Here is a 72089-nt window from a genome sequence, read left to right as displayed (position 1 = left end):
AGCACACACAACTCCTTTTTAAGGGAAAAAGAAGAGTGAAAATACTCAGCCTTTATTTAGTATTAATAATGTCCCTAAAACTATGCTAAGAACCTTGGGTTTAATCTTACTTAATTCTCACCATAATTCAATGAGGCACATGATATTAATATTTGCACTTTTTGGGTGATGAAATAAAGAAAGCAGAGGGCGGCAGATCCATTATTTGGTTCATTACCCAGACCATTACCATAATCTGACTGATTCCAATACCCCAGTCCTTCACCATCACCATTTACAAAATGACCCAGGTAACTGAACTCTGCCAATTCAGGAATTACCTTTCCTGAAGTCTCAACCAAACTCCTAGAGAAGAATTGGGAATGGGGGTAGACTCAAGGGCTGGAACAGAATTCAGTCCTATAGCAGCTCATTTCCACAAAATATTTCTGCACATTAATCTTAATAATGTACAATTTTTTGTCTGATTTACTCCTGGGCCAAGGCAAAGACACTTGGTGTCAGTTGAGGAGAGGGGCTTCCCAGGTGGTTCAGTGGTAAAGAATCCATCTGCCAATGCAGGAGCCATGGGAGAGGTTCAATCCCTGGGTTGAGGAGATCCCTTGGGGGAGGAAATGGCAACCCACTCCAGTATTCTTGCCTGACAAATCCCGTGGACAGAGGAACCTGGCGGGCTACAATCCAGGGGGTCAGACAAGACTTAGCGACTGAGCAAGCATGCACCCATGCCAGTTGAAGGGACTCAGGTAAAAGTGATCTCTTTACCCTTGATGCCAAAAATAGCTTCAATAAGTTTCAAGACATTATGGGAGGTAATTAAGACTATATGGAAATAGATGAATGATGTTTCAGTTAAAGGGAAATCAGCCAACTTATTTCCATGTATAAAATGCTTGGTCCTTCTTATTGACTTGAAAAATATTTATTTAACTCTTCCTGAGTGCCAGGCATGTTGCAAGGCAATCCACTGAGAATAGTGAGCAAAACAAACATGATCTGTGTTCTTGTGTGTCTTGCAGTGGGGTAAGAGAAAAAAGAGAAGAAGTTTAAAAGAAAAATACATAATTGCAAATAGCAAAGGTGTGCCATAAGATAAACAGTGATGTTCTGAAAACCCCAAGTTCACAGGTTTGTTTAGGAGAGCATAGGACCTCCTCTCTGAAGCTGGACGAACTAAAAAAGGGCACACTAAATGGGACCTGCCAAGTGAGAGAAAGAGTAGAAAAACTGAGGTTGGAGAGAGATAAGGGAGCCAGGTCACATGGGAATTTTCAGGCCAAAGTGAGAATTTCACTTTAATTCCAAGTTCAGAAGGAAACCAGGGAAGAAACTGAAACCAGGAAATGACATAGTTCAATGTATCAGCTTAAAAGAGCATTCTGGTTAATATGTAGAAGATGCCTCGTTTTGTTTTATCTAGTTTTGAAAGTAAAGAGAGTTGAAAAGCAATCTTTTTTTCTTTGCAACTGTTAAATGAGCATGTTTGGCTGTGGAATTCAGAAAAGACAGGGAGTGATAGAAAAAGCTTTAGGAACATCCCACCTTTCATTATAGTCAACTCTGTTTACATTCCACTGAAAGAAGATACACAGTATTTATGACCAGAAGGATTATTGGCATTCATTCTGAAGTCTTGTATAGAATAATAATAACATAACCATATATGGTGTTGATTATATTTCAGATAATTTTCTAAGTGGTTTAAACATATTGACTCATTTATTCCTTTAACAACACTATGCAATAAATTCAGTTAATCTCCATGGAATTATTCTCCCATATGAAGAAAATGATGTACAGAGACTAATAGTTTGCCTAAAGTCTTGTGGTAAATAATGATAATTTGAGCCCAGAAAATTAGGCTCCAGAGTCCATGCCCCAAGCCAATGTGTTGTGCTGCCTCTCTGGGGTCTTTATATCATCCATGATAAATAATGCTTTTGCCTTTACGTTTTCCTTTTCTACATGACTGATGTCATCTGAAAGAGGTTCATTCTCTAGAAGGCTAAAATCTGGGAGTCCTTGTATCACAGACTTAACAGATCAGATCAGATCAGTCACTCAGTCGTGTCCAACTCTTTGCAACCCCATGAATCGCAGCACGCCAGGCCTCCCTGTCCATCACCAACTCCCGGAGTTCACTGAGACTCATGTCCATCAAGTCAGTGATGCCATCCAGCCATCTCATCCTCTGTCGTCCCCTTCTCCTCCTGCCCCCAATCCCTCCCAACAATGGCACCCCACTCCAGTACTCTTGCCTGGAAGATCCCATGGGCGGAGGAGCCTGGTAGGCTGCAGTCCGTGGGGTCGCTAAGTCGGACAAGACTGAGCGACTTCACTTTCACTTTTCACTTTCATACTTGGAGAGGGAAATGGCAACCCACTCCAGTGTTCTTGCCTGGAGAATCCCAGGGACGGTGGAGCCTGATGGGCTGCCGTCTATGGGGTCGCACAGAGTCGGACACGACTGAAGTGACTTAGCAGTAGCAGCAGCAATATCACTTTGGCTGTGATGCTGCTCCCATCCTGAAGATTACTTGCTCAGACACAGAGTTCCTAGAGTGATTCTTCTTGGTCCTGACTGTGTTGAGACTCATTTTCAACCTTGGTGTGTGTAATCATGTCCTATACATACATCATCAGGACCATTCTCAGATTCCCTTCTGCCCAGCAAAGGTAAAAGGCTTTTTCTACATGTTCTTCCCATATAATTGTGGTTTCTATCACTTATGGAAGCTGCATTTTCATCTACATCAAACCACATGCAAAAGAAGCAGTTGCTATGAATAAGGTTGTGTCATTGCTAACAACTTCAATTGCCCCCATAATGAATCCTTCCATTTATACTTTGAGGAACAAGCAAGTGGTACAAGCTCTCAAAGATATGATTAAAAGGGTTGCATCTATTTCAAAGAACTAAGATTAGTGAACTTAAAAGATTAAAGTGTAAAACAACTTCCTATAATTTTAACAGTTTTATTGAGAGGTAATTTAACTATTATAAAATTCACAAGTTTTCATTGTACCATTGAATACACTCAAGTAAGTTAATAGAGCTGTCCAATCGCCACTATAATCCATTCTAGAACATTTCCATCACCCCAAATATTTTTCTGATGATCATCGGCGGTCAGTCACCACTTTCATCCCCTCATCTCCAGTACGAACACTGATCTCTTTTCCTCCTCTATAAATTTGCTTTTTCTGGACATTTCATACAAATGGAAACATATATGTATTTGTGTCTAACTTCTTTTATTGGGCATAATGTTTTTGAGGTTCATTCATGTTGTAACAGTTATTAGGAGCTTACTCTTTTTTATAGCAAATAGTATTCCATCACATGGATATATTACATTCATTTTTTCCTTCACCAGTTGAACATTTGGGTTGTTTCCATGTCATTGTGAGACATATGTTTTCATTCTCTGTACCTAAAATGGAGTTGTTGAGTTGTATGGTACCTATAGAGCTGTGTTCTAAATCTGTAACATGTTAGTCCCACCAGCAATGTGTAAAGGGTCCAGTTTCATGACATATTCACCAACACTTGAATTTTGACTCTTTTTTATTATGGCCATTCTCATGAGTGTGTGATGGCACCTGATTATGGGTTTAATTGGTATTTCTCTAATGATGAATGATATTGAGCATCTTTTCCTGTGTTTATCATATGTTTGTATATCTTCTTTGGTGAAATTTCCATTCAAATAATTCGCCCATTTTTAATTGGGTTGCTTGTCTTTTTTTTTTTTTTTTTAATTTTTGATTGCACCACATGGCATGCATGGTTCTTAGTTCCCCCACCAGATATTGAACCCATGCCCCCTGCATGAGAAACCAGAAGTTTTAACCACTGGACTGATAAGGAACTTCCAGGTTGCTTGTCTTCTTACTGAGTTGTAAGAACTCTTTGTATATTTTGATCCAAGTCCTTTATCAAATATTTGATATTTGAAAATCAAATGTTTTCTCCCAATTTGTGGTATGTGAATAAATCTGTGAAGTAATATTCATTTAAAGTCATTCTTTTCAGCATTGCTTGTAATAGCATAAGGCATTAAGTGCAATGTTTTTCAATAGAAGACTGATCTATTCAACAGAAGTTCCATTCTGTAGACTACCTTACATCTATTTAAAAAATAAAGTTAGCTTTTTGTGTATTAACATAGAAAATTTTCCATTATGCTATATATTTAAAGTAAGAAAGATGCAAAACAGTGCATACATCCTTTCTGTTTAGAAAAAGATGAAAATTTATCATCTAATTATACATATGCTTAAAAATTCATTAAAACAATGGAAAAATAGTGAAAATATATGCATAGGTAACCAAGCATATAAGGATAAGGTGATGAAAATGAGCTTTAACTGAATATCTTTTTATACATTCTGCTGTTACAAAGCTTTAAAAACTCATATAATGAATATGAGTATTCATCATGTAAATATATAAAAGTACTATATACAAATACAACTTATACAATATAGTCCATGAAAAATGAACTTACATATACTATATAAAATATATTTATATTTCATTAATATTAAAACATTATATTTACATTTTATTAATATTCATCATTCATGCAAGTTCATTCATAATTCATACAATTTAAAATATAAGTTTATATTGAATACATCTATCATAAAACTGAATACCAATATGACATATTCAAGCATGTGTCATGCTCTTAAAGTGTTATCTTGAGGCTTTTTTTTTAATATTTCTGTTTGTTTGAAATGTCACTGGAGATCCTGTATCAGCAGCCAGATTTGAGGGGTGTTTTTAAACTTAAATGCACATATTTGGATAAGATAACCAAAGTTAAACTTTCAACTTTAATGGAATTTTTTAAAACTCTAAGTAAATATATTAAAATATAAACATCAGATATAAAGACAGGATCAGAAATTAATGAAGTGAAAAACAAAGATACAGCATGAGGGAAATTAATAAAGTGCTCTCCCAAAAAACAGAACTAATAAGGTTTTCATGTTCTGGTAACATTGATAAACAAATAATAAGGAGGATATAGATAATATTAAAAATGGAGAGACTTTGATAGCTACAACTTAGATAGCAAAGATAAAAATGCCATAAAAATATTATATCAGTAGGGAGCTAAGATGGCAGAGGAATAGGACGGGGAGACCTCTTTCTCCCCCACAAATTCATCAAAAGAACATTTAAACGCCGAGTAAATTCCACAAAACAACTTCTGAATGCTGGCAGAGGACATCAGGCACCCAGAAAAGCAACCCAACTCTTCGAAAGGAGGTAGGAAAAAATATAAAAGACAAATATAGAGACAAAAGAGGGAGGGATGGAGCTCCATCTCGGGAAGGGAGTCTTAAAAAGAGAGAAGTTTCCAAACTCCAGGAAACACTCTCACTGCCGAGTCTGTGCCAAGCCTTGGAAGCACAGAGGGCAACATAACAGGGAGGAAAAATAAATAAACAATTAAAACCCACAGATTACGAGCCCAACAGTAACTCCCCCAGTGGAGAGGCAGTGCAGACGCCAGCACCTGCCACTAGCAAGCAGGGGCTGGGCAGGGAGGCGCGGGCTGCATCGCTGAGAGTAAGGATCTGGCCTGAATGCCCCGAGCGCTATCTGAGCAAACTAATTTGGGCTAGCAAACCAGACTGTGGGATATCTACCATGCAGAAAGCTAGCCCTAACCTAAGACACCACCAGGCCTGGCACAGAACAAAAGACTGAACAGAGATAGCCGGCTACAGACCATCCCCCTCCGGTGACAGACAGCCAGAGCCGGAAGGGGGCAATCGCAGCCCCAGAGACATTATCTACAAAACCGTAAGCAGGATTCTTTGCTAACTAAGACTTCTTGGGACTCTGGATGGTCAACATCCGCCTGAGAAGGTGCGCCAGTTGTACACCCAGAAAACCAAGCGGTGGGGAGGCCATAAGTTGTAGCAGCTGCAATCGCCAAACACCTCATCACCTGAACTGCCTGGACCTGGGAAGGGCACAAAACGCAGGCCCAACCGAGTCTGTGCCTCTGAGAACCACCAGAGTGCCTGAACCTGAGCAGCTTAGACCTGGGAGGTGCAAGCAGCCCAGGGCCAGCTGCGGATGGTTCCTGGCAGAGCAACCTAGAGCCTGAGCAGTGTGGGCAGGAAGGCTATACGCGCCGTGAGCAGGGGCAGGCCCAGTGTGGCTGAGGCACTTCGAGCAAACGCCAGTGTTATTTGTTTGCAGCGCCCCTCCCTCCCCACAGCGCGACTGAACAAGTGAGCCTAAAAAAAAAAAAAAAAAGTGTCCACCACCGCCCCCTTTGTGTCAGGGCGGAAATCAGACACTGAAGAGACCAGCAAACAGAAGAAGCTATAACAGAGGGAACCACCTTGGAAGCAACAAGCAATATATTAAAACCATGTCGTTAGTACCGACTACATAGGAAGGGGCCTATAGATCTTGAGAAATATAAGCCGGACCAAGGAACTAGCCGAAAATGAACTGACCCCACAATACCCACAATAACACCAGAGAAAGTCCTAGATATATTTTTACTATTTTTATGATCATTCTTTCTTTCTTTTTTTTTAATTTTTAAAAAAATGTTAAGACCTCTATTACTCCTTTATTTTTCACTTTTATAACCTACTATTACTTTGCAAAAAAAAAAAAACATTTTTTAAAGCAAACTTCATATATATATATTTTATAATTTTTGTGACCTTGTTTTATTTTTTCTTTTTCTTTTTCTCCTTTTTTTTCTTCTTTTATTTAACATTGTATTTTTGAAATTCGAAACTTTACTCTAGATTTTTAATTTTAGCTTTTTCATATTTGTTATCAATTTTGTACCTATTTTTTTTTATATAATTTCTGTGACTTTTTTTTCTCTCTCTCTCTTTCTTTTTCTTCTTCTTTTCTTCAACATTGTATTTCTGAAATTCCAAACGCTACTCTAGATTTTTAATTTATTCTTTTTGGTATTTGTTATCAATATTGTACCTATATTTTCTTTATAATTTTTGTGACTTTGTTTTTGTTTTTGTTCTTTTTCTCTTTGCTTTTCTTCTTTTTTTCTTCAACATTGTATTTTTGAAATTCCAAACTCTACTCTAGATTTTTAACTTTTGCTTTTTGGTATTTGTTATCAATTTTGTACCTATATTTTCCTTATAATTTTTGTGACTTTTTTTTTCTCTCTCTCTCTATCTCTCTATCTCTTTTCCTTCTTCTTTTCTTTAACATTGTATTTTTGAAATTCCAAACTCTACTCTAGGTTTTTAATTTTTGCTTTTAGGTATTTGTTACCAATTTTGTACCTTTAGAACCCAATCTTCAGCACCCACTTTTTACTTGGGAGTGAGATTACTAGCTTGACTGCTGTCTCCCCCTTTGGACTCTCCTTTTTCTCCACCAGGTCGCCTATGTCTCCTCTCTAACCCCTCTATACTCTGCCCAATTCTGTGAATTTCTGTGTGTTCCAGACGGTGGAGAACACTTAGGGAACTGATTACTGGCTGGATCTGTCTCTGTTCTTTTCATTCCCCCCTTTTAACCTCCTGGCCACCTCTGTATCCTTCCTCCCTCTTCTCTTCACTGTATAACTCCGTGAACATCTCTGAGTGGTCCAGTTGTGGAGTGCACATAAGGAAGTGATTACTGGCTAGCTTGCTCTCTCCTCTATTGATTCCACCTCATCTCATTGGGTCACCTCTAACTCCCTCCTCCCTCTTCTCTTCTCCATGTAACACTGTGAACCTTTCTGGGTGACCCTCACGGTGGACAAACTTTTCATCTTTAACCTAGATGTTTTATCAATGGTGCTGTATAGAAGGAGAAGTTTTGAGACTACTGTAAAAATAAGACCAATAACTGGAAGCAGGAGGCTTAAGTCCAAACCCTGACTCCAGGGAACTTCTGACTCCAGGGAACATTAATTTACAGGAGCTCATGAAACACCTCCATACCTACACTGAAACCAAGCACCACACAACGGCCAACAAGTTCCAGAGCAAGACATACCAAGCAAATTCTCCAGCAACACAGGAACACAGCCTTGAGCTCCAATATACAGGCTGCCCAAAGTTACTACAAAACCATTGACATCTCATAACTCATTACTGGACACTTCATTGCACTCCAGAGAGAAGAAATCCAGCTCCACCCTCCAGAACACTGACACAAGCCTCCCTAATCAAGAAAACTTGACAAGCCACCTGTACAACCCCACACACAGAAAGGAAACTCCACAATAAAAAGAACTCCACAAACTGCCAGAATACAGAAAGGACACCCCAAACTCAGCAATATAAATAAGATGAAGAAACAGAGGAATACCCAGCAGGTAAAGGAACAGGATAAATGCCCACCAAACCAAACAAAAGAGGAAGAGATGGGGAATGTACCTGATAAAGAATTCCGAATAATGATAGTGAAATTGATCCAAAATCTTGAAATCAAAATGGAATCACAGATAAATAGCCTGGAGACAAGGATTGAGAAGATGCAAGAAAAGTTTAACAAGGGCCTAGAAGAAATAAAAAAGAGTCAATATATAATAAATAATGCAATAAATGAGATCAAAAATACTCTGGAGGCAACAAATAGTAGAATAAGAGAGGCAGAAGACAGGATTAGTGAAGTAGAAGATAGAATGATAGAAATAAATGAATCAGAGAGGAAAAAAGAAAAACGAATTAAAAGAAATGAGGACAATCTCAGACACCTCCAGGACAATATTAAATGCCCCAACATTCAAATCGTAGGAGTCCCAGAAGAAGACAAAAAGAAAGACCATGAGAAAATACTTGAGGAGATAATAGTTGAAAACTTCCCTAAAATGGGGAAGGAAATAATCACCCAAGTCCAAGAAACCCAGAGAGTCCCAAACAGGATAAACCCAAGGTGAAACACCCCAAGACACATATTAACCAAATTAACAAAGATCAAACACAAAGAACAAATATTAAAAGCAGCAAGGGAAAAACAGAAAATAACACACAAGGGAATTCCCATAAGGATAACAGCTGATCTTTCAATAGAAACTCTTCAGGCCAGGAGGGAATGGCAAGACATACTTAAAGTGATGAAAGAAAATAACCTACAGCCCAGATTATTGTACCCAGCAAGGATCTCATTCAAATATGAAGGAGAAATCAAAAGCTTTACAGACAAGCAAAAGCTGAGAGAATTCAGCACCACCAAACCAGCTCTCCAACAAATAATAAAGGATATTCTCTAGACAGGAAACACAAAAAGGGTATATAAACTCCAACCCAAAACAATAAAGTAAATGGCAACAGGATCATACTTATCAATAATTATCTTAAATGTAAATGGGTTGAATGCCCCAACCAAAAGACAAAGACTGGCTGAATGGATACAAAAACAAGACCCCTACATATGTTGTCTACAAGAGACCCACCTCAAAATGGGGGACACATACAGACTGAAAGTGAAGGGCTGGGAAAAGATATTCCATGCAAATAGAGACCAAAAGAAAGAAGGAGTAGCAATACTCATATCAGATAAAATAGACTTTAAAACAAAGGCTGGGAAAAGAGACAAAGAAGGTCATTACATAATGATCAAAGGATCAATCCAAGAAGAAGATATAAAAATTATAAATATATATGCACCCAACATAGGAGCACTGCAATACATAAGACAAATGCTAACAAGTATGAAAGGAGAAATTAACAATAACACAATAATAGCGGGAGACTTTAATACCCCACTCACACCTATGGATAGATCAGCTAAACAGAAAATAAACAAGGAATCACAAACTTTAAATGATACAATAGACCAGTTAGACCTAATTGATATCTATAGGTCATTTCATCCCAAAACAATGAATTTCACCTTTTTCTCAAGCGCACATGGAACCTTCTTCAGGATAGACCACATCCTGGGCCATAAATCTAGCCTTGGTAAATTCAAAAAAACTGAAATCATTCCAAGCACCTTTTCTGACCACAATGCAGTAAGACTATATCTCAATTACAGGAGAAAAACTATTAAAAATTCCAACATATGGAGGCTGAACAACACGCTGCTGAATAACCAACAAATCACAGAAGAAATCAAAAAAGAAATCAAATTTTGCATAAAAAGGAATGAAAATGAAAACACAACAACCCAAAACCTATGGGACACTGTAAAAGCTGTCCTAAGGGGAAAGTTCATAGCAATACAGGCATATCTCAAGAAACAAGAAAAAAGTCAAATAAATAACCTAACTCTACACCTATAGCAACTAGAAAAGGAAGAAATGAAGAACCCCAGGGTTAGTAGAAGGGAAGAAATCTTAAAAATTAGGGCAGAAATAAATGTAAAAGAAACAAAAGAGACCATAACAAAAATCAACAAAGCTAAAAGCTGGTTCTTTGAAAGGATAAATAAAATTGACAAACCATTAGCCAGACTCATCAAGAAACAAAGGAAGAAAAATCAAATCCATAAAATTAGAAATGAAAATGGAGAGATCACAACAGACAACACACAAATACAAAGGATCCTAAGAGACTACTATCAACAATTATATGCCAATAAAATGGACAACGTAGAAGAAATGGACAAGTTCTTAGAAAAGTACAACTTTCCAAAACTGGACCAGGAAGAAATAGAAAATCTTAACAGACCCATCACAAGCACGGAAATTGAAACTGTAATCAGAAATCTTCCAGCAAACAAAAGCCCAGGTCCAGACAGCTTTACAGCTGAATTCTACCAAAAATTTAGAGAAGAGCTAACACCTATCCTACTCAAACTCTTCCAGAAAATTACAGAGGAAGGTAAACTTCCAAACTCATTCTATGAGGCCACCATCACCCTAATACCAAAACCTGACAAAGATTCCACAAAAAAAGAAAACTACAGGCCAATATCACTGATGAACATAGATGCAAAAATCCTTAACAAAATTCTAGCAATCAGAATCCAATAACACATTAAAAGATCATACACCATGACCAAGTGGGCTTCATCCCAGGGATGCAAGGATTCTTCAATATCTGCAAATCAATCAACGTAATACACCACATTAACAAATTGAAAAATAAAAGCCATATGATTATCTCAATAGATGCAGAGAAAGCCTTTGACAAAATTCAACATCCATTTATGATTTAAAAAAAAAAAAAAAAAAAACTCTCCAGAAAGCAGGAATAGAAAGAATATACCTCAACATAATAAAAGCTTTATATGACAAACCCACAGCAAACATTATCCTCAATGGTGAAAAATTGAAAGCATTTCCTCTAAAGTCAGGAACAAGACAAGGATGCCCACTTTCACCATTACTATTCAACATAGTTTTGAAAGTTTTGGCCACAGCAATCAGAGCAGAAAAAGAAATAAAAGGAATCCAAATTGGAAAAGAAGTAAAACTCTCACTGTTTGCAGATGACATGATCCTCTACATAGAAAACCCTAAAGACTGCACCAGAAAATTACTAGAGCTAATCAATGAATACAGTAAAGTTACAGGATATAAAATCAACACACAGAAATCCCTTGCATTCCTATATACTAATAATGAGAAAACAGAAAGAGAAATTAAGGAAACAATTCCATTCACCATTGCAACAAAAAGAATAAAATACTTAGGAATATATCTACCTAAAGAAACTAAAGACTTATATATAGAAAACTATAAAACACTGGTGAAAGAAATCAAAGAGGACACTAATAGATGGAGAAATACACCATGTTCATGGATCGGAAGAATCAATATAGTGAAAATGAGTATACTACCCAAAGCAATCTATAGAGTCAATGCAATCCCTATCAAGCTACCAACGGTATTTTTCACAGAGCTAGAACAAATAATTTCACAGTTTGTATGGAAATACAAAAAACCTCGAATAGCCAAAGCAATCTTGAGAAAAAAGAATGGAACTGGAGGAATCAACCTGCCTGACTTCAGGCTCTACTACAAAGCCACAGTCATAAAGACAGTATGGTACTGGCACAAAGACAGAAATATAGATCAATGGAGCAAAATAGAAAGCTCAGAGATAAATCCACGCACCTATGGACACCTTATCTTTGACAAAGGAGGCAGAAATATACAATGGATTAAAGACAATCTCTTTATCAAGTGGTGCTGGGAAAACTGGTCAACCACTTGTAAAAGAATGAAACTAGAACACTTTCTAACACCATACACAAAAATAAACTCAAAATGGATTAAAGATCTAAACGTAAGACCACAAACTATAAAACTCCTAGAGGAGAACATAGGCAAAACGCTCTCCGACATACATCACAGCAGGATCCTCTATGACCCACCTCTCAGTATATTGGTAATAAAAGCAAAAATAAACAAATGGGACCTAATTAAACTTAAAAGCTTCTGCACAACAAAGGAAACTATAAGCAAGGTGAAAAGACAGCCTTCAAAATGGGAGAAAATAATAGCAAATGAAGCAACTGACAAACAACTAATCTCAAAAATATACAAGCAACTCCTACAGCTCAATTCCAGAAAAGTAAATGACCCAATCAAAACATGGGCCAAAGAACGAAATAGACATTTCTCCAAAGAAGACATACAGATGGCTAACAAACACATGAAAAGATGCTCAACATCACTCATTATCAGAGAAATGCAAATCAAAACCATTATGAGGTACCATTTCATGCCAGTCAGAATGGCTGTTATCCAAAAGTCTACAAGCAATAAATGCTAGAGAAGATGTGGATAAAAGGAAACCCTCTTACACTGTTGGTGGGAATGCAAACTAGTACAGCCACTATGGAGAACAGTGTGGAGATTCCTTTAAAAACTGGGAATAGAACTGCCTTATGATCCAGCAATCCCACTGCTGGGCATACACACCAAGGAAACCAGAATTGAAAGAGACACGTGTACCCCAATGTTCATCGCAGCACTGTTTATAATAGCCAGGACATGGAAGCAACCTAGATGCCCATCAGCAGAGGAATGGATAAGAAAGCTGTGGTACATATACACAATGGAGTATTACTCAACCATTAAAAAGAATGCATTTGAGTCAGTTCTAATGAGGTGGATGAAACTGGAGCCTATTATACAGAGTGAAGGAAGCCAGAAAGAAAAACACCAATACAGTATACTAAGGCATATATTTATGGAATTTAGAAAGATGGTAACAATAATCCTGTATGTGAGACAGCAAAAGAGACACTGATGTATAGAACAGTCTTTTGGACTCTGTGGGAGAAGGAGAGGGTGGGATGATTTGGGAGAATGGCATTGAAACATGTATAATATCATATATGAAATGAGTCACCAGTCCAGGTTTGATGCACGATACTGGATGCTTGGGGCTGGAGCAATGGGACGACCCAGAGGGATGGTATGGGGAGGGAGGTGGGAGGAAGGTTCAGGATGGGGAACACATGTATACCTGTGGCGGATTCATGTTGATATATGGCAAAACCAATACAATATTGTAAAGTTAAAATATAAAATTAAATTAAATTTAAAAAAAAAAATTTTAAGACAGTTTCAGACTACATATGCTAAAAAGAGAAATAGTAAAGATCGTTAATAATGTATGCATAATTTTCTAATATCCAATTCCACACTCAGAGGCAGAATACTATAACAAAAAAAGAAATGGTATGTATGAAGAATATATAATTAGAGATTCAAACATCATTTTTCTTTTTTTCCCCACTTTATATACAAATACATAAATATAATTGCCTGTTTATGTAAAAAAAAAAAATGATATCAGTAAATGTAAATCTTAGTAAAATGAACTACTTCTTTTTAAAATGACCTGAAAAAATAAAAAGCCTAAATGGTACTATAAAATTTAAGGAAATTAATCAATAGTTTTGGTTTTTCCAGTTGTCATGTATGGATATGAGAGTTGGACCATAAAGAAGGCTGAGCGCCAAAGAACAGGTGCTTTTGAACTATGATGTTGGAGAAGATTCTTGAGAGTCCCTTGGACTGCAAAGAGATCCAACCAGTCAACCCTAAAGGAAATCAATCCTGAATATTCATTGGAAGGACTGAGGCTGGAGCTAAAGCTCCAATACGTGGGCCACCTGATGCAAAGAACTGACTCACTGGAAAAGACCCTGATGCTGGACAAGATTGAAGGCAGAAGGAGAAGGGGATGACAGAGGATGAGATGGTTGGATGGCATAACCAACTCAATGGACATGAGTTTGAGCAGGCTCTGGGCATTGGTGATAGATAGGGAAGCCTGGTGTGCTGCAGTCCATGGGGATCCAAAGAGTCAGACACAGCTGAGAGACTGAACTGACTGAATTTTGTTGTTGTTCAGTTTCTAAGTCATGTCCAACTATTTTTGACCCCATGGACGGCAGGATGACAGGCTCCCCTGTCCTTCACCATCTCCCAGAGCTTGTTCAAATTCATGTCCATTGGGTCTAATTTACTAGATATTTTTAAAATTGATAAAATTCAAAATTCATTCTTGATAATTCTTAGTGAGTTATGAATGGAAGTGAATTGTGGAGTGTCCAAGTAGACCTGAAATCGTTAGTTTTGCTCTTTCCTACCCATATTACTTACAAAAAATTAAAACCATCTGATAGTGAGGTATATTGTTTTACTTTAAATTATGAGTGTGCAATCTCCTAAGTACTTATATTATCGAGTCATGTAATTGGGCAAAACACACATGAGATGAATGGGTGCCCAAAATCAAGGGAAGAGCTAATTCTCCCACAATAGAAGAAGGTGTGGTTTCACCAAGAGCAGAAACTATGCATTCCTGAGAGCTTCTTCCCTGAACTCAGCAGAATTCCTTAAACAATGAAAAGAATGGTGAAAAGAAACCACACTTATGATTCATCAACAACAAACACTTACTGTTTTGCACCTGACCTATTTCTGATTCTATTGTTGCATCTTCCTTTCTCCAAGGACACAGTCCCAATTGAGAACAGTATTTTTTCCACCCAAAGTTAATTACACTATAGGGTAATTAGTGACTTTTTAACCTATGATCCCAAGGCATTGTATTGTTTCACATGATCCCTGCTAACCTGTTGAGGACCAGATATAACTTATACCATTCTTGTTAATATGTAATTTGCAGAGAGTGCTGTCTTTCTGTGCAGAGGTCAAGGTATCAGTTTGCCTAAACCAAAAAGAGCTTCTCACCAACAACAAGAGTCTTTAATTCTTTTAACTATACAGAACATATGAGCATTTTTCCTAGAATTAAGTCAGAAAATGTCCTTCATTTGGTATCCTTATAAGACTATAGAAGATAAAAGGACATCTGAGAAAAATCCCTGGGAAACTGTGGGCAATGGGACCCTAAGAGATCTCTGCTCACTCACACACTTGCCAGTGAGTGCAAGTGTGTGAGTGCGTGAAACATATTGTAGGACACACCATCAGCTAACAAAGTCCTCTCAGCTCTGAGTCACCCTAAGGATCTTTGTGGTTAAATTGCACAGAAGCCATGAGCAGCTATCTGAAAGGTGAGTATGATTTACTTGGTTCAAAGTTACAAGACAGAAAGCTTTGACCTAGGTGTTTCAAAACCCAGGTCCAGAAGAATTAAGAACAGTGTTTCACAATAGAAATCAATAGTTATATCCAATGTTATTCTATTCTCTGACAAGTGGCATCTGAATTCTAATAAGACTTTAGAAAGGGGTCCTCTGGAAAAATTTGAACACTAGGACAGTAAGTTTTTAGGGGAAGAATAGAGTCTCCCATGTGTGAGACAGCAAAAATGTCTCCCTAATGTTTCTATTTTGCTCAAAAGCTTGAATATCTACCATTAGAGATAATTCCTTGTATTTAATGAGAAGTACCACAAAATATACTTGAGAGGGTAAAATATTGTGCTATTAATAAGTGTGTGTTAGTCACTCAGTCGTGTCTGACTCTTTGTCACCCCCTGGACTGTAGCCTGCCAAGCTCCTCTGTCCAAGGAATTCTCCAGAAAAGAATTCTGGAATAGGTTGTAATTTCCTCCTCCAGTTCAGTTCAGTTCAGTCTAGTTCAGTCGCTCAGTCGTGTCCGACTCTTTGCAACCCCATGAATCACAGCATGCCAGGCCTCCCTGTCCATCACCAGCTCCTGGAGTTGACCCAAACTCATGTGCATCGAGTCAGTGATGCCATCCAGCCATCTCATTCTCTGTCGTCCCCTTCTCCTCCTGCCCGCAATCCCTCCCAGCATCAGAGTCTTTTTCCAATGAGTCAACTCGTTGCATGAGGTGGCCAAAGTATTGGAGTTTCAGCCTCAGCATCAGTCCTTTCAATGAACACCCAGGGCTGTTCTCCTTTAGGATGGACTGGTTGGATATCCTTGCAGTCCAAGAGACTCGGAAGAGTCTTCTCCAACACCACAGTTCAAAAGCATCAATTCTTCACTGCTCAGCTTTCTTCACAGCCCAACTCTCACATCCATACATGACCACTGGAAAAACCATGGCCTTGACTAGACAGAACTTTGTTGGAAAAGTAATGTCTCTGCTTTTTAATATCCTATCTAGATTGGTCATAACTTTCCTTCCAAGGAGTAACCAAGCATCTTTTAATATCATGGCTGCAATCACCATCTGCACAGGGGCTATTAATAAGATGCCACAATACATCAATGAACTTTTGTATGTTATTCTGCATGAGTTTACCCAATATGTTTCAGGTGAGACTAAGGTAATAACTGATATTTGCAAGGAGAGAAGTTAGAATATTATGAGTTCACAGGGCTTATCCCTGGTTGAGGAGAGCTTGGTGGACACCATATGTGGTCACTGGGAATCTAGATCAGAAGACAGGAAGGATAACAGGAATGCTACTCAACTTTCACATCTGGTCGGGTGTGGTCACTCCCTGAGTGGTTCCACAGTACCTGAGAAAGAAGCAGTTAACTGGCCAACCATTTATTACACACCCAAATCAGACCCCTGTCCAGCAATGCAAGACAGTGGACTCTGAAGTGAGATCTGAGTACATATTGGAAATGGACGCTGCACCCCCAATGGGAAGGGAAAAGCCACATATCCCTAGTCTCAGGGGAAACTTGCCTGAAGATCATTATGGGAAATAGGTGGGAACATCCAAGAGAAAATATTCATGTTCTAAACTACTTGAGCTCTCCTGGAAAGATCTTGTTCCATCCCAGTGATGAGAGAAACCAGAGGCCCTAGAGACAGTGACTGCAAATGGGAAACATTCTGTTTGCTACAAATGTGTGCATTAGTTGCTCACTCTGTCTGACTCTTTGCGACCCCATGGACAGTGTAGCCCACCAGGCTCCTCTGTCCATGGGATTTCCAAGGCAAGAATACTGGAGTGGGTTGCCATTTCCTTTTCCAGGTTATCTTCTTGACCCAGGGATCTTCCTGACCTAGGAATCAAACCAGCATCTCCTGCATGGCAAGCAGATTCTTTTACTGTCCAAGCCACCAGGGAAACCCTACAAATGTAATGAATTATTACTGTTGAAGACCAACTATCATTCTACTATAACCCTTAACTCAGAAATAAATACACCCTGGGCATTGATTTATTTCATTCCCTGAAAGTTACTTGACAGCATCACAGAGAAGATGTTGGTCGTTTTCTGTCTCTCAAAAGATGAAGAGGAGAAATAAATCAGTCAAATAAAGAGTTGAGAAGGCAGTGTTTTATAGTGGTTATGAGCTGGGTCATATAGACAGATGGTTAATATTCCTGCTTTACCGTATCCTAAGTCATTGACCTTGGGCACAATTCTAAATATTTTTGGACCATGATTTCCTCAATTGTAAAATGAGGATTAAGTTACAACCAGCCTTGGAGAGCTGCTTTGAAAATTAAATGATGTACTCTAAATTTTTAACATAATTATTGACATTTAGTACCTGCCTTATAAATATTACCTTCCTTGAAGAAATTTGTGAATTAAATTGAATAAAATGAAAAGGGAATTCTCTACACTGGTATCTCCATTAAAAGCCAATTCTTATCCCAGGAATTTCCTCATGACAAGTTTATTCTTCAATTAAAAACATAAATATGCCTGAAGTGAGTGACATAAATATGGTTACCAGTTTATAAAACCCTAGGTGAATTTATTTCCTCCTACAGCACTGACGGTAAGTGTTCCCTGAAGTAATATAGAGAATGAGGAATCAGCTAGAATGGACTGAGTACCCTTGGAAGATTAAAACACACACACATTAGAAGTGGCAAACTTCCTAAGGGGTGAGTGGAAATCAGGGAAACCAAAAAAAAACCTGAAATTCTCTCATAATTTTGGCACAGTGCAAAAAAAGCATAGAAATAAGATTTATAAAACTGAGATTCTTCCTTAGACTTTGCTCCTAGTGAGCCTGGTGACTGCTGACCCTCTGATTTCTATTTTTAAAATGAGAGGGTTGGCTAAAATAATTATTAAGGTGATTTGTATCTCAATTTATGTAGCTCTCTTAAGTCCTTGACCATTTCATTTACTTTAACCTGGCATCCATTTCACTAAGGTTTTGTTTTGTTTGTTTGTTTGTTTGTTTGTTTTTCTCTCTTGTTCCTTTGCAATAGTTCAAAGAGAAAGAGATAAGGCAACATGTAGAGGTCATAAAAGAGATTTCTTATAAATGAGGTGGGGGAATTTCTGGGGCGTTCTCAAGTACAATGAAATGAAACAAGAGGACCCTAGGACAAGGAGAGAATAGAAAAGCTGCAGTTACTTAAAGGAAGTGAATATCCCAAGGAACAATGCTTGAATTAAGAGACTTGGGCAGGAAATCACATTAGAAAGTATTAACAGTATAGATCATGAATGTTCGAGATTCAGAGAGAATAAGTCACATGTTACATTGTATATAGTTGAAATACTTCCACGTAAACAGACTTATCAGTGAATATTACATTCGTGGGACTTAAGAGGACCTTATAATTTTGTATTTAATCTCAAAGATAACAGCAAACTTAAAATATGTATACAGAATACAGTAAGAGGTGAGAGGTAAATCTAGGGATAAGGTGGGGAAAAGTATGAGACAGTATGTGAACACAGGGAGAGGCAGTAGGTCCTGGAAGAAGAAATAGAGAGAATAGAATGCATTTGATACCTGTTCTGTGCCAGGAAGGATGCTAAGAGCCTGGAAGAATTCATGTATTTAATCTTTATACTAACCCTTGAAAAACACAATTGTTATTTGCATGTCACAGACCAGGAAACAGAGCCCATTACGGAACTTTCCAAAGTTTCATGACCATGTGTGAACCCAAGTATCAAGCCCTGGTATCTATTTTATTCCAGAACTTCCACTCTTAACCCCTACCTCTTTTTTTTTAAGTTTCTCTGGGTCTTCATTGCTGTGGGTGGGCTTTCTCTAGTTGCACTGAGCGGAGGTTATTCTCTAGTTGTGGTGTGTGGGTTTCTCATTGTGGTGGCTTCTCTTGGTTGTGGAGCATGGGCTGTAGAGCCTATGGGCTTCAGCAATTGTGCCTTGCGGGCTCTAGAGTGCAAGCTCAGTAGTTGTGGTGCATGGGCTCAGTTGCCCTGCAGCGTGTGGGATCTTAGTTCCTGAACCTGGGTTCAAACTCATATCCCCATATCCCCATATCTTGGCCACCAGGGAAGTCCCATTTCCTCCTACTGGACCACCAGGGTAGTCCCATCCCTACATCTTATAATTAACCCAGATGGGCTCTCTCAGAGGAGACCTACGACTGGGTGACAATTCTCAGCCAAGTTCCTTCTGAGAAAATGAGGAAAACAGATGAACAAAGTGAAAACCTTGCCACCAGGCCACCTCCTTCTTTCTGCAATCCTTCCTTCAAGACACCACTGTTAACCCCAAGTAGCTTTAAAAGATTAATTCTTATTAGATCTTAGGTACAGATGATGTAGTTTAGTGTAACCATGGGAGATGATGACTAAAATTGATCATTTATCTTTCTGATTTCTAGAATTGCCTCAATACACTGAGATCCTTAAGTGAAGATTAAAACCTAAAATATAAATAAATGATGTAACTTTTCAGTTACACTTTAAATGAAACTAGTCAATCAATTATTGAGGACAAAATGCCCGGCCTCATTCACTCAGTAAACTTGTATTGCCTATCTGCTATGTGCCAGGAAAAAAATCTAGCCCTGGGTTTACAGTGGTTTACAAAATAAATCCATCTGTGTTCTCACAGAACTTGCTATCAAGTAGAGAATGAAAGTAAAATGTAAATGGATAATAAAACAAATAAACAGAGAGTGTGCTCACAACACTGGAGGTAGAAACAATACAGATAGGATCCTGAGAGATGCATCTTTGAGGGGATTATGTTTAAATTGGCACCTGAAAAATAAGATCCAGTCACACGAGAATGTAAGCAGAGCATTTCTAGAAGAGAGAAAACTACAAAAGGTCGGGGATGGAAAAGAAGTTGGCATCTTCAAGGAACAGAAGACCCAAACAGCTAAGCTAGACACAAATTAGGAGCATTTCACAGCAATGAGATCATGAAATATCTTATAAACCAGAGTAAGGAGTCTGACTTTTATTCCAAGGGTTCTAGAACTCCAGTGAGTGATTGTAAACAGAGAAATGGATCTTATGTAAGGTTTTGAAAATTACTCTGATTCTATCTTTCGAATAGACTTATGAGCGTACTTCTGTGTGGTTTAAAAGGGAAGAGAGCAGAGAGATGTGAGGCACCTTAGAGGAGAATGTGGATTATCATCACAAGCAAGGAAGCAGAGGCAGAGAGGAGAAAAAATTTAATTTCACAACCTTAACTGTAGTCATGCCTGTATCCTACATAGAACCAAGATGACAGCACAGCTTGAGGTTTTATTGTCAGGAAATTACAAACCATGTGTATTTTTATGACAGTGTTTTTCTGTTCATTAACACTGATAATAAAGCCTAGCTTCCTTTCCATTAGGTTGTTAACCAAATAATTCCTTTACTATTGAATTAATACTACACTGATATAGTAATAAGAATCTTTAAGTAGAGCCTTCTGACTAGTACCCAGTACAATGCTCAGCAGTGAGACTGCAGTAGCAATAATGACTAATTAACCGCTGCTCCATTAGTATTCTTTATTAACACGTAAATAAAATAGCATTCTTGATTCACAGGTAAATAAAATAAAACCTTGGCTTATGTAGCTAAGTTAACATTAGCGAGGAATTTCATGTCACCCCTCTGCTAACTCATGTAACAGTCTAGTTCTCTGATCTAATTTCTCTCTTTTTTTTTTAACACACAGACACAACCACTGTCAGGAATCAGGGATGAAAAATTACACAGCAATAACAACGTTCATCCTTGTGGGACTAACCGATGACCCGAATCTAAAGATTCTGCTGTTCATCTTTTTGCTTCTAACCTACCTTTTGAGTGTTGCTGGGAACCTGATCATCATCACTCTCACTCTGGTAGATCCTCACCTCAAAACACCCATGTATTTTTTCCTCCGGAATTTCTCCATCTTGGAAGTGTCATTCACAACCGTCTGCATTCCCAGATTCCTCTACACAATGGCATCTGGGGACAACACTGTTACCTACAATGCATGTGCCACTCAATTATTTTTTGTTGTTATCCTGGCTGTGACTGAGTTTTTTATTCTGACGGCCATGTCCTATGACCGCTACGTGGCCATCTGCAAACCCCTGCATTACACAACCATCATGAACAACATGGTCTGCATTAAGTTCCTCATTGGCTGTTACATGATTGCTCTAATCATTGTCCTGCCACCATTTGGCATGGGCTTTGAGCTTGAGTTTTGTGACTCTAATGTCATAGATCACTTTGGCTGTGATGCTGCTCCCATCCTGAAGATTACTTGCTCAGACACAGAGTTCCTAGAGCGATTCGTCTTGGTCCTGGCTGCATTGACGCTCCTGTTCACCTTGGTGTGTGTAATCATGTCCTATACATACATCATCAGGACCATTCTCAGATTCCCTTCTGCACAGCAAAGGAAAAGGGCTTTTTCTACATGTTCTTCCCATATAATTGTGGTTTCTATCACTTATGGAACCTGCATCTTCATCTATATTAAACCACATGCAAAAGAAGGGGTAGCTATTAATAAAGTGGTGTCAGTTCTTACCACCTCTGTTGCACCAGTAATGAATCCTTTCATTTATACTCTGAGGAACAAACAAGTGGTACAAGCTTTCAAAGACATGATCAAAAGGGTTGCATCATATTTCAAAGGACTAAAATGATTACTGAGTACAAAAAAAAATTGTAAAAGTATTCCTTGGTATTCATTTATTTTTCTCTAATGGTATGTTAGCCATGGTTTTATACACCACAGCCTCATTCTGTTACACTTAGTACCTACCATTAATACATGTATTGATAATCCTTTTAGCTCAGCCTATCTCCAGGAATACATGGGGGAAATTCTCTGTAAATATTTATAAAAATATGTCTGTTACTTACAGAACCAAGAAATGTAAGCAATATCAATGTACTATTATATTGGTGCTCAGCTACTCCTCTTTTACTGACTGATATGCCCTAAGCTGAGTCCCAGATCTCCCAGGAGCAGCAGTGACAGTGGTTTCACTGGTGTATGAATATGTCTGAACTCATTGTATACATTAAATAATGTGAATTTCTGTGAAAATATGTACTTTGCACATATGTTAAATATGTGAATATCAATTATACCTCAATAAAGCTGTCTTCAAAAGGGAAAAGTATTTGTGAAGTCATATGCACAGATTTATTTCCTTCTAGGATACACTTTCTGTCAAGAATGTGCTTGTTTGCCACTTTGATATTGATGACTGTATCTCTAAGACAACATATTATGGTAATTAACTACACCTTAAGGCTTTTTTCTTAATAGATGATCAGACTCTAATCTTAAAAATGTGAAAAGAAAAATAATAAATCTTCTAGATGAAAACTAGAAGAATATTTCCATGATCTAGGGGTAAAGAATTTTTTTTATATGGGAGTATAGTTGATTAACAATCTTGTGCTAGATTCAGGTGTACAGAAAAGTGATTCAGTTATACATATGCTGTGGTTGTTGTTTTAGCTGCTTAGTCATGTCCGACTCTAATGGAGCGGGTTGCCATTTCCCTCGCCACCAGTTATACATACACATGTAACTATTTTTTTCTAATCTTTTCTAATTCTTTTCCCATTTAGGTTATTACAGAATATTGAACAGAGTTCCATGTGGCTAAGGATATTTTTTAAACTAAAAACAGAAAGCATTAACCATTGTTTTAAAAGCCTAAAAAAATAACTTTTTTAAAGTATGGTAAACTGAAATATTTTACAGTAAGGAAGGTTCCATTCATCAAGAAACATTAGAGAATGAAAGGCAGATATATGAGTCTAAAAGAGTATACAGGTAAATGTGGAAGTATGAATTTTCCCTGGATTTCTTATGGTTCCTGTAAAATGTTAATTCTTTTGGTTGGCACTTGGGAATGCTAATTGGCAGTTGGGAATGCCAGTTCCCAACTCTTCTCCTGCCTTAAGAATTAGGTCTACCTAATTTGGCTAGTTAATTGCTCTGATCCAAAAAGATAATAATAAATTTCTATCTCCCCTAGCAAGTCAAATGGTTACAGCCAAAGACTGTCTTTAGGTTAAACACCAAGGTTCCAGGAAGACTAGGATTGTTTCCCTAATTATTTTACACATCAAGGAAGAAGGAAACTCAGGAACTTGGCTGCCATATCTAAATTGTAAAAGCTAAGACCTGCATGGATCTATCTGACTCCTGGAGACATTTTATTTACCTATCAAATGGCTAAAGAGAAGACCCTTTCTGGAAGGGAGCAGACAACTGCCTCCTTTTCCTTTATAAGTGGAGAATTATTTCTCCTCATCTATTGCCTATGGGTTTCCCAGGTGGCACTAGTGGTAAAGAACCCACCTGCCAATGCCAGAGATATAGGAGAAGCAAGTTTGATCCCTGGGTTGGGAAGATTCCCCAGCAGGAGGGCATGGCAACCCACTCCAGTATTCTTGCCTGGAAAATCCCATGGACAGAGGAGCCTGGCAGGCTACAGTCCATGGGGTCGCACAGAGTCAGACACGACTGAAGCGACTTAGCATGCATGCATTGCCTGTGGATTTAGAATTGCTCACACAGGATATCTGACTTGGCTGTCATCATGTCACCGCAGTGATTAGACTTAGGGTGAGGAGATCTAATATGCTTATTATTTATTTGTGTTAGTCGCTCAGTCACGTCTAACTCTTTGAGACCCCAAGGACTGTAGCCCACCAGGTTCCTCTGTCCTGTGGGCTAATAAAGGTTTACTAATAAAGGTTGAATCAGATGCACTTTCTTAAGATCAGAGGATTACATAGCTACTCACCAAATGTTGAAAATGTTAGTCATTCAGGCATGTCCCAACTCTTTGCAACCCCAGGGACTGTAGCCTGCCAGTCTCCTCTGTCCATGAGATTTCCCAGGCAAGAATACTGGAGTGACTTGCCATTTCCTTCTCCAGGGCATCTCCCCAACCCAGGGATCAAACTGGAGTCTTCTGCATTGCAGGGGGATTCTTTACTGTCTGAAACACTAGGAAAGCCCCATATTTATTTACTGAGAGGTAAATAAGCAGGTCAGAAGCAACAGTTAGAACTGGACATGGAACAACAGACTGGTTCCAAATAGGAAAAGGAGTACATCAAGGCTGTATGATGTCACCCTGCTTATTTAATTTATAGGCATAACACATCATGAGAAACGCTGGGCTGGATGAAGCACAAACTGGAACCAAGATTCCTGAGAGAAGTATCAATAACCTCAGATATGCAGATGACACCACCCTTATGGCAGAAAGTGAAGAAGAACTAAAGAGCCTCTTGATGAAAGTGAAAGAGGAGAGTGAAAAAGTTGGCTTAAAGCTCAAGATTCAGAAAACTAATATCATGGCATCTGGTCCCATCACTTCATGGCAAATAGATGGAGAAACAGTGGAAACAGTGGCTGACTTTATTTTTCTGGGCTCCAAAATCACTGGAGATGGTGATTGCAGCCATGAAATTAAAAGACGCTTACTCCTTGAAAGGAAAGTTATGACCAACCTAGACAGCATATTCAAAAGCAGAGACATTACTTTGCCAACAAAGATCTGTCTGGTCAAGGCTATGATTTTTCCAATAGTCATGTATGGATGTGAGAGTTGGACTATAAAGAAAGCTGAGTGCTGAAAAATTGATGCTTTTGAACTGTGGTATTGGAGATGACTCTTGAGAGTCTCTTGGACTGCAAGGAGATCCAACCAGTCCATCCTAAAGGAAATCAGTCCTGAATATTCATTGGAAGGACTGATGTTGAAGCTGAAACTCCAATACTTTGGCCACCTAATGCGAAGAGCTGACTCATTTGAAAAGACGTTGATGCTAGGAAAGATTGAAGGCAGGAAGAGAAGGGGACAACAGAGGATGAGATGGTTGGATGGCATCATCGACTCAATGGGCATGAGTTTGAGTAAACTCTGGGAGTTGGTGATGAACAGGGAGGCCTGGCATGCTGTGGTTCATGGGGTCACAAAGAGTCGGACAGAATGAGTGACTGAACTGAACTGAACTGACCTGACCTGAGAGGTAAATATGAAATCTGCCTCTGATCTAGAATACCTCGGTGTACATTCAAGAATAAAATTAATAGAAATAAATATTTAAAAATCAACAATAAATTAGTATTATATTCCATACTTTAGTTTCAATTTAAAGTTACTGTGTATAACATCAACATACAAAAATCAGTTGTGTTATCTATATGCCAAAAACAAACCAGTAGAAGATGAAACTAAAATAAGACATCATTTACAAGTCAAATAGTGGTGAATGAATATATGAAAGATTTATTGGAGAAAAAGATAACATTCTATTTGCAGACATTTTAAAGATTCAAATAAATGGCTGTACCGTACTTATGGCCTAGAAAACAAAACATCTTAAAGATACCAATTTTCACAAGTTTACTATAGGTATAATGCAATCTCAGTAAGGATTTCATAGATTTTTTTTTTAATACTTGTATCATAGAGAGATATAAAAACATATAAATTATAATGAAACTAAATAAATGCTATTACAAAGAAATAAATGAGATGCATAAAAAATGATTTGAGACAACTTTGCTCTTGATATCATGATTTCTCACTTTTGAAACATTTGATTTCTCACTTTTGAGACATTTGAGAGGCAAAAATGGTGTATAACGGGAACAGAAGGAGGATATTAATTTAGAGTGAATGGTAGGAGCCCAGTAGTGAAGATATTTACTGCACATTTAAGAGTTAACTAAGTATTAGTGAGCCAAGAGAAATTATAAGAAAGTAATATATCAATTTTGCTTTATGAGGAATATAATAAAGCAGTGAATAAATTAACTTTTACATACAAGATGAGTGACAAGCAATTACTCAAGAATAGCATTCAAGCAAACAATAGTAAAGGTTTCATTATTGTCCATAAGATAGAGAGAACGGACACAATTACAATCTCAATCCAAGCAATGTAGTGGACAGAGATGAGAAAGTTTTCCAGCATGGAAGACTGCATGGTTGATAGAGCCATAAATCAAATGAAGGTTTCAAGAGGAAAACATTTGTCTGCTTAATACTCACAAGTTATATTTAATCAAGTTTGTTTTGAAACACAGATGAAAAAATAAATGTATGAGAAGTATTTGTTTATCAGTGTGCCAATGGACTCAGCTTTAGGACATGTGGAATGTAAGATTAATTTAAAGGTAAATTTGAGCAAGCTATCCAAGGAACAAGTGAGGTTTGGACATAAATGTCTGGCTTTTATCTCAGAGTGATTGAAGAGCACAGACTTAGGAAACAGTCTGAAAAATAGTTTCTAATCAAGGATATTATGAAATAAAGTCTGCCAATAGTAGCCATCAGAGAGATGAAAGAGGAGGAAGAGGAAGGAGACAGTGGAAAGAGAAAGAAGGGAAGGAGAAAGGAAAGAAGGGAGAAAGGAAATAAAGAGATATTATAGAAAAGGAAGTAAAACGTCCCCCTGGAAGTCAGAAATTATAGGTTTAAAAATTGTCAGAAGTGGAAGCAAAACAGTTGAATTGGCAGTGTTAAAAAGGTTCACTATACTTTCAAAGTTTTAGAAGTGAAGTTCAAAATTATTTCAATCTAGTAATGCCAGACAACTAGAGGTCATGTAGAGAAGGAAAAGACTGTCATACCTAATTTAAAAAGAAATTAAAGTTTTAGACATGCAAGGTAGACACTGAAGGAAATAATGAGAGCAAGAAAAATCTTGAATCTACTTGCCTGGCAAGTGGAAGCATTCCACTGTGCCTCTTTTCATGATAATAATCCACCATCTGTGCTGTTTGATATTTTCCTTAGAATTAGTGTCTTATTTCTTCTGAAAAGCTTCCTCAGTTGTGTTTTTTTAATTTATTTCTAATTGGAGGATAGTTCATTTCTGCTGTACAACAACATTAACCAGCCATAACTATACATATGTCCCCTGCCTCTTGAATCTTCCTCCCCTCCACCCCCATCCCACCCTTCTAGGTTGTCACCTAGCACTGGGTACAGATCCCTATGTTATACATCAATTGTATTTTAAATGCAAAGGTGGAAGACATTGAACATTTTAAAGAAATTAGCTTCATCACTCAGTCATGTCCAATTCTTTTGCAACCCCATGGATTGTAGCCGGCCAGGCTCCTCTGTCTATGGAATTTTCCAGGCAGGAATACTGGAGTGGGTTGTCATTTCCTTCTTCAATAAATACAAGTGACACCACACAATTACATCATTTTCTTGAACAGCTTTTTTAATTGTCTCAGATCAAATCAGATCAGATCAGTCGCTCAGTCGTGTCCGGTTCTTTGCGACCCCATGAATCGCAGCACGCCAGGCCTCCCTGTACATCACCAACTCCCGGAGTTCACCCAGACTCATGCCCATCGAGTCAGTGATGCCATCCAGCCATCCAGCCATCTCATCCTCTGTCGTCCCCTTCTCCTCCTGCCCCCAATCCCTCCCAGCATCAGAGTCTTTTCCAATGAGTCAACTCTTCGCATGAGGTGGCCAAAGTACTGGAGTTTCAGCTTTAGCATCATTCCTGCCAAAGAAATCCCAGGGCTGATCTCCTTCAGAATGGACTGGTTGGATCTCCTTGCAGTCGAAGGGACTCTCAACTGTCTTCTCCAACACCACAGTTCAAAAGCACCAATTCTTCAGCACTCAGCCTTCTTCACAGTACAACTCTCACATTCATACATGACCACAGGAAAAACCATAGCCTTGACTAGACGAACCTTTGTTGGTAAAGTAATGTCTCTGCTTTTGAATATGCTATCCAAGTTGGTCATAACTTTCCTTCCAAGGAGTAAGCATCTTTTAATTTCATGGCTGCAGTCACCATCTGCAGTGATTTTGGAGCCCCAAAAAATAAAGTCTGACACTGTTTCCACCGTTTCCCATCTATTTCCCAAGAAGTGATGGGACCAGATGCCATGATCTTCATTTTCTGAATGTTGAGCTTTAAGCCAACTTTTTCACTCTCCTCTTTCATTTTCATCAAGAGACTTTTTAGTTCCTCTTCACTTTCTGCCATAAGGGTGGTGTCATCTGCATATCTGAGGTTATTGATATTTCTCCCAGCAATCTTGATTCCAGCTTGTGCTTCTTCCAGTCCAGCGTTTCTCATGATGTACTCTGTATATAAGTTAAATAAGCAGGGTGACAATATACAGCCTTGACGAACTCCTTTTCCTATTTGGAACCAGTTTGTTGTTCCATGTCCAGTTCTAACTGTTGCTTCCTGACCTACATACAAAATCTCAAGAGGCAGATCAGGTGGTCTGGTATTCCTATCTCTTTCAGAATTTCCCACAGTTTATTGTGATCCACACAGTCAAAGGCTTTGGCATAGTCAATAAAGCAGAAATAGACGTTTTTCTGGAACTCTCTTGCCTTCTTGATGATCCAGCAAATGTCGGCAATTTGATCTCTGGTTTCTCTGCCTTTTCTAAAACCAGCTTGAACATCAGGAAGTTCACGGTTCACATATTGCTGAAGCCTGGCTTGGAGAATTTTGAGCATTACTTTACTAGCGTGTGAGATGAGTGCAATTGTGCGGTAGTTTGAGCATTCTTTGGCATTGCCTTTCTGTGGGATTGGAATGAAAACTGACCTTTTCCAGTCCTGTGGCCCCTGCTGAGTTTTCCAGATTTGCTGGCATATTGAGTGCAGCACTTTCACAGCATCGTCTTTCAGGATTTGAAATAGCTCAACTGGAATTCCATCACCTCCACTAGCTTTGTTCGTAGTGATGCTTTCTAAGGCCCACTTGACTTCACATTCCAGGATGTCTGGCTCTAGGTCAGTGATCACACCATTGTGATTATCTGAGTCGTGAAGCTCTTTTTTGTACAGTTCTTCTGTGTATTCTTGCCATCTCTTCTTAATATCTTCTACTTCTGCTAGGTCCATACCATTTCTGTCCTTTATCGAGCCCATCTTTGCATGAAATATTCCCTTGGTATCTCTAACTTTCTTGAAGAGATACCTAGTCTTTCCCATTCTGTGTTTTCCTCTATTTCTTTGCATTGATCGCTGAAGAAGGCTTTCTTATTTCTTCTTGCTATTCTTTGGATAGCAATACCCAGCTATGGATGTGACTGGTGATAAAAGCAAGGTCTGATGCTGTAAAGAGCAATATTACATAGGAACCTGGAATGTCAGGTCCATGAATCAAGGCAAATTGGAAGGGGTCAAACAAGAGATGGCAAGAGTGACTGTCGACATTCTAGGAATCAGTGAACTAAAATGGACTGGAATGGGTGAATTTAACTCAGATGACCATTATATCTACTACTGCAGGCAGGAATCACTCAGAAGAAATGGAGTAGCCATCATGGTCAACAAAAGAGTCTGAAATGCAGTACTTGGATGCAATCTCAACAACGACAGAATGATCTCTGTTCATTTCCAAGGCAAACCATTCGATATCACAGTAATCCAAGTCTATGCCCCAACCAGTAATGCTGAAGAAGCTGAAGTTGAACTCTTCTATGAAGACCTACAAGACCTTTTAGAACTAACACCCAAAAAAGATGTCCTTTTCATTATAGGGGACTGGAATGCAAAAGTAGGAAGTCAAGAAACACCTGGGGTAACAGGCAAAATTGGCCTTGGAATACGGAATGAAGCAGGGCAAAGACTAATAGAATTTTGCCAAGAAAATGCACTGGTCATAACAAACACTTTCTTCCAACAACACAAGAGAAGACTCTATACATGGACATCACCAGATCGTCAACACCGAAATCAGATTGATTATATTCTTTGCAGCCAAAGATGGAGCTCTATACAGTCAGCAAAAACAAGACCAGGAGCTGACTGTGACTCAGATCATGAACTCCTTATTGCCAAATTCAGACTTAAATTGAAGAAAGTAGGGAAAACCACTAGACCATTCAGATATGTCCTAAATCAAATCCCTTTATGATTATACAGTGGAAGTGAGAAATAGATTTAAGGGCCTAGATCTGATAGGTAGAGTGCCTGATGAACTATGGATCGAGGTTCATGACATTGTTCAGGAGACAGGGATCAAGACCATCCCTATGGAAAAGAAATGCAAAAAAGCAAAATGGCTGTCTGGGGAGGCCTTACAAGTAGCTGTGAAAAGAAGAGAAGCAAAAAGCAAAGGAGCAAAGAAAGATATAAGCATCTGAACGCAGAGTTCCAAAGAATAGCAAGAAGAGATAAGAAAGCCTTCTTCAGCGATCAATGCAAAGCACACCCCCAGGAGGTAGCAAATCAGCAAGGGTCCCCAGTACATGATCACCAGCATGTGAGTATTAGAACAAGGATAATTTTCTTCTCAGCAGGTTTTAGAGAACTGAGAGCTAAATAGTGAACAGCAGTATACAGATTTTGAGAGCTGGCAGCAGCAACAAGTCGGGACAAGATGCAATGGACCACAGGATAGCCACCATGCTGAAGCAGGGGCAGAATCTGAAGTCTCAAGGACTGTGGTCACCATCAGTTTAGACTCTGATGACCTAAATGGCTTCAACATTTAGGCTAACAAATTAGGGAAAGGTACTCAATTTGTGCTGAATATCAGAAAGACCATTCTTATCATCAGTAGAACAACAACAGTGTTGGGCAACATTGTTCTGGGTCAGGCTCCCTTGAGATCATTCATTAATTCATGCATTTTCTAGCATAGTCTCTTGACAAACTACCAAGAAGAGCTTTAGTTCATTTTAGTAAAAGTATAAGAAGAGCCTCATTGAGGTCTGGTATTGTGGCTTCAATGGTAGCATGTCTGGAAGAAGAGGGGAATACTATTTCCAAGTGTCTACCATGATCCAAGAATAGTAACTAACAGCAGAGGGAGTCAGTGGCCTCATAAATCTATTTGCCACTGGCTAAGGGCCATCCCCCAGGGGGATAATCTTCTTCCATTATATAGGCAGGGGCACGTTTTCCCTCATAAGATACATGGGTTAGTCACTGTGTCATCTTATGTTCCCACTGGAAAAGGGAAGTCCCTTTAATTCTTCTCAGGCCTTGAAAGCAGAGGCCATACTATGGACTGGCATTTCATGGGCCCACCAGGAAGACAATAGTGGCATCTGATCTGAGACTGTACCAGTGTGTGTTTCAGAAATCCAAGCTAATTTTATCAGCCTGTGTATTGTAATGAGGATTGAATTTTAGTATGTGACCTTGATTTGCATTTTGGGTATCTGTGATGCAAGAAATTACACAATGGAGTATTACTCAGCCATTAAAAAGAATACATTTGAATCAGTTCTAATGAGGTGGATGAAATGAGAGCCTATTATACAGAGTGAAGTAAGCCAGAAGGAAAAACACCAATACAGTATACTAACGCATATATATGGAATTTAGAAAGATGATAACAATAACCCTGTGTACGAGACAGCAAAAGTGACGCTGATGTATGGAACAGTCTTATGGACTCTGTGGGAGAGGGAGAGGGTGGGAAGATTTGGGAGAATGGCATTGAAACATGTAAAATATCATGTATGAAACGAGATGCCAGTCCAGGTTCAATGCACGATACTGGATGCTTGGGGCTAGTGCACTGGGACGACCCAGAGGGATGGTATGGGGAGGGAGGAGGGTTCAGGATGGGGAGCACATGTATACCTGTGATGGATTCATTTTGATATTTGGCAAAACTAATACAATTATGTAAAGTTTAAAAATAAAATTAAAATTACAAAAAAAAAAAGAAATTCCTGGGGTTCTTTACCCCAAAAGAGAGTGTGAAACAACTTCGATAAGGGATTGTTGTTGCTGCCATTAGCCAGACCATGTGACCACATGGTCAGCAACAGACCAAGAGTCTATGAAAATGTGAAGGGGCCAATTGTTGGCCATCACATCTTCCAATATTAAAATGACTGTGCTGTGGTGCACTGGGATGACCCAGAGGGGATGGGATGAGGAGGGAGGTGGGAGAGGGTTTCAAGATGGGGAATACATGTACACCCATGGCTGATTCATGACAGTGTATGGCAAAAACCACTACAATATTGTAAAGTAATTAGCCTCCAATTAAAATAAATAAAAAATAAAATGACTGTGCTGTCCCCTGGGTCCCACCTTTGATTAGGGATGTCCCAGTGCAGAAGATTTTCAGTGGGCTTCATCCTGTGTGATGTTGGTGCTGAATCTATAAAGTATACAAATTTCACTTTCTGATCACTCAGTTAATCCCAAGAGGCTCCCCAAATGACCAATGGATATGGGGGAGGGGTGACCTCTTCAGGCACCACTGCATCTAGCAAAGGATTGAGGACATGGAAATCATTTCCTCCTGTGGTGAGATTTGCCAGAAGGCCCGGGTTTGGCTCTCTAAGTAGCATTTTCATTTGAATAATGAGGCCTCTGTGGCCATGCCAAGTTTGTGGGGTGGTGCCTCAAAGACCCAAGGCATAATGAACAACTGGGTGCAGAGTCAAAGGTTCAGGATTTGTAAAAGCACTTATTCCAAGAAAGATCCACTATACAGCCAACAGTTGCCATCCTAAGGTTGTGAAATGTGCAGCCAGAGAAGGCAGTTTTTTGTAGCAGAAACCCATGAACAATGATTGATTCAGGGACTCCAAAATGAACAAGATAAGGTAGCCAAAGCCTCTCCAGTGAAGAAGTTTGGGGGGTTGGGGTGGTTGAATGACACTGATAGAAGTGCCTGTTTTATTGCAATTTAGAGCTTTTTGGTTTGGGGTGGCAAGCCATTCAGAGCAAGCCAACTTATATTCAGCCACTATGAAAAACAGTATAGAGTTTCCTCAAAATTTTAAAAATAAAAAAATCATATGATCTATCAATTCCACTTCTAGGTATTTATTTGAAGAAAATGAAAACACTAACTTGAAAAGGTGCCTGTGCCCCCACATTCATTGAAGCATTATTTACAATAGCCAAGATATGGAAACAACCTAAGCATCCTCTAACAGATGAATGAATTAAGAAAATACGATATATACAACTATTTAGCCATAAAAAAGAAGAAAATCTTGTCATTTGCAACAACATAGAGAGACCATAAGGCCATTATGCTAAGTGGAATATATCATACAGAGAAAAACAAATAATGCTTGATCTCACTTACATGTGTTCGCTGCAGCACTGTTTACAATAGCCAAGATATGAAAGCAAACTAAATGCCCATCAACAGAATGAATAAAGAAGATGTGGTGTATATAGATAGAAACAATGGAATATTACTCAGCCATTAAAAAGAATGAAATTATGCCACTTGCAGTAATATGGATGGATCTAGAGATTATCATACTAATTTAAGTAAGACAAGCAGAGAAAGACAAATATCATATGATATTCCTTACGTACGGAATCTAAAAATAAAATACAAATGAACATACTTTAAAAAACAGAAATAGAGTCACAGATATAGAAAACAAACTTACGGTTACCAGGTGGGATAAGGGGGAGAGTGATAAATTGGGAGACTGGGATTAATATGTACACACTACTACTATATATAATATAGATAACTAGGACTTACTATATAGCACAGGGAACTCTGTTTAATGTCATGTTTCAGCCTGGATGGAAGGGGAGTTTGGGGGAGAATGGATACATGTGTATATATGTGTATATATACATATACATATATGTACATATATATACATGTGTGTGTGTGTGTGTGTGTGTGTGTATGTAGCTAAGTCCCTTTGCCTTGGTCTACCTGAAACTATCACATTAACTGGATATACTCTAACACAAAACAAAACATTTAATAAAAAGTAAAATAGATGACTATTAAGGACTTACTGTATAGCCCAGGGAACCCTACTCAATACTTTGTAATGACCTATATGGGAAAAGAATCTAAATAAGAGCAGATATGTGTTTGTATAACTGAGCCAATTTGCTGTACACCTGAAACTAATAGCACTGTAAATCAACTATTCTCTAATAAAAATTTTTGTAAATCAATAAATAAAATTAAACTCATAGATACAGAGAACCGACAGGTGATTGCCAAAGGTGGGGGATGGAGCTGGTATAAATGAGTAAAGAGAGCCAAAATCTACAAACTTCCAGTTATAAAATAAATTAGTTATGGAGATGTACTATATAGTTATTGGCACTGTATTGTATATTTGAAAGTTGCTAGGAGAGTCTATCTTAAAAAGCTTTTATCACAAGAAAAAAAAATTCTATAACTATGTACATGACAGATATTAATTAGGCTTATTGTGGTGATTATTTTGTAATATATATATATAAATATCTACTCATTATCTTGTATGAATGCAATGTTGTATTCAATTATGCTAATTCTAAAATTAATTAATTAATTTTTAAAGCTAAACAAAGTGAGTCTATTTGCAAGAAGCAGCATAATGGACTGAAATCAAATTCCTAAATGAGGAGCATGTTGCTTCTGAGAACCAATTAAGCATATAAATACTGAGATTCCTTTAAAATAGCAAATGCTGATAAAACTGGAGAATTGGGTCCTTAATACATCAGGTATAAACCATTCCTGGGCTGAGGAGTATTGTTCAGAAATTTTAGTGCAGTAGCGGGGCCTTGAATTTTATACGATGCAGTGGACCAATTCTGATCAGAAAGTTCTATGAAAAATTTTGTTTAGCCCATGTGAAAGCATTGTTTGAATTTCCTTGCAGAAGGATGTTATCAATATGATGTCACAGCTGTATTCCTGGAATAAGTTGGGTGTGGTTAAGATCTTGCCTGCAGAGTTATGTGCAATAGGCAAGGTTGTTGGAATATCTCACAGGGAGGCAAGTGAAAACATACTATTCCTTCAGAAGGTGAAGACAAATAGTTTCTGAGAGCCTGTAGAACTCTAGAATGTATACATAAAATCAAATCTTCCATAGAAAAATATTTTCCAGGTGCTGATTGGATGGAGTATTAATTTCAGAAATAATAAGTATGCAGATCTTAATGGAGGATATCATGGCATTAAAGTTGTTGTTGTTGTTGTTTAGTTGCTAATTCGTATCCAACTCTTTTGAGACCCCATGGACATAGCCCACCAGACTCCTCTGTCCATCGGATTTCCCAGACAAGAATACTGGACTGGTTTGCCATTTCTTTCTCCAGGGGATCTTCCCAACCCAAGGATCGAACCCATATCTCCTGCATTGGCAGATGGGTTCTTTACCACTGAGCCACCAGGGAAGCCCCAAGGTTATGATAATCCACTGTGAAGTGACACTCATTTATATCAAGTCTGAGCACTGGCCAACTAGTTTATTAAAGGGAAAAATAATGGGAATAATGACTCGGGCAGGCGCACCAATCCCCTGGGTTCTCACTCCATCATTCTCAACATCACAAACCTCATGATTGTGGCAGATTCTTTCATGACACCCTTATGGTCTCTCAGGAACTTCTCTCCTCAGCCACATGTTTACAACTTGTTCTCCAAGCTGTCAACTGAGGTTTATTTGCACCTTTTATACTTGGGTCCACAGGGCATCTTTAACTTCTTTAAGAAATTGATCCCCATGTGCCTGCTCTAAAAAGAGCAAATAAAGTCCATGTCACTCTAATGAACACAGAAACTGCAAAGAAGCCCACCCATATCCTGCCTTCTAAGGACTCTGCAATAATCTTTCTTAGAACAGAAACATTTTCAGCTTATTAAAGTCCTCTTTTTTAATTCTATTATTGCCAGGAGAAGGGGGTGATTATTTGCTCTTTTTTTTAGTATACATGTGAAGGACTCTATGTCTCAGAAACTGTGATTTGATTCTGATTCAGATTCAAAGAATGGAAGTAATACACTTCCTTCCCAGTTAAGCTCTAAAAACTTGGGTACTTCCATTGAAAGAATAATTGAATGTGGATGGGAAGCCAATTTTAAAAAATACCAAATTTTATACAACTCAGAGACTCACATGGCACATCTCACCTTTGATTTACCTCTAGGGGACAACAAGGTAAACAGCCCACTACAGTCAATCAGATCAATGAGGGTGAGAATACTGAATGTTTTAAAGTGAATGATGCTATTATTCTATAAATATGGATCGATTAAATCCTCCAACTGTGAAAATCTGGATGAAAATGAAGCATTTGCCAAAGACCACAGGTTAGTACAGACAAGGAAGGCAGGGTTGTAGCAGGATATAGGTCAATACCTCCAAAAGCTATATGGAATAATGGAGAGGTTGACAAAAATGATTGTGAGGGTCTAATTTTCCTTACTCTTACACGTGTGAATTAGAGTGGTATTTTACCTTGTTTCTGCTTCTTAATCAGAAAAACCTAAAGAGGCACACAGGATACCACCAGTAAAATTTGCTTCCTTGGGGATTACCAATTTATGTACAAGGACTCATTGTCAGAAACATGAGTGTTCCTCTTCCTGGGTTCTGTATGCCAAGAAAATTTGAAGCATGATAAATTGATCATCCTTGGTTTGCCACTGAGGACTCTTTGAGGCTTTGAGCAAAATCTACTCTGAGATGCTGTCTGTGGATCTCTCAAGACTTCTATTCTCAGAAATATAGTCCAAATCAGTGTATAGGAGACTTTGAAAATGGCAGAGAAATAAAAGTAAATGCTAATGAATATGATTTATTAATGCCTTAAACTTGCTCATGTAGTCAAAATAAAATGATAGAATATTGAACTAAAGGTCTTTAAGTCCTAAAGCACTGTTACAAATTCACCCTACAAAAGAATTGGTGTGTGCATGCTTAATCATGACCAACTCTTTGTGACCCCATGTACTGTAGCCCACCAGGCTCCTCTGTCCATGGAATTTTCTGGCAAAAATACTGGAGTGGGTTGCCATTTTCTACTCCAGGGGAATCTTCCCATACCAGGAGTCAAACCCGTATCTCTTGTGTATCTTGCAATGAGCAGGCAGATTCTTTACCAAATGTGCCACCTGGGAAGGGGGAAGGGTCTAGAAATATCAGTTATGCATCAAGATCCTCAGAATTATCTACTTGGGGAAATTTCTATTGGTTGCTGGAACAAGGGAAGTCAGAGATTTATATAGTAATGGAGATGAGGATCTATGGCAGGTATCCATCTAAACATTAAATAGTACAAGGAGGGGGAATATTACAGGGAAGGGGAAATAGTATAGGGAAAGCACCAGAGGGGAGAGGGAAGCACAGAAAATAGAATCAGACAGAGATATTTCTACCAAGTGCCCAGAAGTATGAGATTAACAGAGTCAGAGAAATATGACTTCAATATGGAGAACTTGTAAACATTTTGGAAGGAAAAGATGGGTACAAAAATTTATTCTTCTGGAAAAAATTAAGTAATTATTCTGTAATAATTCTCTTATGTGTGCAGGAATAGATCAACTTGAGGAATTACAAAGACTTTAGGAATAAGGTCATACATGAGCAACAGGGGGGCTCCCATGGAACAAGTCTAGTCCAATGGACACTGGTTTGGCCCAACTGGATGGAGAGTTATATATGATCTGATTCTGTTGATTACAATGAGCTTTATGTCCCCAGCCCCAAAAAACTTTAGTTTTCATCATTTTCACCTATTCCCTTTAGATCTACTGAAGGTCAACAATGAAAAACCGAACATTTACTGAGTTTATTTTGTTGGGCCTCACAAATCAACCTGAGGTCCAGGCACTGATATTCATCTTTCTGTTTCTCACCTACATGCTAAGTGTCCTAGGAAATCTGACTATCATCATTCTCACTCTAGTAGATTCTCACCTCCAAACCCCCATGTATTTCTTCCTTCGGAATTTCTCCTTCTTAGAAGTTTCCTTCACATCCATTTTTATTCCCAGATTTCTGACCAGCATGACAACAGGAAATAAAGCCATCAGCTTTGTTGGATGCTTGATTCAATATTTTTTTGCTATATTTCTTGGGGCAACAGAGTTTTACCTCCTGGCTTCTATGTCCTATGACCGCTATGTGGCCATCTGCAAACCCCTGCACTACCTGACCGTCATGAACAGCAGAGTCTGCATACAACTTGTGTTCTGCTCCTGGCTAGGGGGATTCCTGGCTATCTTTCCCCCAATCATCTTAATGAGCCAGGTGGATTTCTGTGCCTCCAATGTTCTGAATCACTATTACTGTGACTATGGGCCCCTCCTGGAGCTCGCCTGCTCAGACACAAGCCTCTTAGAACTGATGGTCATCTCCTTGGCAGTTCTGACTTTGGTGGTTACTCTGGTGCTGGTGACACTTTCTTATACATATATTATCAGGACCATTCTGAGGATTCCTTCTGCTCAGCAAAGGGCAAAGGCTTTTTCCACTTGTTCCTCCCACATGATTGTCATCTCGCTCTCTTATGGCAGCTGCATGTTTATGTACATTAATCCTTCTGCAAAAGAAGAAGGTGCTTTCAACAAAGGAATAGCCGTGCTCATTACTTCAATTACTCCCTTGTTAAATCCCTTCATTTACACTCTAAGAAATCAGCAAGTGAAACAAGCCTTCAAGGACACCATCAAAAAGATTGTAAAGCTTTAACAAAACAAAATACACTTCAAGGAAAGATATACTTCATTTAGTAAATAGGTATTGAGTGTCTACCATAATTCAAGTGCTGACCTGGCACTTAAGGATAAAAATATGAAAGGCATATGTCTTGATTTCAGGGAATCTATGGTGTAATGTGATAGAAATGTATATAAACTGTAAATTGTCAAGTTTGCAGTTTACTTATAAGTCATAAGCTTGTGTGCGTGCGTGTGCGCTAAGTTGCTTCAATCATATCTGACTCTTTGTGACAGTATGGACTATAGCTTGACAGGCTTCTCTTTCCGTGCCATTCTCCAGGCAAGAATACTGGAGTGGGTTGTCATGCCCTCCTCCACGGGGTCCTCCCCACTTAGGAATTGAACCAGCATCTCTTATGTCTCCTGCATTACCATATGGGTTCCTTACCACTAGCTCTACCTGGGAAGCCCCAAGTCATAAGTTTACAAAAAATAAAAGAATATGGTAAGTGTTAATAGAGAAGGATGAATGAGAAAGTCTAAAAAGAACAACTGGAAAGAATTAGCTGTTTTCTGGAGTGAACTGGACATTGGTGAGCCAAGAGATGTTTTAAGAAAGGAAGTGATGCTATGAGCATTGTTTCTAAAGAAATCTCGCGTTACTGTTCATTATGGAGCTGTGGAGCCATGCTTCTATTAAAGTGAAAATATCTTTTATTCTCCTTCTCTTTTTCATTTATCTTACAACTGTAGCCATTGAAACTACCATCCTCCTGTAAATTAGGTCCACTTTTCTCCAAATGAGGCAAAAACTCTCAAGATTTTGTCAACTTACACATTCATTCTCTAGAAGTTGTGGTTAGAGTTCTAAAGGCAAGGTTTCCATCCTCTTACCTGTTGTTGCTGATCATAGCTGACATCTTTCTAAGTCAATGACTGAGTTACCCACTCTGTCTCTCTCTCTCTTTGGTAATCTTTGAAAAAAATTTTTTCAATCACAATTTAATTTTCATCTTTTTGTTTACTTTTGTTAGGTTTATAAAGGACAAATTTTGTGATATGGCTTCATTCTTTCAACTTTTCCCCAAATTTTTGCTTTTTTTACATAACCAATGGTACCTGTTTCATAAAGTGAAAAAAATATAAAGTATCACACAGTTTTATATCTAGAATGTTCCAAATTATGAATCTTCACAACCAACTGGGAACAGACTACCCTACCAAGAATTCCACACATGGATTTTAGGTAACAACAAACTGAATTTGAAGAGGTGATGGTAGGAACTCAATGTCAATGGAACTTAGGACATTTGGAAAGCTGATTATTTATACATAGTTTAGTAACACCCTAATTCATTGCAGAATGCTGATTGAGATGCAAATGGAGCATCATCTGATGTATTCACATGTTTTATATGTGGTAATAATATTGAGTGGAATGATGCTTCTTAATCACTTAAGGGAAAAACTGTACCAGCCTGACCATGAGAGAAAATTTCCAAAACCACAGAAGATAGTGAAGAGTGTATAATATTTTTAATAAATGACCTTTTTTGTAAGTCATGGTTATTTTGAATATCTGGGTTTGATGGCTAAGCTAGGGATTGTGTTAGTTGCTCAGTCGTGTCTGACTCTTTGCGACCCCACTGACTGTAGCCTGCCAGGCTTCTCTGTCCTTGAAGTTCTCCAGGCAAGAATACTGGCGTAGATTGCCATTCCCTTCTCCAGAGGAATTTCCCAACCCAGGGATTGAACCCTGGTCTCCTGCATAACAGGCAGATTCTTTACCCTTTGAGCTAGGTATTAATGATGCCTTTTAATTTATTCCAAATTTACTGAATTATTAATTAATAGAGAAATGTTCTCAAATGATCACACCTGAATCATTAACTTCCCCCATACCCACATTTCTACCAAAGCCCGTGGTGAAATGGAAGACAATGCCATATAGTGGTTGAAAATACAGGCTTTAGTTCAAATCCAAGATTTTCAACCTTCTACCCAAGTCTACTTGGAACAGTTTTTCACCTACCTAAAGCTTATTTTTCTCAACTCTAAAATGTGGATAATATAGTGTCTATCTTATAGGGTAGTTTTGAGAATTAAATAAAATAATAGGCATAAAATTTGTAAGTCATTATTATGTTTAAGAAATGACATCCATTATAACAATATGGATGTCAATATAATCAATGTCCTTTTCAAGAAACTCAGGCTTAACTAGTAAGAATAAGCATTAAATTGATTGGTTTAACATAAGCAGGACTGTAAAAATGCTGGTCATTTGATTTGAAATCCCTGTGCAACAAGACCAGTTTATTTCCATTCCTCTTAATCCACTTGCATCCTTGGATAGCTAGATTATTCACACATTTGATAAAGCAAGGCAGAACACTTGGCAGCAGATTGTTAGGACTAGGCTACCATCAACCCCATGTGACCTGGATATCTCTGAGTATAAATGAGATGAAGAAGAAACATACAACAGTCTGCTACTTTATTAAGAATATAAATTTTACTTTCATGTACTCTGGTAATTATGAAATGAAAGGAAAGAAATGGTAATTAAGGGTAAGGCTTAAAAATAGCACTTTGGAAGTTTCCTGGTGGTCCAATGGCTAAGACTCTGCTTTCCCAATGCAGAGGTCTCAGGTTCAAATCCTGATCAGGGGACTAGATCCTCTATGCCTCAACTAAAGATCAAAGATCCCACGTGCCATAAACTAAGACCCAGCACAGCCAAATAAATAAATAGTACTTTGGTCCTGCAAAAAAATTTAGGCACTAATATCAAAGTTTCAGAAATGTGTTCAAAACTAAGACATATTAATCAAAATGCAAAATGTCATTCATATCTATTTGTATTCTAAAGCAGTTGTTGCTTGAATGTAATTTATGAAATGGAGTGGAGAAAAAGTGCTATTTTGGTGGTATGTTTGTTTTGAACTGGGGGGCTTCCCTTGTGGCTCAGCTGGTGAATAATCCACCTGCAATGAGGCAGACCTGGGTTCCATCCCTGGGTTGGAAAGATCCCCTGGAGAAAGAAAAGGCTACCCACTCCAGTATTCTGGCCTGGAGAATCTCATGAACTGTACAGTCCATGAGATCACAAAGCGTCGGACACAAATGAGGGGCTTTCACTTTCACTTTTCTCTAGAACTGAATATTTCCTACCTTGTATTGCAAAGGAAATGCCTGAACTTCATTTATCACAATGAATAAATGATAAATACCTCCCTCTACCAAAAAAAGGAAAAAAAGACTAACTTACTTGATTGGAGAGCAGTCTGTAAAATTATTTGGATGATTTTCTTGAGCACTTTTGCTTTCATTTATATTTGTTTATTATATGCATCAACCACTTGATAGGTCATACACTCAGGTTATGCACTCATCTCATTACCACTATCCAAATGGTGGGAGTTGCTTATTGGGAACATCCCGTATAAATAGTAGAAATATTTCCCTACTTAAAACATTTAGTTCCAAAAGACATTCAGAGTATCAGCTATAAACACTTGAGTATGTAAAATGTCCATCACATATTTTGATTACCAGCTGATTACTGGGTGGCTTTGTGTCAATACGTGCACAAATGTCAACTGCAGATGGTCCAAAATCCTGACAAAATGACAGTTAATTTCAAGGATCCCAGTTGTGGGGCTGCTGTAGACTGATCAGCCATTGTTGCATTACTTCTACTACACTCTCATCACAGATTATAGACTAGCAGAGCATAAACCCAGCCAAGCCAAAACAGAGAAAAGAAAACTTTTGTGCCCTGATGGAGAAGCTGACATTAAATAATGTGAAGCAATCTTTAATTCATCACAGCCATGAATCTGAAAATGCCTCTAAGGGCAGAAGTAGCTGCATACAATCAACTGCCTCTTCAACAGTTCCACCATTTGCAGAATCTTGTTTCAGCAGCAACCTGAGTACTTTAAGCCAATGGTTTTTGTGTTGTATTTTGGCTTTTCTAGTTGTTCTTTGAGCAATTACTCAAGGAGGACATCTATCAATAATCTTCAAAGGCTATACTGCAACATATTGACAAGGCTGGTCTGAGGAAGAAGAGAGCTTTACATTTCCTGAAAATTCACATATTTTCCTCTTGAAAAGGGAAGACTCCTCAAAACAGAATCTATAGCAAATAGGGAAAGAAGTGATAAATACCAAAAGTGACACACAAGTCTCATGACAGATGCATATTTGAAATGACTAAGAAGAATTGGCTGAATTCCAAATTAAGAAGAGAGAGGTTTTAGCAGTTTCAGAGAAGAGAAACGTTCATGCCCTTATGCTGGGTCCTTCAGCGTTCTTTCTTCTCAACTCTGTTTCATGCTTATCAAAATGTGTTTTCTCATGACTTCAATTTCCATCTATATTCTCATGATATATCTTTGATTTTCCTTTTTTTTTTTTTTTTTTTTTTCAGGCAAGGCTCTACTAGGGACCCTGCTGCAGCAGGGGGAGTGAGAGCATGATTTGATTGAATTCCCAGTATGCTGTTCTACTACTACTTTGAATGAAAAGAAATCTTTTAAGAATGCCATAGAAAGAGCACTTCACTTGTTTATTTCTCAGGGGATAAATGAGAAATTTATTTCTCAGAGGCAACAATATAGTGAGCAGAGAAACTCCCTTATTATTGGCCACTTCATCCTTAGCTAAAGGTTTCACATACATAAAAATGCAACTGCCATAGATAATGGAAACCACAAGCATGTGGGAAGAAACATGGAAAAAGGCTTTTTTCCTTTCCTGGGCAGAAGATAAACTTAGAATCATCCAATGATACATATGTAGGACAGAACTACAGACACAAGGGTCACTATAAAGGTCAACACAGCACAGAATAAAACCAGCTGCTCTAAGAACCATGTATCAGAACATAAATTCTTCAGTGTTGGAGAAGCATCACAGAGAAAATGGTCAATAACAGAGTCACAGAATTCCAGGTAGGGACTCAGGCCAAGGGGAAGAGGGATAATCAAGAAGCCAGATACCCAACAGAGGATAAGACTTCCAAGACTCTACTCTCATGATGGTCATATAATGCAGAGGTTTGCAGATGGCACATAGTGGTCATAGGACATCACAGCCAAGAGAAAAAATTCCGTAGCCCCAAAGAGGACAGTAAAAGAGATCTGGCTGAAGCAGGCACTGGTGGTGATGGTTTTGTTCCTGCTTGATATGATGTAGAGGTATTTGGGCACACAGGCCATTGTGAATGAGATTTCTAAGTAAAAGAAATTTGAAGAAAAAAATACATAGCTGTTTTAAAACAAGAATCCACAAAGATGAGAGAAATTATGGTCAGATTCCCAATGACACTAAACATATATGTGACCAACAGGAAGATAGAAACCAAAATCTCTAGTTGTAGGTCATTTGTCAAACCCAGTATGATGAATATTATTATTGCTAAATGGTTTCTCATCACTGACTCTGTATATTGCCCAATCTTCAGATAAAAAACACAGAAATTGGATATGAGGAACAATTTCAAAATATAACAGGATCAAAATAACTACAAATAACAATTAAACCAATCACATGCATTTCCTTCTGTAACCTGATAATTCATCTTTCATGATATGATGACCTCAAACTCCACTGAATGGACCACAGAAGAGCTGATATACCACACGGAAGCTAGCAATATTTTTTGTGGTTTCTAATCATATCTCTGTCATCTACTATATGAGCAACATTGGGAAAGTCACTTAACCAATCAGTGCTCCCAATTTCATCCTTAATAAGATGAGTTTAATGATAATACTACATTGTAGCATTTTTTGTTTTTTGTTTTTTGTTTTTTTTGCTGCCCATTAGAACATTTATTTCTCAGAGAGAAAATAAGTTTAAGACAGTCATATTATAGTAGGTAAAATTAACTTTTGTATTCTTTACAAGCATAGATTTTTCTCTGTTTATTACCTCTCCCCATATTGTGAGAGTTAAATGAGATAAGGCATAACAATCTTACAGTGATACATAGGAGATGATAAGCACTGTATAAGTGGAATTTTTTTTCTTTTTTTTCTTTTTTTTTTTCCAACTACAATTTTATTTTATTTTTAAACTTTACAAAATTGTATTAGTTTTGCCAAATAAAGCCAGTTTGATAATCTCAAAAATGTATTTAGCTTTTTTATACATTATAATTCTGGGTTAATAAATTTGATGATTAGAAATGGTCTATGGCCTGTAAAAAAAAAAAGTAGATATCTAAATATCTTTAGAAGTAGAAAATTTTAATACTGTTAATTAAAATAAATCTAAAAACAGCAACAAATTTTTTCCTGCATGAGAAACTCATGGATCAGATTCTCTCGCACATAAATTGTAATTCTTTTTTTTAAAGTTAGCCTTTACTCCATTCATTACTAGATTCATTACATAACATTGGTACTATAATTGGTACATGTTTATTAATTAAGTTCACCAGTGAATATACATGCAAAACTCAGCCTTCACAAGAAATCAAAAATGCCTTTAGCTTTTCAGGTAGATTTGTTCCATCAGTATTTTCTTCCACACTTCAGGATTAATTTCATCAACATACAAATTTTTTATGGTTTTCCACATACAATTTTTTTCATACATTTATCATACATTTCTATCATAATGTTTCATATAGTTTTCACAGAGATTTGCTACTTAGAAATGTTAATTTAGACATTCAGAAACAAAAACAATTTCAGTCAAGAAAGATGGGAGGAAGGACATAAAACTGAAAGCAATTTGAAAAAAATTAACCCATTTCTATCTCAAATAAATACCTTAACCGTTACAATCACAGAGAAGAAAAAGAACTAATCCAAATTTATCAACATATTGTTTTGGAGGAAGAATAAAACTGAGATTATGCTTTCAAATTCATGTTGTTATTCACTTAAAATAGACTGTTACAAATGTAAGTTTTTTTATAAGTCTTAGGGTAAACTCAAAGCAAAAACATGCAATAGACACACAGAAGAGAAAGAGAAAGAAATCTAAGTATATCGCTACAGAAAATCATCCAGTCACAAAGGGAGGAAACAAGAGAAGACAAAAGGAAAAAAGAATTACAAAACAGAAGGAAACATATAACAAAATGGTAATACTAAGTTGATACTTATCAACAATTACTTTGACTGTCAGTTGACATTTCTCCAACCAAAAAACAGTCAAAAAACAAAACAAAACAGCAAAAGAGACACTGATGTATAGAACAGTCTTATGGACTCTGTGGGAGAGGGAGAGGGTGGGAAGATTTGGGAGAATGACATTGAAACATGTAAAATATCATGTAAGAAACGAGTTGCCAGTCCAGGTTCGATGCACGATACTGGATGCTTGGGGCTAGTGCACTGGGACGACCCAGAGGGATGGTATGGGGAGAGAGGAGGGAGGAGGGTTCAGGATGGGGAACACATGTATACCTGTGGCGGATTCATTTTGATATTTGGCAAAACTAATACAATTATGTAAAGTTTAAAAATAAAATAAAATTTAAAAAAAACAAAAAAAAAAACAAACAAAATAGAGTGGTATATCAACCATACCTCAATTTAAAAAATAAAGCGGCTGAATACATCTTAAAAACAAAAAGCCCTAATTGTATGTATGAGGCCTACAAAACTTTCACTTCACTTTTAAGGTCAACCTGAAAGTATTAGAGGATGATATTTCATTAAAATGGAAATCAAAAGAAAGCAGAGGTATCTATACTTATATCAAACAGACATTAATAAAAAGTCTGTAATAAGAGATGTTTATATATCGATTACAAAGTCAATCAAATAAAAGAATATAACATTTGTAAATATTTATGCACCCAACGTGGGACTCAACAAATAACAGACCTAAAGGGAGAAATAGACAGCAATACAGTAATAGTTGAAGATTTTAATCCCCCACAATCAATCATGGATGGATAGATCATCATGACAGAAAGTCAATACTGAAACATTAAACTGAAACTACACATTAGACCAGATGGACTTAATATTTACTGAAGCTTCCATCCCAAAGGGGCAGAATACACATTCTTTTCAAGCAAAACTAGAATATTCTTTAAGAAAGATCATATGTTAGGCCACAATTATTAATAAACTTCAGCACATTGAAATCACATCAAATATCTTTTCCAACCACAATGAAATATGGAAAAAATGTGAAATGGTAAACTTGACTAAACTTATGGCAATCATTTTATAGTATCAAATACGCAAAATATCATCACTACATTATATACCTAAAACTAATACAATGTTATATGTCAATTATATCTCAATAAAACTGAGATAAGAGACAGAAATTACTTAACCATACATCTTCAGTCTCAGTCTGAAAGGAGGGCACGAAGAATTGTAAATAAATTCTGAACTATTTTTAGTAAAAAAAGTTCTGAGTTTGAGATTTTGGTGGTAAAATCAAACTTTTGGGAAAAGTTAGGCTGACATTATTTTATATCTATTATAGGAATAAGCAAATAAATACACGTTGATTGTCAGAGTTGGACATCAGTCCTTTAGAATCACTTAAGACTAAATCAGGTTTGATGCAGGATATAGGATGCTTGGGGCTGGTGCACTGGGATGACCCAGAGGGATGGTATGGGGAGGGAGGTGGGAGGGGAGCTCAGGATTGGGAACACGTTGTACACCCATGGCGGATTCATGTTGATGTATGGCAAAACCAATACAATATTGTAAAGTAATTAGCCTCTAATTAAAATAAATAAAATTTAAATAATAATAATAAAAAACTGAAGTATAAAAAAAAGACTAAATCAGGCAAAAAATATCAATAAATGCAAAAATGAGGGGAAATTTTTGTTGAGAAGTAGAATACTTGCATGGTCATAAGGTATATGCCCATAGACTGCTTATTAGTTAAGGGAACTGTTATGATTATACAATGGAAAAGGCAGATAGGAATCAGACATAGTGATCAGAAGTGTCTCCTTGAAAACAATAAAATACCATGGGTGTAGTACTCTAATGGTGATAGACAAGTGATGGCGATGGACAGAGAAGCCTAGAGTGCTGCAGTCCATGGGGTCACAAAGAGTTGGACACAAATGAGAGACTGAACTGAACTGATAGTACTCTGCTGCTGCTAAGTCGTGTCAGTCGTGTCCGACCCTGTGCGACCCCACAGACGGCAGCCCACCAGGCTCCCCTGTCCCTGGGATTCTCCAGGCAAGAACACTGGAGTGGGTCGCCATTGCCTTCTCCGGTAGTACTCTGGCCGAGGATAAATAACCTGAATATAACTATGAAGGATCATCAGAGAAAAGCAAACTGAGGAAATTCTATTGAAAAAAGGAGGTGAGGAGAGACTGCTTTCTGCAAAAATGTATATCTTTAAAATATATACGCACATGATGCGCCAAATATAAGCAGCCAATCATGACAACTAAATCCAATATTTTATCTAATGTGGATACTAGGTAAAAGGGAACAAAATATTATAATATTGGGTTAGTGCAAAATGGAAATATGGGTGACAAATTAGGAAAAACTATTGTATCTAAGTTTTAAATTTACTGAACAGTACTATGACTTTGCAAGTAAATCTCTCAATTCTTTGGACTTACACAGTAAATTGTCTAGGGATGCAGCAGTGAAGGGTGATGATGAAAATATTTTTCCTTCATATATATCATGAAAAAATTATTGTGAAGAGAAAAAGCAAAAGTGTTAGGCACTCAGTCATGTTCAACTCTTTGTAACCCCGTGGACTGTAGGCCACCAGACTCTTCTGTCCATGGGATTCTTCAGGCAAGAATACTGGAGTGGATTGCCATTCCCTTCTCCAGGGGATCTTCCCAACCCAGGGATTGAACCCGCGTCTCCCACACTGCAGGCAGATTCTTTACCATCTGAGCCATCAGGGAAGAGAATTATGAAGAAAATTAGACAGCAAATAGCAAAGTAAATGGGGAAAATATTAACAATGGGTACACCTGGATATTCACATATTCTTGACATAAATGCTAATTTTGCAAGTTTTCTGTAAATTTAAAATAATTTCCAATTCATTTTGATATTTGGCAAAACTAATACAATTTTGTAAAGTTTAAAAATAAAATAAAATTGTAGTTGGAAAAAAAAAAGAATTTAAAGAAAAACCCTCATACTACCTTACTGCCTATCTATCGTTTCATAATTTTCTTTCCTCCATTTAACAGCAAATTTCCTCCAAAGAATTTTCAGCTTTTCATCTCTTTGCTGCCTACCTGCTCTTTTTTTCTCACAGGAAGTACTTGGATTGTTTTTAGAAATTAATGTTTCCTGCTCCTCTATTTAGATTTTATATTCTGGTAAGAACACAAGATGAGATCTGCTCTCTTAAATGTTTAAGTATTGCTGACTACAGACACTATATTGTACGGCACAGCTCTAGGTCATATTCATGTTGCATAACTGAAACCATATCTGTTAAATAGTGACCCTTCCTTTCACTATTCTTTCTACTCTTTCTACTCTACTACTCTTTCTACTCTACTCTACTATTCTTTCTACTCTACACTATACTTTCTACTATTCATCAATCTCGCCTTCACAGTTCTATACCATCAAATATTCTTTTATCAAAAGAAACAGTCACTTCCTTGATATCAAATGCAGTTCAGTTCAGTCGCTCAGTCATGTCCAACTCTTTGCGACCCCATGAACTGCAGCACGCCAGGCCTCCCTGTCCATCACCAACTCCCAGAGTTCACTCAAACTCACATCCATCGACTCAGTGATGCCATCCAGCCATCTCATCCTGTGTCGTCCCCTTCTCGTCCTGCCCCTAATCCCTCCCAGCATCAGAATCTTTTCCAATGAGTCAACTCTTCGCATGAGGTGGCCAAAGGACTGGAGTTTCAACTTTAGCATCATTCCTTCAAAAAACACCCAGGACTGATCTCCTTTAGAATGGACTGGTTGGATCTCCTTGCAGTCCAAGGGACTCTCAAGAGTCTTCTCCAACACCACAGTTCAAAAGCATCAATTCTTAGGCACTCAGCTTTCTTTACAGTCCAACTCTCACATCCATACATGACCACTGGAAAAATCATAGCCTTGACTAGACGGACCTTTATTGGCAAAGTAATGTCTCTGCTTTTGAATATGCTATCTAGGTTGGTCATAACTTTCCTTCCAAGGAGTAATCAAATGCAGTAACCACTCATTAATCTTCACTTATTTCAAACTCAATTACTCTTAAACAGGTTCTCAAAAACTCTTTTTACTCCTAGCTTCTTTATTACCACACCCTTGAAATCCTTAGCTCAGTGCTCCCTCCTTCTCAGTGGAGTGGGTTGCCATTTCCTTCTCCAGGGGATCTTCCCAACCTAGGGATTGAACCTGGGTCTCTTGCATTGCAGGCAGACACTTTAACCTCTGAGCCACCAGGGGAGCCACCACTTCCCTTATACAAATTATCAAAAAATAAAGGACCATACTGCCCTCTTGCGTTTACATTACATACTGTCCCAAGGTGACCTTATTAATCATGTTATTTCAGTGACATCTAATTCTTATTGATGTTCAGGTGATGATAATGATGATGGTGATGCAATAGATAAAATATATATAGAATTCCTTTTGTATGTCAAATGCCTCCTTTAACATTCACAAAATGAAATTCTTCAGTTTCCCACCCATTTTCCTCCCCTTGATCTCAGTTTTAGCAACACTGTCAACCAAGTATTCAATGTAAAACTTAAGAAATATATTTGGCTCCCTATTTTCCGTCTTCCTCACACCAGTACATCAGCAAATACTGTATTTTCTACATTAAAATACATCTATAATCCAACAACAGCTTACCAGTACCAGCACATGGAGCAAAATCCCCATCCTCTCTGTCAACTGATCTTCAGTGTACCCTCTCATCCCCTCTCTAAATATTTTCCTTTGTGGAAGCTGGAGAGACATTTTTAAAAGGTAAATTAGTCCATGTCTCTCCCTATTAAAATGCAACAGCACCTTCTTATTACTCATGAGCCATTGCTTCCTAACCATCTCCAATCATTCTCTCCCTGACTCTTCCCTAATCATCTGGTTTTCTCTCTGATCCTCAAGGAAGCCCTGCTCTGAGCCATTGCACACACTGAGACATCTTTCTAGATTATTCTTCTCCTGTATGCATGCTCCTGGATGCCTCTTGTCACTGTGGGCTTGGTTCAAAGGTCACCTATTTCTAGGTACCCCCGTGATCATCAGATTTAGTGAGGCCTCTCATCATTTAGTTACTAAAAGTTGCACCAGCTGTTTTTCATCTTTTCCTAATAATCAACAAATTCTGAAATTATCTGTCTTCCCCTCACTTACCACCAACTATAAATTCCACTTGGGAAAGGAACTCAAATACCTTGTACTCTCTCCTATACCCATTTCTCAGGATAGTGTCAGGCATAGAGCTTTGCATGACAACTTTTGCTGAAATACTGACTTTTATACTTTTACAAAGAGAATCATTTAAACAGACATTATAATGTAAGCAAAAAGATTACAACAGAAACTCTGAGAACATTTTTAGGACCTACTTGGCAAAGGAAAGTCTCTCATGAGATGCTATTTGCCAATATCTATTAAATAATATTTTAATATTTTATAATAATAATAATGATGATGAACATTAAATAATGTTTTCATATTCATGCTAATGAGGAGAAAAAATAATCAAATGTTCTGGATTTATCCTCCCTGCCATAACTTCCAAGCAGATAACTGATGTTCTTTTCTTTATTTTCTAATTGGCGTACAGTTGATTTACAACATCATATTAGTTTCAGGTACACAGCAAAGTGATTCAGTTATGAATATATATACACTTCTTTTTCATATTTTTTATCATTTATTAACAACATTATTATGAATGTATTATGCTAAATATATTGATATAAAGAAAATATGCAATTTAAATTCACTTTTCTTATTTTATTTCAGTTTTTTTAAGTACTACTAGAAAGCTTTAAATTCCAAACTTGGCTCCATTTTACTCCTATTGACTGAAGTTGTTAGAAATTCCAAATCCTTTCTATTAGATGATGTTTTTAAAACCTCACAGGACCTGATTACATTGTTTCCTAATTAGCTTTTCCACTTTTAATCATTCCCACAAACATCCCTGAAGGGTATGTTCCCTGCACCAAGGATATGAAGCTATCCTTTCTCCTTGTGAAGTGTTTAGATCCCACCAGGTGGAGTCCCCCAAGACAGCACCAAGTTTGCCAAATCATGAAAAATAAACAAGGAGACATTAACCTGGGTTTCTAAGACAGATAACATGCAGAGAGGTGGTGTTGTTGCTGCCGTTCAGTCACTAAGTTGTGTCTGACTCTTTGCGATCCCATCAACTGTAGCCTGTCAGGTTCCTCTGTCCACGGGACCCTTCAGGCAAGAATACTGGAGTGGGTTGCCATGCCCTCCTCCAGGGGACCTTCCCAACCCAGGGATCCAACCCATGTCTCTGACATCTCCTGCATTGGCAGGCAGGTTCTTTACCGCAAACCCATATATATACATCTGAAATAACCAAAAGAATTATTTCTTCAGAAAACATAAAATGGAGTTATCATATGATGCTGCAATTCCACTCCTCAATATATACCCAGAGAAGACCATAATTTGAAAAAACACATGTTCCCTGATGTTCAGAGCATGACTATTTACAATAGCTAAGACAAAGGAAGCATCCCAAGTGTCCATCTACAGACAATTGGTCTAAGAAGACATATATATATATATATATATATATATATATATATATGAAATTGAATATAACTCAGCCATTAAAAAAAGAATGAAATACTGCTATTTGCAGCAACATGGATGGACCTAGAGATTATTATACTAAGTGAAGTAAGCCAGACAGAGAAAAACAAATTTTTATCACTTATATGTGGAATCTAAAATATATATATATATATATATATATATATATATATATATACACACACACACACACACACAAATGTTCTTATATACAAAACAGAAACAGAAGATCCTTAGTTCCTGAACCTTTGATATGGCTCTATATTCCCTCATCATCTTCTCTGAAGATGAGGGAACATCACCAGGTGTGGGCTGATGGCAATCTGAGGCCATCAGGGACTGAGAATGGGCTGCCTGATGGCAGCGGTCTGAGAGTTATGTGGCAGAAAAGCAAACAAAATAGCAGGCAGGGAGATGGGGAGCGGGGGGATTCTCCAGAGCTACCTTTAGGACTTCTAGGGGAGGCATTTGTACACTGGGGAGATGGCTGAGTAATCATTTCATGAGTCATTTTATGACAGGAGTCCTAATAAGGAACACGGAACTAACAAGCCACCGCACACCAGAAGAGTTCAGGAAAGGTCAAAAGGAGATACCATGTGTCCTGCCACCACCCAGAATCCTCCTTGCTGGAATACATCTTGGCTAAACAATGCATGTACCACCAGGAAGGATCCTGAGTCAGAATGATTGGCCAAAGACAATCCAGAAACTAATCCCACCTCCATAAAATGCGAGACTACAAGCCACATGGAAGAGCAGCCCTCCTGGGTTCCTCTACCCTCCTGCTCTCCACCTGAGCACCCCTTCTCAGTAAAGTCTCTTGCTTGGCTAGTGCATGTGTCTCCTCAGACAATTCATTTCTGAGTGTTAGACAAGAGCCCGTATTTAGGCCCTGGAAATAATCCCCCTTCCTGCAACACTTCTCTTTCCCCATTCCCTCACTCACTAATTAGTAACTTTTCAAGTCTGCTCTTTGGAGCTCAGTGAAGCTCTAGGAGATCAAGGTCTTTTTCTACAAACAAGAAACATGGAACACAGAAAGGCTTTGACCCTGGAGTGTCCACTTGGGATCCTGCTTGTCCCCTTTTCTCTGCTACTCTTCAATCCCAAAGTGAACAAGGGTGAGAAAAGAAAGGAAATAAAGTTTTGGATAGAGAGTTTAATCATTAACTTGTCAAGGGAACTCAGTTTTAGGGGGACACAGTTTCAGATCTCACTTGAGTCTGTCATTGAGCTGTAATCAGACAAAAAGTTGGGTTGGAATGACACGAGGCTTGCAGTGGACTGTTTATCTAAAATGTCATCTTCATTCAAGTGTCTGACACCGAAGCTGAGAAGCCTGGAAGAGATGGGCTGCCCAGGCATCTTTTTATGGTCTTTCCATGAGGTTAGCTTATGTTTCCTCACTGCTTGGCAAGATTAAGGTTTTTCAGACTTTTCATTTGGCACCTGGATTCTACTCCCCAGGGAGGGTGTTCCCAAAAAAGAAGGTAGAAGTTGCAAAGTTTCTTATCTCTTAAGTCATACAACTTCACTTCTACCACACTCTCATGATCAAAAACATAGACCCAGGCAGGTTAAAGGGGAGAAGAAGTAAATTACATCTCATAATGTGAAAATGAGATTGAAAAATATGAAACAACCATTAACCCACCACAGCCATGACTCTGAAAAGACCTCTAAAGGCCAAAAGTAGCCGCATGCATTCAGTTCACCATTCAACAGTTCTGCCCTTTGCAAATTCCTGGACTTTCAGATCCTTACTGTTTCACCACCATCTGATGCTTTAATCCAATGATTTTTGCTTGGTATCTGCCTTTTTTAAGTGCCCTAGAGGAGGAGGAAATATATCCATAAACTCTAAAGACTATGTAGTTACAATTTTTATGTATTGCCAAGGGGGTGGCCAGTTGTTTCTATCTTCATTTTAGATACATTTATTGATCTTACATTCAGATAGGAAGGGATATTAAAATAACTGTTGGGATCACAATAAACTGTGGAAAATTCTGAAAGAGATGGGAATACCAGACAACCTGACCTGTCTCTTGAGAAATTTGTATGCAGGTCAGGAAGCAACAGCTAGAACTGGACATGGAACAACAGACTGGTTCCAAATAGGAAAAGGAATATGTCAAGACTGTATATTGTCACCCTGCTTATTTAACTTATATGCAGAGTACATCATGAGAAACGCTGGACTGGAAGAAACACAAACTTGAATCAAGATTGCCAGGAGAAATATCAATAACTTCAGATATGCAGATGACAACACCCTTATGGCAGAAAGTGAAGAGAAACTCAAAAGCCTCTTGATGAAAGTGAAAGAGGAGAGTGAAAAATTTGGCTTAAAACTCAACATTCAGAAAACAAAGATCATGGCATCTGGTCCCATCACTTCATGGGAAATAGATGGGGAAACAGTGGAAACAGTGTCAGACTTTATTTTGGGGGGCTCCAAAATCACTGCAGAAGGTGACTGCAGCCATCAAATTAAAAGATGCTTACTCCTTGGAAGGGAAGTTATGACCAACCTAGATAGCATATTCAAAGCAGAGACATTACTTTGCCAACAAAGGTTCATCTAGTCAAGGCTATGGTTTTTCCTGTGGTCATGTATGGATGTGAGAGTTGGACTGTGAAGAAGGCTGAGCGCTGAAGAATTGATGCTTTTGAACTGTGGTGTTGAAGAAGACTCTTGAGAGTCCCTTGGACTGCAAGGAGATCCAACCAGTCCATTCTGGAGGAGATCAGCCCTGGGATTTCTTTGGAAGGAACGATGCTAAAGCTGAAACTCCAGTACTTTGGCCACCTCATGTGAAGAGTTGACTCATTGGAAAAAACTCTGATGCTGGGAGGGATTGGGGGCAGGAGGAGAAAGGGATGACAGAGGATGAGACGGCTGGATGGCATCACTGACTCGATGGACATGAGTTTGAGTGAACTGTGGGAGTTGGTGATGGACAGGAAGGCCTGGCGTGCTGCGATTCATGGGGTCGCAAAGAGTCGGACACGACTGAGCGACTGAACTGAACTGAACTGAAGTTATATAAATTTAACATATTATTTATTGTGAAGCAACATTGACAGGCTTAAAGTTAAAATTAAGGCTGCTTACATTTCCTGAAAATTGACATACTTCTCTTGAAAAATAAAGGAACTTCAAAATAGATTTTACTGCAAAGAGGGAAAAGCAGTGATATGTCCAGAATAGGTTACATGTGCAAAACTAATGAATTTGAGAATGCTAAGTGGAATTGTTAAATTGCAGATTGGGCAGATATAGAAAGGGTTAGCAGTTTCAGAGGATTAGAAAAACGCTTAGCTACATAATGCTAGTTCCTTCCGGATTCTTTCTTAGATGTTCTCAGTTTTCTTTAATGCTTGCCCAAATATGTCACTCTCATGGCACAAATTGCCACCCACATACCAATGACAGATATGTTACTTTAGAGTTTCCGGTGTACTGTTCTGCTACTTTTTTGAATAAAATATTAACCTTTTAAGAATGCCATGGAAAGACTGCTTTACTTGTTTATTCCTCAGGGTATAAACGAAAGGGTTCAACATAGGGGCAATAGATGTAGTCAGCAGAGAAACTCCCTTATTATGGGCCACTTCATCCTTAGCTGAAGGTTTCACATACATAAAAATGCAGCTGCCATAGGTGATGGAAACCACAATCATGTGGGAAGAACACGTGGAAAAGGCTTTTTTCCTTTCCTGAGCAGAGGGTAATCTTAGAACTGTCCTAATAATGTATATGTAGGACAGAACTATGCACACAAGAGTTGCTATAAAGGTCAAAACAGCACAGAATATAACCAGCTGCTCTATGAACCATGTATCTGAACATGCATTCTTCAGTATTGGAGAAGCATCACAGAAAAAATGGTCAATAAAAGAGTCACAGAATTCCAGGTGAACACTCAGGCCAAAGGGTGGAAGGATAATCAAGAAGCCAGATACCCAACAAGAGAGAATGAGGCTCCTGCAGACTCTGCTGTTCATGATGCTCATGTAGTGAAGGGGTTTGCAGATGGCCAAGTAGCGGTCATAAGACAGCACAGTCAAGAGGAAAAATTCTGTAGCTCCAAAAAGGACAATAAAAAAGATTTGGCTGAAACAGGCATTGATGGTGATCATTTTGTCCCCACTTGATATGATGTAGAGGTATGTGGGCACACAGGCCGTTGTGAATGAGATTTCTAAGAAAGAGAAATTTTGAAGAAAAAAATACATAGCTGTTTTTAAATGAGGATCCACAAAGATGAGAGAAATTATGGTCAGATTCCCAATTACACTTAACATATATGTGACCAACAAAAAGACAAAAATCAAAATCTCTAGTTGTGTGTCATTTGTCAAACCCAGTATGATAAATGCTGTTATTGCTGAATGGTTTCTCATCACTGACTTGGTAGTATTGTCTAATCCTCACATGAAAGTCACAGAAATTGGATCTGAGGAACAATTTCAAAATAAGACAGGATCAAATGATGCCTTTAATGACAATTAAATCAGTCACATGCATTTCCTTCTATAACTTGATTCATCTTTCATGGAATGATGCCCTCAAAAGCCACTGAATGTACCACAGGGAAGATAAAAGCATTTTGTGTGAGTTCAATCATATCTCTGTCCTCTACTGCATGAGAAACCTTGGGAAGGTCATTGAACCGATCTGTGCTCCCACTGTCTTCCTTAATAAGATGGCTTTAATGATAATACTACATCATAGTGTTATTCTGAGAGTTAAATAAGCTATGCCATATAACACTAGGAGATAATAATCTCTGTATAAATGTTATTTTCTTATTTTCTGATGCCAATCTCATAATCTCAAAAAAAATTTTTTAATACACATTTAGTTTCTCATGTAGCATCTCTCCATCTCTCATTATTTTCTTCCTCATCTCTAGATTAATTTCATCAGCATACAAACTCTCTCTGGTATTCCACATATAATATTTTAAATCTTTCCCATTGAGGAGTAACATTTCTATAATAATTTTAATGTTTCCTATAGCTTTCATATAGTTTTGACATTTAGAAACATGTTAATCTGAATATTCAAAAATAAAAGCAATTTATATCAAGAAAGATGAGTGGGAGGACATAAAACTGAAAGCAGTTTGAAAAAAAATCAACCCATTTTTACCTTAAAAGATACATAACCATACAATGACAAAGAAAGAAGACCTAATCCAAATTTATGAACATATTATTTGGCAGAAAGAGTAAAATGGAGATCTTCATTATGCCTTCAAACTTAAGTGTTATTCATCTTAAAAATATTGCTACAGACCTATTTCTATAAGTCTCATGGAAAACACAAAGCAAAAATCTCTAATAGATACACAAAAGATAAAGAAATCTAAGTATATCACTACAAAAAAATCATCCAATTACAAAGAGAAGAAGAAAGAAAATAAAGAATTGCAAAACAGAAAGAAACATATAACAAAATGGCAATAGTAGATCCATACTTATCAACAATTACTTTAAGTGTAAATGGACATTTCTCCAATCAAAAAACACAGAGTGGTAAATCAACTGTACTTCTTTTAAAGTTTAAAAATAGAGTGGTGAATACATCTTAAAAAAGAAAAAAGTCCCAACTGTGTGAAGCCTACAAAAATTTAACTTCACTGTTATGGACATACACAGCACAAAAGTGAATGGATGCAGAACAATATTTCATGAAAGTGGAAACCAAAAGAAAGCAGGGGTATCTATACTTACATCAGACAAATAGACCTTAAGGAAAAAAAAAAAAAACTGGAATGAGAAAAAAAGAAGATGTTAAAAAGGTCAGTCCAACAAGAGGATATAACCCTTGTAGATATTTATGCACCCAACATCAGTTCAGTTCAATTCAGTCCCTCAGTTGTGTCCAACTCTTTGCTACCCCATGGACTGCAGCACGTCAGGTTTTCCTGTCCATTACCAACTCCCAGAGCTTGCTCAAACTCATGTCCATTGGAGTCAGTGATGCCATACAACCATTTCATCCTCTGTCCCCTTCTCCTCCTGCCTTTGCTCTTTCCCAGCATCAGGGTCTTTTCTAATGAGTCGGTTCTTCACTTCAGGTGGCCAAAGTATCAGAGTTTCAGCTTCAGCATCAGTCCTTCTAATGAATATTCAGGACTGATTTCCTTTAGGATTGACTGATTTGATATCCTTGCCATCCAAGGGACTCTCAAGAGTCTTCTTCAACACCACAGTTCAAAAGCATCAGTTCTTCAGTGCTCAGCTCTCTTCGTGGTCCAACTCTCATATCCATACACGACTACTGGAAAAACCATAGCTTTGACTAGACGGACCTTTGTCAGCAAAGTAGTGTCTCTGCTTAAGGTCATAACTTTTCTTCCAAGGAGCAAGTATGTCTTAATTTCATGGCTGCAGTCACCATCTACAATGGTTTTAGAGCCCAAGAAAATAAAGTCTGTCACTGTTTCCATTGTTCCCCCATCTATTTGCCATGAAGTGATGGGACTGGATGCCATGATCTTAGTTTTTTGAATGTTAAGTTTTAAGCCAGCTTTTTCACTCTCCTCTTTCATTTTCATCAAGAGGCTCTTGCATGCTTATATCTGGGGATATTTTTATGCTGTAGTATAGTATATGTGTATATGCTTCCATATATGTCTTCAGACAACTAAAATGGCTGAGAAGAAAGATACTACAGTTCACTGAGCTCACCTACAGTCCATATTTGTGTCTCATTAAAATGAATCAGGATCTCTAAAAATTTGGCCAACTAGGGCTGAGTGGAGGAGGTAAAAAGTGAACATGTAACATCTTATTATTCCAGAAGAAAAGGAAATCCTTAGATAATAAATGGGAGCTTGTCTCAAGGCCTACAGAAGTCAGCTTAAAGATGTCTAATTGAGAAAATGGGAGACCTTTTGAGGATCAGGATTATTAAATACAACAATGAATTATAACCCACTGAAAACTTGGAATGCACGAGTCTGTACAAATAAACAATCAATGGATCAAGTAAAAGTCAATGAAAAGGAAAAGCTCTGGCTTATAGTAGAATGCCAAGGACAAGCTGGTAGATGAGAAAGAGGGCTGGCATTGGAAATCAGTCTTTTGCAATCACTAAAGACAAAAGCATCATGATAAACAAAGTTAGTGAAGGTGTTGGAATTCCAGTTGAGCTATTTCAATCCTGAAAGATGATGCTGTGAAAGTGCTGCTCTCAATATGCCAGCAAATTTGGAAAACTCAGCAGTGGCCACAGGACTGGAAAAGGTCAGTTTTCATTCCAATCCCAAAGAAAGGCAATGCCAAAGAATGCTCAAACTATCACACAATTGCTCTCATCTCACACGCTAGTAGGAGAAGGCAATGGCACCCCACTCCAGTACTCTTGCCTGGAAAATCCCATGGACGGAGGAGCCTGTAAGGCTGCAGTCCATGGGGTCGCTGAGCGTTGAACATGACTGAGCGACTTCACTTTCACTTTTCACTTTCATGCATTGGAGAAGGAAATGGCAACCCACTCCAGTGTTCTTGCCTGGAGAATCCCAGGGACGGGGAGCCTGGTGGGCTGCAGTCTATGGGGTCGCACAGAGTTGGACACGACTGAAGCAACTTAGTAGTAGTAGTAGCACACGCTAATAAAGTAATGCTCAAAACTCTCCAGAATGAAGCCAGACTTCAGCAATATGTGAACCGTGAACTTCCAGATGCTCAAGCTGGTTTTAGAAAAGGCAGAGAAACCAGAGATCAAATTGCCAACATTCACTGGATCATCAAAAAAGCAAGAGAGTTCCAGAAAAAACATCTATTTCTGCTTTATTGACTATGCCAGGGCCTTTGACTGTGTGGAACACAATAAACTGTGGAAAATTCTGAAAGAGATGGGAATACCAGACCACCTGACCTGCCTCTTGAGAAACCTGTATGCAGGTCAGGAAGCAACAGTTAGAACTGGACATGGAACAACAGACTGGTTCCAAATAGGAAAAGGAATACATCAAGGGTGGATATTGTCACCCTGCTTATTTAACTTATATGCAGAGTACATCATGAGAAACGCTGCGCTGGAAGAAGCACAAGCTGGAATCAAGATGCTGGGAGAAGTATCAATAACCTCAGATATGCATATGACACCACCCTTATGGCAGAAAGTGAAGAGGAACTAAGAAGCCTCTTAATGAAAGTGAAAGAGGAGAGTGAAAAGGTTGGCTTAAAGCTCAACATTCAGAAAACTAAGTTCATGGCATCCGATCCCATCACTTCATGGCAGATAGATAGGGAAACAGTGGAAACAGTGTCAGACTTTAATTTTTTGGGCTCCAGAATCACTGCAGATGGTGATTGCAGCCATGAATTTAAAAGATGCTTACTCCTTGGAAGGAAAGTTATGACCAACTTAGATAGCATATTAAAAAGCAGAGATATTACTTTGCCAACAAAGGTCTGGCTAGAAGGCTATGGTTTTCCTAGTAGTCGTGTATGGATGTGAGAGTTGGACTGTGAAGAAAGCTGAGCGCTGAAGAATTTATGCTTTTGAACTGTGGTGTTGGAGAAGACTCTTGCAAGTCCCTTGGACTGCAAGGAGATCCAACCAGTCCATCCTAAAAGAGACCTGGGTGTTCACTGGAAGGACTGATGCTGAAGCTGAAACTCCAATATTTTGGCCACCTCATGCGAAGAGTTGACTCATTGGAAAAGACCCTGATGCTGGGAGGGATTGGGGGCAGGAGAAGGAGACAACAGAGGATGAGATGGCTGGATGGCATTACCAACTCAATGCACATGAGTTTGCATGAACTCCGGGAGTTGGTGATGGACAGGGAGGCCTGGCGTGCTGCAATTCATGCGATCTCAAAGAGTCGGACATGACTGAGCGACTGAACTGAACTGAACTGAAAGATGAAAACAGGCAAACAAAAAACACCAAGAATGCAAAATCAAGGGATGTTTTTTGTTGAGAAGCAGAATACTTGCATGGTCTGAAGGTATATTCTGAGACCTTTATTAGCCAAGGGAACTGGAATGATTATATAATGGACAAATGGAATAATGATCAGACCTAGTGATCGGACTTGTCTCTGTGAGAATAATATAATATCATCTGTTTCATACTCTGGTCGAGGATAAATAACCTGAACTTAACTATGATGGACCATCAGAGAAAATCAAACTGAGGAAATTCTATTGGAAAAAGAAGAGAGACTGAAATCTGCAAAAATACCTATCTTAAAAATATATATATATATACACATATGATGTTCCAAATAAAAGAGAATAAAGAATCATGACAAATAAATGCAATATTTTATCCAGTTTGGATACTTGGTAAAAGGAAGGGAAAATTACATTACTGTGTCAGGGACAAATGGAAATGTGGATAATGAATTAGATAAAATTATTTTATTAGTGTTAAATTTACTGAAAAATACTGTGGTTTTCCAAGTAAATATCTCAATTCTTTGGACATACACAATGAATTGCTAAGGATCAGTTTAGTTCAGTCACTCAGTTGTGTCCGACTCTTGGCGACCCCATGGACTGTAGCACACCAGGCATCCCTCTCCATCACCAACTCCTGGAGCATGCTGAAATGCATGTCCATCCAGTTGGTGATGCCATCCAACCATCTCATCCACTGTCGTCCCCTTCTCCTCCTGCCTTCAATCTTTCCCAGCATCAAGGTCTTTCCCAATGAGTCAGTTCTTTGCATCAGGTGGCCAAAGTATTGGAGCTTCAGCTTCAGTATCAGTCCTTCCAATGAATATTCAAGGCTGATTTCTTTTAGGATTGACTGGTTTGATCTCCTTGCTGTCCAAGGGACTCTCAAGAGTCTTCTCCAACACCACAGTTCAAAAGCATCAATTCTTCAGCCCTCAGCTTTCTTTATGCTTCAACTCTCACATCCACAAATGACTACTGTGTCTAGGGATACAGCAGAAAAATTCATCAGAAGGACTGATGCTGAAGCTGAAGCTCCAATACTTTGGCCGCCTGATGTAAAGAGCTGACTCATTAGAAAAGATCCTGATGCTGGGAAAGATTGAAGGCAGGAGGAGAACGGGACGACAGAGGATGAGATGGTTGGATGGCATCACGAACTCAATGAACATGAGTTTGAGCAAGCTTCAGGAGATGGTGAAGGACAGGGAAACCTGCTGTGCTGCAGTCCATGGGGTCACAAAGAGTCAGACACAACTGAGCTACTGAACAACAGCAACAAAGTACACTTAACATGAGATTTGCTCTCTTACATTTTTAAATGTACCATGTCTCTAAGTGTCTCAGATGGTAAAGCATCCATCTGCAATGCAGGAGATCTGGGTTTGATCCTTGGGTAGGGAAGATCCCCAGAGAAGGGAATGGCAACCCACTCCAGTATTCTTGCCATGGAAAATCCCATGGACAGAGGAGTCTGCCAAGCCACAGCCCATGGGGTTGCAAAGAATCAGACACAACTGTTCAATGAACACTTTCACTTTCACTTTCTTGCTCATTATAGGCAGTATATTGCACACGGATCTCTAGATTATATTCTTTTTGCATAACTGAAACCATACCCATCAAATAGTGACTCTCCATTTCACTAGTCTTTCTTCATCAGTCTTGCCTCCACCATACTCTCCCATCAAATAGACTTTTATCAAAGGAATCAGTCACAAGGCTGGATACTACAAAACTGTTAGAGGGAAGCATAGGCAGAACTCTCTGTGACATAAACTGCAGCAAGACCTTTTTTGATCCATCTTCTAGAGTAATGAAAATAAAAACAAAAGTGAACAAATAGGACCTGATTAAACTTAAATTTTTTTTGCACAGCAAAAGAATCCATAAACTAGATGAAAATACAATCTCAGAATGGGAGAAAATATTTGAAAATGAAGCAACTGACAAGAGATTAATCTCCAAAATATGTAACCAGTTCATCGGAGGTCAATATCCAAAAAATATTACCCAATCAAAAAATGAGAAGAAGCCCTAAATAAGATATTAGTCCCTGTAACTGGGACTCTGCCAAGTTAATGATGCATAAGTGAAAATTACCCATATTTTCAAGCTAATGAAAGTTCATCACTCTAGAAATAATCTCAGAAATTAGTGGTTTTCTTAGTGAAATATCAAAGACAAATTTTGAAACTAGTACAAATTTTTTTCCTTTTCTACAGTAAAACATACAGAGTAAAATGTTTTATATAAATAAAACATAAATATCTTCTTCATCAGTTACGAATGGGAAGTTACTCAACTAATAAAATACTCAGTTCTTACATTTCACATTCTTCATTGTTTTGTCTGGAAGCTGTACATCTGATGACAGAAGTGAATCTCCATTTGAAAAAATACATTCCAGTAGGAGAAGGCAATGGCACCCCACTCCAGTACTCTTGCCTGGAGAATCCCATGGATGGAGGAGCCTGGTAGGCTGCAGTCCATGGGGTCGCTAAGAGTCAGACACAACTGAGCGACTTCACTTTCACTTTTCACTTTCATGCATTGGAGAAGGAAATGGCAACCCACTCCAGTGTTCTTGCCTGGAGAATCCCAGGGATGGTGGAGCCTGGTGGGCTGCCGTCTATGGGGTCTCACAGAGTCGGACACAACTGAAGCAACTTAGCAGCAGCAGCAGGAGCATCTAAATGCATTACTAGCCCCTTGCTGTTAGAAACACACACACACACTCATTGCTAATATATATTGGCTTCTAAAATACAACATAGACTATCTTATTTTTAAATGAAGAAACATTTCTCTGCACACTGAGGAACTGAAAGATAAAAAATTCAAAACAAAGAGAAATTGAGATGCTTTCAAGCACACAGATTTTTACATTAAAGACCTCTTTTATAACCTCCATCTGCAACAGATTCCCAGGGGGAAAAAAGGGGTGGAGTGAAGGTCCTTGAAAGACCTGATTCAAAAGTCTCTAATCTATCTAATATAATTCATTTTGTCAAAAGAATCTCAATCCAGCACCAATGGGATTAATGTCCTTCGAGAGAATATGATGCAGTAATAACAAATTTGATCCAAGCATAGAAACTAAGATACTATTTATAAATCAGAATCTATTCTTTATTATTGGTTAACAGTAATGATAAACATATTTCTTCCCATTTAGTTAAAAAGAGATGTAAACTACAATTTTATACTTCACTATGATATTTGCTGTAGGTTCTGATTTAAAGAAATCAAGAAAGTGCATATCTGCTCTTGGTTTGCTTAGATATTTTAAAAATTGTTGAGTAGACACAGAATTTTACCACATGTCTTTTCTACACCTATGAATATCATCATTTCATTTTAGGTTTTGATTATTCAAATATTAAACCAAACTTGCATCTCTGGGATGAATTCATCTTGCTTGAACTACACTATACTTTTAATGTATTACTGGCTCCGTTTATTAATACTTCTTTCAGGATTTCTGCAAGTATGTTTAAGAGAGAGAGATCACTATCGTTTTCTATTCTTGACAGCCCTTATCAGGTTTAGCTATTGACCTAATGCTACAATGACTTGAGGATACATCTCCTCTTCTCTGGAAAGCTTGTAAGTTAACAATTTCCTTAATGATTGGTATAACTTGCTATTTCAACCAACCGCCTGGGATGTTTTATGAAATTTCTTGACCATATTCATCTCTTTATAGATTATGACAATTTTTCTATTTTGAGATCAGTGCTAAGAGTGAGGTAAGCACTCTTAGGTAGCCCCTAAAACACCTCCCCATCATCTCCAATTCCTGTTACTCAAGCAATACCCTTTCATTAAGTGTGAGTTAAACACAGTGACTTACAACAAAACAGAAAATACCACTTCTGACATTAGGTTATAAAAAGTATGTGGCTTTCTTCTCATTTCATTTTCTGTCAAAGCCCCCACTTTGGGTGATAACAGCTTCCATGCTGTGAGTATCCTGTAGAGAGGTCCACATGGCACGGGACTGATATCTCTGGCCAACAGCAAGTGAAGACTTTGTTGTTGTCATTGTTGCTGTTGTTGCTGTTCAGTCCCTAAGTCATGTCTGACTCTTTGCAACCCCATGAACTGCAGCACATCAGGATCCCTTGTCCTTCACTGTCTCCCAGAGTTTACTCAGACTCCTGTCCATTGAGTCAGTGATGCCATCCAACTGTCTCATCCTCTGTCGCCCCCTTCTCCTCTTGCCCTCAATCTTCCCAGCATCAAGGTCTTTTCCAATGAAGACTTGGGGGCTGCCAACAGTTATATGAGGCTTTCCTGGTGGCTCAGTGGTAAAGAACCTGCCTGCAATAAAGGCGATGCAAGAGATGCAGGTTCAATCTGTGGGTCAGGAAGATCCCCTGGAGGAGGAAATAGCAACTTACCCCAGTATTCTTGCAAGGAAAATCCCATGGACAGAAGAGCCTGGCAGGCTACAGTCCATAGGGTCCCAAAGAGGCAGACATAACTGGCCGTGACCACACACACGTGCGTGTGCGCACGCACACACACACACATGCACAATAGCCATATAAGTACAGTTGGAAGCAGATCCTTTCACAATCAACCCTCGAGCTGAGACAGTCCTGGATAATACTTTGATTGCATCCCTAGAAGAGCCGTGTGAGTCCCCGGCCCCAGTTAAGCTCTGCCTAGACTCCTGACATAACAGAAACTGTGAGGTATCTGTTGTTTTAAACTGCTATGTTTGGGGTAATTTGTTACACATTACAGATAACTAATTCAAAGAATTTATCCACTCTCTAAGTATGCAAACATATTGAGATGAAGTTTTCCATGATATCCTCTTGTTATATTCTAAGAATTCCATCTATGTTAATATCCACATTTTTCATAGTAGTTTTCTGTTGTGAAAGAAATGGATTTAATCTCCAAAAATGAACAGATTTCAGAACCTGGACTGATAGAACTGAGAATGAATCTTGACAATGTTGAATTTGGAGAGAAGTGCACATTTTAAGGCTGCATAAGGATAACTTTTTTGATATCGAAGAGGAATTCAGGATCTAATATTTTGACTTTGACACCTGGACATGTTAAGATATTGCTGGCATGACTCTCTGAATGTGTAAAATAATTAACTTAGATTTTAAAGGTAGAGATGCTGAAACTGCCATGTCAGAATAAGGAATAAAGATTCAAGGAAACCAAAAGATGGGATGCAGAAATAAAAGAATTTATTATCCAAAACTAGGGAAGGCATCAACTGACTATTTCCCAAAAGGATCCTACATTCTTTAGAGCACTAAATCATGCATTGATGAGAGGAGAATTGGCATCATGGAAATACTCAATGTTGGCTGTTCATGAGAGTCCTCTACTCTCATGAAGGAGTAGTAGAGGCCATTTTAGAACTCTAAATTTAAAATTAGTTGACAATAGAGACAATAGGATTCCAATACAACAGACACCAGATGGTGGAACTTCAGTGTCACAGACATAAGGTTACATAATTATTGTGACTGGAAACAAGACCAGAAGAGAAAGTAATGCTCAAAAGAGTACCTGATCTGCCGGATATATGGTAATGGTTAATGGACTATACTGGTCCTAAAAGTAGGATAGATAGGAAGCCACCAAGAATATTGATTGATTATAACCAAAACTTACCAAGAGTGTGTGAACTAAAGACTGATATCAGCTGCCAGTCTCGTTAGAATTAACTGTACAGTCTTTTAGATGGTTTTCTTATTCACCGCTGCTTTTGCCAGCTTACTAATCAGTTTAGTAATTACTTTCATACTTACTGTTCTGCACTGCTTTATGATAACTATGTAACTGGATTGGGGAAGCCTGTGGACATGCATTTGTACATGTGACCCACTACCACTGTCCTATTTTTGCTAATTCTGTATTGGAATATTCCTTACAGTCAGGAGAAATATCCCATGTACTTAAAATTTGTAGTCCCACAATACATTTAGCAGTATTGTAACCAAGCAAGACCCTATGGGGCCTTTATGGGACACATCACACACACACACACACACACACACACACACACACACACCACTCCATGTCCTGTGCTTGCCTCTTCTTTGTAGAAAAACTTTAGCCTCCTCGGCCTTCCCCAAGTTCCAAGAGCAAATTTAACTAGAGGAGAGAGAAAATGCATAAACAAAGGAAAACAGTCAAGCAAGGCAAAATAATAGTTCAGCCATTTAAAAAGTCAAGGACTTTTAGTTCCTCCTCAAGGACTATAGATAATATTTTAAACAATATCCTTGAGCTGTTTTCCAGATACTGACACTCCCACCCAGTGGAAGAAGTTAACTGTGTGCTACACTGGTAACAACAGTGACATATAAAGCAAAGTATCTTCTTAGATTAGAGCACAGGGCCCAGCAACTGACTACCAGGGAAAGCAGAGTCAGCAATATTCTCACCAGAGAAATCAGAACTGAAATCCCTTTGGCCCCACCTCTACCCCTCACTCCCCTGACATCCATCAGCCCATTGAGCAGAATGGAGCTTTTACGTCTCTCTCTATTCAACAAAAACTGTTTTCCTTAGGTTTTTTATTTTTTCAAGTGTAGTTGATTTAAAATGTTGTTTCAGGAGTACAGCAAAGTTATTTGTATATATACGCATGCATGAACGCTAAACTGCTTCACTCATGTCTGACCCTGTGTGACCCTATGGACTGTAGCCCACTAGGCTTCTCTCCCCATTGATTCTCCAGGCAAGAATACTGTTGTGGGTTGCCATGCCCTCCTCCAGGGAATCTTCAAGACCCAGGGATCAAACCTGCATCTCCTGCAGCTCCTGAACGGCAGGTGGATTCCTTACCAATGAGCCACTGGGGAAGACCAATGGAATGTTACTCAGCCACAAAAAAAGAATGAAATACTGCCATTTATAGCAACATGGATGGACCTAGAGATTATCATACTAAGTGAAGTAAGCCAGACCGAGAAAGACAAATTTCATGTGATATCACTCATATATAAAATCTAAAAAAATAAATAAATAAATAAAAATAAAGCCATACAATTGACCCTATATGCAAAACAGAAACAGAAGGTCCTTAGCTCTTCCTGAATCTTTGACATGGCTCCATATTCTCTCACCATCTCTTCAGTGCACAAAGGTCTCCCCTGGAAGTCCTAAAGAGAGCTCTAAAGAATCCTCCACTCCCCATTTTCCTGCCTGTTTTTTTGTTTGCTCTCCTGCCACACAACTCTCAGCCTGCTGCCATCTGGCAGCCCACACTGGGTCCCTGCTGGCCTCAGATTCCCACCAGCCCTCACTTGGTGAAATTCCCTCACCCTCAGATCCTCCGTGCTTTCCTTACTTTCCCTCATCTGGCTGCCCCTCACCAACTGCCTTCCCCTCACCCTGCTCCCCCCTTCATGTACTGGTTTCCCTTCCTCAGCTGCCTCATCTGACTTTCCTTCATCTTCAGTCTTTCCCTGCTTTCAGCTCTCCTTCATTTTCTTTTTTTTTTCTTTTTCTTTTTTTTTAATTTTATTTTATTTTTAAACTTTACATAATTGTATTAGTTTTGCCAAATATCAAAATGAATCCACCACAGGTATACATGTGTTCCCGAGTTTTTCCTTGTGGAGATTTTGCTCCTCCTCCTGTCCTACAGGGATTCGCCTGCTCTAGCCTTTCGGGTAGGGGAAACACATAAGCCCCAAACCAAGGCAGCTGTGCCTCCTGTGCCTCCTTGCCCTTCACCCACCTCTCCCAGGACCACAGGAGCTATAGAGGCCAAGACCAAACCACAGAGCAGGTGTGGGTGGATGAACGTCCTGGACTTCTCCATGGAAAAGTGCTCTGAAATGTTGTGACATTGTCATGATTTCTACTCTGTTTGTTGCGATTAGTGTAGCTTTCAATAGGTGAGCTCTTCACTGTATCATCTGCTGAAGGAAATGTGTTTCTCTGAGCTACCACCACATACTGTAATTAATACTGCTTTGGTGTTGCATAAAAGTGGAGTCCATCCATTGATCTGTCACTCATAAAACTTGTTAATTCCATGAGCCTCATTTTCTTTACACTTTAAATGGGATTTTAAAATTATCACATACAATGTAATTTTAAGGATTCATAATAATATACAAGATGGCAAACTCCTAATGGTCTGACTGAAACAAATAGCTTCACAACCACTTTAGAATCTCACCATAATAGATATTTCCTATGGGCTCCAATCATTTTAACATGTTCTTTGAAAATGAAATATATTTTCAATGGGACTGGGTTCATTTTTCTCTCCAATATTTATATATCTAAATTTTAGTGTTTTTCAAGATTAAATATATGTTCTAAAAGGAGCAAAGTCGAGAGTATACAGCTTAAAGAATTTGCATGGGATTCAGGCTCCTCAGAGTCCAATAGGTTTCCTGAGCCCTGGAAACCACCAAAATTCTAATTTTTGGTGGTTCTTTCTCTGCACTCTCTAAATTCTAATTTTTGCACTCTCTAAATTCTAATTTTTGGTGGTTCTTTCTCTGCACTTTCTAAATTCTGGTTCTTTCTCTGCACTCATTTCAGTCATCAGTTGAAGTGAAGTGAAGTTGTTTAGTCATGTCCAACTCTTTGCGACTGCATAGACTGTAGCCCACCAGGCTCCTTCATCCATGGAATTTTCTAGGCAAGAGTACTGGAGTGGGGTGCCATTTCCTTCTCCAGGGGTTCTTCCCAACCCAGGGATCAAACCCCGGTCTCCCACATTGCGGGCAGACGCTTTACCGTCTGAGCCACCAGGGAATCCCAACTCATCAATTGCTATGCAACAAATCAGCCCATATCTTAGTGTCTTAGAACATCAGATTGTTACTATTTCTGGCTCTAGAGGTTGACTAGGGTCAAGTAGGTGGTTCTGTTACCAAAACAAGACTGGGACCCCTGGCCTGTCACACAGCAAAGTCAGTTTACTGACACAAGCTTGTGGTGAAGGAGACTACAGTGTTAGTGCAAGGCCAAGCAACAAAAACAGGCAGCTCATGCTCTGAAGACTTGAACTCCTGGATGACAACAGTTCAGTTCAGTCACTCAATCGTGGCCGAATCTTTGTAACCCCATGAATCGCAGCACACCAGGCCTCCCTGTCCATCACCAACTCCCGGAGTTCACCCAAACCTATGTCCATCGAGTCACTGATGCCATCCAGCCATCTCATCCTCTGTCGTCCCCTTCTCCTCCTGCCCCCAATCCCTCCAGGCATCAGGGGTCTTTTCCAGCGAGTCAACTCTTCGCATGAGGTAGCCAAAGTATTGGAGTTTCAGCTTTAGCCTCAGTCCTTCCAATGAACACCCAGGATTGATCTCCTTCAGAATGAACTGGATGGATTTCCTTGCAGTTCAAGAGACTCTCAAGAGTCTTCTTCAACACCACAGGTCAAAAGATTCAATTCTTCAGTGCTCAGCTTTCATCGCAGTCCAACTCTCACATCCATGACAACGGGAAAAACCATAGCCTTGACTAGACGGACCTTAGTAGGCAAAGTAATGTCTCTGCTTTTGAAATGCTATCTAGGTTGGTCAGAACTTTCCTTCCAAGGAGTAAGTGTCTTTTAATTTCATGGCTGTAATCACCATTTGAACTGGTTTTGGAGCACAAGAAAATGAAGTCTGACAGTTTCCACTGTTTCCTCGTCTATTTCCCATGAAGTGATGGGACCAGATGCCATGATCTTCGTTTTCTGAAAGTTGAGTTCTAAGCCAACTTTTTCACTCTCCTCTTTCACTTTCAAGAGGCTTTTTAGTTGCTCCTCACTTTCTGCCATAAGGGTGGTGTCATCTGCATATCTGAGGTTATTGATATTTCTCTCAGCAATCTTGATTCCAGCTTGTGCTTCTTCCAGCCAAGCATTTCTCATGATATACTCTGCATATTAGTTAAATAAGCTGGTTGACAATAAACAGCCTTGATGTACTCCTTTTCCTATTTGGAACCATTCTGTTGTTCCATGTCCAGTTCTAACTGTTGCTTCCTGATCTGCATACAGGTTTCTCAAGAGGCATGTCAGGTGGTCTGGTATTCCCATCTCTATCAGAATTTTCCACAGTTTACTGTGATCCACACAGTCAAAGGCTTTGGCATAGTCAATAAAGCAGAAATAGATGTTTTTCTGGAACTCTGTTGCTTTCTTGATGATCCAGCAAATGTTGGCAATTTGATCTCTGGTTCCTCTGCCTTTTCTAAAACCAGCTTGAACACCTGGAAGTTCACGGTTCACATATTGCTGAAGCCTGGCTTGGAGAATTTTGAGCATTACTTTACTAGTGTGTGAGACTATGGTTTTTCCAGTGGTCATGTATGGATATGAGAGTTGGACTGTGAAGAAAGCTGAGCGCCTAAGAATTGATGCTTTTGAACTGTGGTGTTGGAGAAGACTCTTGAGAGTCCCTTGGAGTGTAAAGAGATCCAACCAGTCCATTCTGAAGGAGATCAGCCCTGGGAGTCCTTTGGAAGGAATGATGCTAAAGCTGAAACTCCAGTACTTTGG

General features: G+C 38.5%; 3 protein-coding genes and 2 pseudogenes across 3 annotated transcripts; 3 read left to right on the top strand and 2 right to left on the bottom strand.

The window, feature by feature from the left end:
• OR6AO1P (olfactory receptor family 6 subfamily AO member 1, pseudogene) lies at positions 2500–2920 on the top strand (annotated as a pseudogene).
• Positions 21200–22144, top strand: OR6C288 (olfactory receptor family 6 subfamily C member 288). The gene has a single exon (NM_001390276.1). The coding sequence runs from the start codon at positions 21200–21202 to the stop codon at positions 22142–22144; it is 945 nt and encodes a 314-aa protein (NP_001377205.1).
• Positions 22145–37989: 15845 nt separating this feature from the next.
• OR6C4 (olfactory receptor family 6 subfamily C member 4) lies at positions 37990–38916 on the top strand. The gene has a single exon (NM_001390206.1). The coding sequence runs from the start codon at positions 37990–37992 to the stop codon at positions 38914–38916; it is 927 nt and encodes a 308-aa protein (NP_001377135.1).
• On the bottom strand, positions 43386–44328 carry OR6C369P (olfactory receptor family 6 subfamily C member 369, pseudogene; annotated as a pseudogene).
• Positions 56129–57064, bottom strand: OR6C267 (olfactory receptor family 6 subfamily C member 267). Its single transcript, NM_001390711.1, has one exon. The coding sequence runs from the start codon at positions 57062–57064 to the stop codon at positions 56129–56131; it is 936 nt and encodes a 311-aa protein (NP_001377640.1).
• Between the last annotated feature and the right edge of the window lie 15025 nt (positions 57065–72089).

This window comes from Bos taurus, chromosome 5 (genome assembly GCF_002263795.3).
Source record: "Bos taurus isolate L1 Dominette 01449 registration number 42190680 breed Hereford chromosome 5, ARS-UCD2.0, whole genome shotgun sequence".
Classification (NCBI taxonomy): domain Eukaryota; kingdom Metazoa; phylum Chordata; class Mammalia; order Artiodactyla; family Bovidae; genus Bos; species Bos taurus.
This window is presented reverse-complemented; position numbering and strand designations above follow the sequence as displayed.

Coding starts and splice junctions, on each gene's coding strand:
- OR6C4 (NM_001390206.1), top strand. CDS start 37,990: ATGAAAAACCGAACATTTACTGAGTTTATTTTGTTGGGCCTCACAAAT.
- OR6C288 (NM_001390276.1), top strand. CDS start 21,200: ATGAAAAATTACACAGCAATAACAACGTTCATCCTTGTGGGACTAACC.
- OR6C267 (NM_001390711.1), bottom strand. CDS start 57,064: ATGAGAAACCATTCAGCAATAACAGCATTTATCATACTGGGTTTGACA.